General features: G+C 33.2%; 1 protein-coding gene across 1 annotated transcript; it reads left to right on the top strand.

The window, feature by feature from the left end:
* Positions 1–21,870: 21,870 nt before the first annotated feature.
* LOC126265110 (uncharacterized) lies at positions 21,871–47,660 on the top strand. Its single transcript, XM_049965783.1, has 2 exons — positions 21,871–22,017; positions 47,043–47,660. Exons 1-2 carry the CDS (start codon positions 21,871–21,873, stop codon positions 47,658–47,660), a joined length of 765 nt encoding a protein of 254 aa, XP_049821740.1.
* The last annotated feature ends 24,429 nt before the right edge of the window (positions 47,661–72,089 follow it).

The following is a 72,089-nucleotide window of genomic DNA, read 5'->3' as shown; positions in this document are numbered from 1 at the left end:
ATCTTCACATTCAATTCGATATATAAGACTGTCTGTATCGACATATAATAATTTTAAATTATTATTATTAAAATGAGGAATCATTTCCTTATAGTGAAATTCGTAAAGACATACTTTTGTTAAGTCTAAAATGGACATGCCAATGTAAAAGGGCTTATTAAATACCACATCTAATTTGTTAAGTTCTATGGCCATTAAATTTTCATGGAAGATGGTGCGACTATGGAAACGGGGGCTACTAATCAAATTTTTGGCACCATAACGACCCTCCCAACATGTAACCAATTTAATATTTCGATATTTTCGTACGTTTTCCATTGTTTTTCCAAACACTGCATTATTCATCAGTTTAAAAAGATCTTTTTCAAAATCGTTTCGAGCTCCCTGTCTAAACATTGTATTTAATTCGATGTACGGTTTTAGCCAACAAGATTGATTAAATTTTAAAATTTTATGAATTTTCTTCAGCACCAGACCAAAACGCATCACTTGCTTTAAATTTCGATAATGAATGACGTAATTCTTCTTAGGATGTAAAGTGACAAGTAGTTTAGGTAATTTTGAATTTGGTGGTATAAGAGATTGCGGACAAAATGGCAGATCGGAATGTGTGTCGTGCAAGTGTTGAGGATAATCCAAATCAACTTCTAAAATATATCCAATATCCGAATCGTCGGCAACTTGTAAAACATCGAAATCACCATTGACATCGATCCATTCGAAATTTCTATAGGGTAAAGGTTGACACATTGCCCAACCATATAAGTTATTTACGTCAAAGTACATCAAAAATTTACTTGGACTCTCTGAATCATAATCTTCATTCATATATTTATTATTACCCCCTCTCCACAAACAACACAGTATCGACATTTTGAATTAATTCCAACGAACATTTAGTATAATATAACATAGCATCCCAGGAATATCCTGGTAATGTATAATAGTGTGCAGGATCCAATTTATAATTTTTATGACAATTATTGCGAAACTCTTCAAATACATCCGTTAATAATAGTACGTCAGTTTTTAAATATAAGTCCGAATACTCACCTAAATTTTTAATGTTAAATGCACGCCAAACGTTTTGACAATGTAGATAATCCTCATTGCTAAATCTATTACAATCGTTTAAGTGGTTTGTAAAATGTTCGATGGATGGTAAATGTTCCATCGACAATTTATTATATGAATCCAAATAGTCATATGGAAAATGACCCTTTTTGTATAACAAATATCAATTTTCATCAGATACATTCGCAAATTCCGTATCTAGAATGGGTTTCGTTTCTAAATTTGATGCCAACTTTGCCAAACTTGTTGACATAAATCTAAATGAATCGATAAATCTAAATCTAATATTTGTATTCTCGTCAACAATTGAAAAAGAAATGTATTTTTCCTTGTTTTTAGGCAACACAGTTATTTTATCAAAATTTACCATTTCTTTTATTATAAAATGTCCATCGTAACCGGATAAGTTGTGAAAGACAACTGGAATCATAAATTTGGTTTTATAATTTAAATTACAATGTTGATGTGCCACACCGCGAAATTTTCCTGTAAAATGACAATGATCTCGAACAACAATTGAATGTTGCATAAAGGGAACTTGACAAATATGACAAATAGAAGATGATGATGATGATGATGATAAATTATTATTGTCGATCATGGGTTCAATATGTATCATTTTTTCCTTTACAAATTGAGAAATTGTTTTCAGTTGGCTATTAAACCAGAGCATACAATCACTCTTGCTACGATAACTTTTATAAAATGATAAACTATCGTCATATGAACACTTAACATAAAATCCTACATTAAACAACTCATGCTTTTGATAACGTCTAGTATTAATCAAATTTTCACCATCATCATTATCATCATCAGTAAATGGTGAGAGAATTGTTTCGAAATCAGCATAAATAATGAATGGAACTTTTTCCTTATTAATATAATTTCTAAAACTTATATATTTGTAATCTGGAAAACTTATTTTATATTTGTTATTTTTATTACAATATTCAATGTGGTCTTTTAATTTATTTGTATTACTAAAATAATTTAAACATCGATCGCAAATGTGCACTTGATTGTGACTATTGGATAATTGACATGATACTAATCTTGAAAGATTTTTAATATAGACATAATGATATCGTAAATCATCATCATCATCATCATCATCATCATCATCATCAATTTCAGATTGATTGTATTTATTGTGAAATATTAATAGATTAACATGTCTATATAATTTTTCTTCAGTCAAACGACACGGAACCACCATCATGGAACTATTTTTTTTCTTACCACCCTCATCCTCATCTAAAGTATATACATTAATAGATATTTTATTCATTTTTTCAAATTTTTCAATGGCTCTCATTGAAATTGGAAACTCAATGTTAGATAAATTTAAAACTTCATCAAAATGTGGATATGAGGATGTTCTATATGGTTTACCTCGAGGTGGAAACAGAGCTGAAACTATTGACCATGCAAAACAAAATTCATCTGAATTTTGAACATTAATACAAGCTTTTCTATTTTTTATGAATTTAGGTAGTTGCAAAAAGGATGAACCACCATTTCCCATTTCATATTTATTCACATTTATTTCAAGGTTTAAAATCCTATGTAAAGCCCATCCACTATCACGTTCTTGAAACTCTTCTAATTTATTCAAAATTTTATCTACAATATGTTCAACAAACCATTTTTTTAAGTCAGACCCTAAATCCAAAATCTCATTTTTAGTATTGAAATATTTAATTTGACTTTTCCCAATAGAATTAAGAAATGCGCCGCTAAAACAGGAGTTTAATTTTATTATCCTGTGTGTTTTAAGCAATTTTTTAATATTACGTCTAAATAAAAGAAAGCTATCATTGAAAAAATGAATAACATCTTTATGTTGCAAATTAATAATAATACCTGTTTGTATGCGAGAATTAAAGCATGTATTTAACGTTTGCCAACAAACACGATTTTTTTTTTCTTTTTTATCGCATCTCGTGGCATTATGTTGTTTAAATATCAATTGTTTTTTATATGTTTTAATTAAGTTTAAGTTTGGAGATTTCAGCCTCTACTATGGGTACTAGTCTTTTGGGTAGATAAACTATTTCATCATACAATTCAACTTGTACTGTTTTTCCATATTTACTGTCCACTATATGCATATCCCTTATAATATATTTTTTTTGTTTTTCCAAACTTCTTATTGGTGAATATTTCTTCAATTGAACCTTCGAATTAATTGCGTTTACATTCATTGTTCTACAAATATTTATTGTAACTAAAGAGACATATAAAACACACAAAAAAAAATAATAAAAAGAAAAAATACTTACATTTTTATGTTTATAACGCAGACAGATACAAACTCAAATACAGACAATTGCAAAATTGTTGTCGATGGATATTTGTTTCTCTTCGAACTGATTCATTTCTAAAAAATGTGTTCAATTTATATCTGCATGCTCCCCCCAGATGCTACCTACCGTTTTTTCTTTTTTTAATAAAACCAGATTTTAAAACAGTACACTGCAAGTGCAGCTGCTGTACGATTTATTAATCAAGTTATGGATCCAATTTACACTGGTTTTTAATTTTTTTTCTTTTTTTGCGGACCATATTTCTATATAAATAGCGAGCCCAGACTTACAGAATTACTATCATAAAAAATATTCACACAGTAAGTGTATGTACATACGTATGTGCTAACCACAACAACAACAACAGCAACTGCAACCGCAACAACAACAGCAACAGGAACCGCCACAGTAACAGCAACTGCAAACGCATTCGCAGTCAAATATGCACAGCGACAACAACAGAAGCAGCAGCAGCAGCGACGGTGGTGGTGGTGTTAGTGCATGATAAAGGTGCGTGCGGAAATTATCATGAATATTAGAACTAGAAGCCAAACAAATAAGACTGTTAAAAAGTTAGAAAGGTTTTTAAAAAAATGGAATAGATGTAAAGAAAGGGGAACAGCAGCAACAAGAGCAGCAGATTTTGATAGAAACAACACATGGATGGATGAGTTGGAGGAACTGAAAGAAAAAATAAGTAAAGAAAAATTTGATTATCTTGTAAATTTAGCACTGTACTGTTCTTGTGGTTGTGGTCAATTATTAGATACTTGTCAGGAATATATAAGTAATAATAATAATTATAATTATGTACCTTACATTAGTAATGTTGGATTAGTTAATTTTAAAGTATTAATAGACATAAGTGATAGGATTTGGGATAAATATGCAGATTTTTTATGTCAAAGGAAACATAGAAGATGTGTGTGTGTGTGTGTGTTGTACCTTACATTAGTAACGTTGAATTAGTTAATTTTAAAGAATTAATATACAGATTTTTTATGTCAAAGGAAGCATTGAAGGTTGTGTATGTGTGTGTGTAATTAATAATAATAATAATTGAAATAAATGTATTTAAATAATTGTGTGTGTTTTATTATGCTTTTTTCTTCTCATTCGTCGTTGAGTGGGCGGGGCTTTCTATATAAGTCACACATGTTCAGTGACATCAACTTTTTTGGGGGGATAAGTCACATGTCAAATTATTCACGCATTCCCATTGCTCAACAACTTAACTTTGCAAAATTTCAAGAGTTCTCATTGGCCAGGAATGCAAATAAAACTAATTCCCTATTGGTCTCCATCCACAACAAGTAACACCCCCTTACATCTCATTAGTCTACAACAATAGACCACACCTCCAACAGAGCGGGGGCGTGGCATCCACAAAAAAGGGGAGGGGCGAGCGCTGTGATTGGTCAGTGGGCCAGAAACCGCTTTGCCCTAACTACTGATGATTTATTTAAATTTGCAATTTGTAATAAGAAATAATTTTTGAGGGTATTAGAGAGTTTGATGAATAACCCGAAAAGTTTTGACAATGACAGAATATGGAAGGGCGTGACAACTAAGTTGACTTATTAATTATTAGTCAATAATAGTTGATGTTAACAGAGAAATGGAAAGATTAACTATTTCTACACATTATTTCTTCTTCAACAATAACGCATACTTTGAGCTGGAATTTATATGCTAAATTACTGTCCATCCCATCTAAAAATTGTTCTGCAATCAGTGCACCAGAATATTCACCAGTTTTTCTTTTACATTTGCGCAAATTTATTTTAGTTTGAGCCAACTTTTCTAGATAAACTACCGCCTAATCTGTTACACATTTCTAAATTTCAAACATATTACATTAAAATCTTTTATGTAAAGTGTAACTTTCGAAAATAATGTTGATTTATTTTTTTTAAAAAACTAATCACTTTACATTACAATCGTTATGATTATCTACAGTGGAAAACTTACTTAACAACTCCAGCCCAGTTAGTTCAGCAAACAATAAATCATGGCAGATTCTATCAGATGCCTTTTAAAAGTCTGTATAAACAACATCAACCTGTAAATGATTTTCAAGAGCAACAACTGTCGAATTGTTATAAATAAGAAGGTTGGTCGCAGAAGATTTACATTTGCAAAATCCATGTTGACTCTCATTTATAATATTTTGGAACTATTTTGAAAATGAATTTTTTTGGACAATTATGGAATACAAAACATTTTTCATACAGGCCTAAATTTGTTACAAGTAAGCTATCTCCATTCTTTAAAGTAGGTGTAATAAATGATTTTTTCTGTACATTAGGAAATAAAGCACATTTTAAAAACAAGTTAAATTCCATTTTTAGAGGCTTTGTTAATGATAATCCACAATTCATTCAATGCTGTAGAAGGAATATCATAAGGACCTCTATTACTAGATAAATCTGATTTCTGAGTTCATTAAAAACATCAATCTGGAAAAAATTATTATTATTTTTTGAATATAAACCAAAATATTTTCATGACAAAACGATATTGCTTAAATTTGTGTTTGCATTGAAAGCTAAAAAACGAAACAAACAGCTCACGTGTAAAGACTAAATACTTATTTCTTTTGTAGTTTTCGTCTTTTCAACGACGAAATTGTAAGTTACCAAATAATTGTTCAAGTTCAGTTTTGAAATCAAATTACATTTTGTACATATTCAGGTTCCAACAGCAATGAAGGCGATATGTTTATTAATCAAAAGTAAAACATACTTCTGTTGTCTGAAGAATATGCAATGCTTTAATACAATTCAATATACATAAATTTGAACACTAAGGAAATCGGGTACCTCTGGAAACGTCGGCAGACATTTGGTTTTTATTGAGATTTTCACTTAGCTTGTCTCTTTTCCGGACACTACACATAGTTCACACACATAGTTTATTGATTTAGTAACCGAAGTTACCAGCCAAATTAACAACTCTCCTCTTTCGAATATGGTAACTGAATTGGTCTGAATTTAGTTAGTTACTAAATTCAGACAAATAAAAAAATTTGTTTACCTGGTTGGTAACCTTGGTTACCAATCCAAGAAACAACTGAATTAAGTTTAGGTTTTCGTACTATAAACAGTTTAATAACTGAATTAGCGGTCATGAAATGAGTAAACAGCAAGCGTGCCTGCAAGAAGTTTGAGTGCTTCAGAGTCCTATTGGGGCCACACGGCACATCGCCAGTTTCATTTCAGAAGAAGTTCCTATTAAGAGACAAAAACCGTGAAATAAGAAAATGAAAAGGCGGCTCAAATCCAGGTTCGATTGTCAGAAAGACACAGCTAATTATTGTAAAGCCCCAGTTTTGATCGGCTGGATTAGAGTACATTAGAGTACCAATTAATTCTCTGTATCGTGTGGAGTCAGTCAGTTTTTGTTTAAGTGTTACTCTTTTCTTACTTTGGTTAATTTCTATTCCAAAAAAAACCTAGCATTCTTTGATCTTCAATTTCTCAGCTAATTCTCTCTTACTTTCATTACCAGTTCGTTTTTCAGCAGTTCTTTTGTACTTCTTAAATTTTTCAAGAAATTCTCCTTTTGACATGAGAAAATACACCTTGCACCATCCACTATTAGCGTCTATAAATGTTCGAAGATATCTTGATCCACCTCTGGTTCTAACTCGCTTTGGTCCGCAGATGTCTGAATGAACAATATTCAGTAACTGCTTACTTCTTAATTCTCTGGCAGTAAAGGGTGTCCTTGCATATTTACCTCATTGATATATGCCACACCACGTGGGTAATTTATCGTTATCCAATTTTATTTATACTTAATCAAATAATATAAAATATATAAAATAATTGTTTCAAAAGTGCCATACATCTTTGGAAATCTCGCATCCTTTGATACTCTTGAGGTCCGATGGGCTTATGCATAGGATTATGTCCGCATTTACCTTTTTATCTTATTTACATCCACGTTTTAAGCGCTGATTCACTTTTTTTGTCACCCTGACATCTAACTGACTTTGATACTACATTAACGAAATTCCAGGTATCGATTTTGGTAAGTAACGCCTCTACCTGAATCCGCCTCGTGTCGAAATTTTCTTTGGATAGAAGTTCAATTCTTGTACCACAGATCGCCATCTCGAGTTCCATGTTTCGATAGTATGGACCTACCTTATAACTCATCCTACATCTGAGAATTAAGCTTGTTTATTCTAATTATAATTTTAGAATAGTGCCGAAGTAATTCTTCCTTAAAATTTAATCTGTACTGTAATCAGTAAATGTGTTTCCTAAAAAATTATGTCGCATATATCTTTTAAGTACTTCTTTCCACTAACTAATTGGAGGTTAAAATTAATTAAATTAACCATAAAACTTAAACAAAGTAGTTTCATTTGGAAAGTTATATTATATTTAAATATTTGGGAACCACATTTATAGTCATTTAGTGTAAGTTGAAATATAAGGATGAAATTGATTCGGAACAGTTCTACCTTTAAAGTTATTATAACTCATCTCGACATTTCTTTGCTCTGTCAATTTGTTGACACTGTGGATTCAAACGAATAGAATTATAACAAAAAATATAACTGAACCACAATTTGATGTAATATTAATACAATATAAGATCAAATCAAATTTACTTGAAAGAAGACAACGTGATTCCAAACCACATATTTCGAATTAGGTTTAATTGAATTAACCATAACTCTTGCCTATAATTGGACAGGCTGACATACATCATAAGGTGACGTAATCTTAGCAACATAAATGTTATTTTCTCTTATTTGACTAACAATCTTCCTTCGTTGCTACTGAATCATGAAAGATTGCAAAATATCACTCAATACAACACTCACTCCAAAATGTTCGTTTAATTTTGTAAGTACTAATTAATTAAAATTTTATTTATGTGTATATACATCAGGCAAGTTACTTGTTTTCAATTTCATCCCCCACGTCTCTTAGTAGCAAAATATATTTCTGCATTTAAGTATAAAGTTAATGAAAACAATTTCTATTCACATGTTAATTATCTGTCAGATTCACAGACAGTATTCCTTTGATGGAAAATAAATGTCGTCGAGACATCTACAACTGATTTGATTTCAGTGACTCGTAATCGGAACCTTCGGACAGTAGGTTCCTATTATTGTAACTGTTTAAATATGTCACCTTTTTAAATCAAAAAATAATTCACGTAGTTGATTCTTTAAGCAAGAATTAGTGAGCGGCAAATTTCAACTAGGTACTGAATTTCTCTCTTTCACGTTTGGTTGGATTATCACCCTCAAACAACACTAAGATACCAATCTTTCTAATTTTGCTAATTTTATGTCAAAATTTATTTAGATTCCTCATGTCTAGATGACAAGTTCAAATAATGACAACACAATTTATAAACAAAATCAAATCACAATTTTCTGTGTAAAAATTTGCAATCTTTGTTGAGTTGAAATTTATAATTAATAGCTCATTTGTAATTTTGATGAAATTTTCATCTACTTTAGTGCATATATATTTTAAGTGTCTCCACGTTTTCTTGAGAGCTCGTAACCGCTACGCACGTTTTGACAACTTGCTGACAAATTAGACTACTTGGGCATGTTGGGGTATTTTCATTCTAATTAGTTGCTAATCTTATAATCGCGATTATAGGAACCTGGGATCATTTTAAGTGGTATTTTTCTAAAAAAACTACTTTACCGTGCAATAAGGTATAACATAACTGAAAAGAAAGATAAACATTCAAGAGGTGACACACAATTTACTTGGTTTATCTATATGCTATATGCAGAATCTTAACATCTACTACATGTCTGATCGGTATTCTAAATAAATGATTTTCCAAGTAAATTGCGTCTCAATTCTTGACTCTGTTATAGCGTAAGCTTTATTTTCAAGAATAAGATATTTTTTCGCATTGTAAATTAAATTATATCAGCAGAATGCTACTCAGTTAACTGTGACAGGAAAATAGCTCCTCGATTATTATTATAGGATCCTGTGTTCAGAATATCTCGACAATTTAGAAGAACAACTTTGTGTACTTGGTAAGGCCATTATAAAATCGTCCAACAAGCAAAATCTCCAACATCAGTTGACAGTTAGTTGTCAAAACACACGTACAGAACCAGAGTTCTCAAAAACTTATTCTCTCGTTTTAAGAAATTGTTAATAAATAATTTAATTATTTACTCCAAATAGTATTATTCAAGTCTTAACCGTTAATTTAAACCACACACATTTTCCATTTAAATTTGATCCACTGATGTTAATCATCAAATTTGACTTTCCTTAGAAATTATGTGTTATTCCTTATGAATTACATCTGAAATAAATTAATGGCGCGTATGTTGTTGTTTTTTGAATGGTGAGACACCTACTGTTCTAAAGTTTCACAGCATCTCTTGAATGTTGAAATTGTTAATATTTTAAATTAAGTTTTGGGAACAGTTGTAAATTACAGATGCTAGGTTACAACATGTGTTCTATTGTTTTTTTAAATTTGGATTCCCTTAGATACAGAATTTATTGCAGTTAATCAAGGCGGAATATTGTAACAATTACATTAATAACGAAATATATATATATTTCAGAGCTCTGATTTCAAATAGTGTTAATTAATCATGAAATTCTCGGAAATCAAGCCACATGAAAATTTCCCGTGGGCTTTTATTTTGCTGTATCAAAATATTACCAATTATATTTAAAGTTCACTTAAATAAAGTTAGGAGATAAGATATATTAACAAAACACCAAAATGTCTTAGAAACTGTAAAAAAAAATCCCGATTTGTATATATATCAAAAGTTAACCAAAGTTATACAATATTACAGAGTACAGAGAGTATTTAGTGTAAAATATCGTGTTATATATACCGCCCCTTTGGTTGACTGAATCAACGCACTACAACGCCGTATAATCAAATTGAGACATCCCTAATTAAAAATCGCTCCGTTATTTTCCTTCTTTCAAAAAAAACTTTGGTCACTGTGTTTTTCATTCTCTTCTACAATATGATTTATTCAATCAATTTTCGAAGATAATTTTTGCAATACCCTCAAAAATGATCGGTATCGCTATTATATGATAACCGAATAAGCAGAACGAAAATACTACAACTTTAGTTCTCGATGATGTTGTCAGTGTTTTGTCAAAACATGCCTACTCCCAAGAAAATATGGAAATACTAAAAATATATATGCACTAAAGTAGATGAAAGTTTTAACAAAACTGCAACAGATAAATCTATTAATTATAAATTTTAACCTTACAAAGATTTCAAATCTTTATTTCCCCAGCAAATTGTGAAATAGAAATCACTATTTCATAATTTGGTTTATAAATTGTGTTAACATTATTTGAACTTGTCATCCAGACATGAAGAATCTAAATAATTTACGACATAAAATTATCAAATATGGAAAGATTGGTACATTAGTGTTGTTTGAGGGTGATAATTAAAGGTGAAGGAGAAAAATTCAGTGCATAGTTGAAATCTGTCGCTCACTTATTCAAGCTGAAAGAATCAACTACGTGAATTTACTGTTGATTTAAAAAGGTGAAATATTTAAACAGTTACAAAAATAGCAACTTACCGTTTGAAGATTTAGATTACGAGCCCTGCAAGTCACTGAAATCAAATCAGTTGCAGATCTCTCGTCGACATTTATTTTCGACAGGTAATTAATATGTGAAACGAAATTGTTTTTGTTAACTTTGTTAATTTTATATTTCCATTAGAATAGATTGCTGCTAAGAGAAGTTTCAACTACTATAAGGTGAGGAATAGAATTGAAAACAAATAAAATTTTAATTAATTTGTAATTAAAAAATAAAACGAGTGTGTGATTGAGTGACATTTTGCAAACAAGTATCAATAGCAACGAATTGTTTGTCAAAAAATAAAATAACATGTCAAATTACGTTTCTTTATGGCATATGTCAGAACTATGTAATTTATAAAAAAGTTGTCTTCTCTCAAGCATTTTTGATTTGATTCTTACATTGTATTAATATAACACCTAATTGTGGTTCAGTTATATCTTTTCTTATAATTCGTTTTAATCCACTGTCTCAGCAAATTGACAGAGCAAAGGAATATCGTGATGATTTTTCAATTTGTTATAATATTTTTGATGGTAGAACTGTTTCGAATCAATCTCATCCTTGTATTTCAACCTACAGTGGATGACCATAAATGAGATTCCCAAATATTTAAATATAACATAACTTTACAAATAAAACTACTTTGTTTAACTTATGTCGATATTTTAATATTAGTTTGGTGTTATAAAATGGTTTCGACACATTGCCGATTTTTTCAACATCCAATTATTCAGTGGAAAAATATACAGATATACACAATATAATTATTTATGAATCACATTTTCCGTCATAAATTACAGATTAAAATATAAGTAAAAACTACTACGGCACAATTCTAATATTATAATTACTATAAACATGCTTAATTCTCAGATGTTATTTGAGTTGAAACGTATGCCCATACTATGGAAAACTTTCCATAAATTGAAAGTACCTTCTTTATACACAGACAGATATGTGGAACTCCAATGGGAACATTCCTGTCCTCAGCCTTTTTGATAGAACTTTTGAAGACGGTTTCTTGGTATTGCTGTTTTCTTCTTTATTGTGACTTTTTCTTGACCTTTTTTCGGATTTCTTGCATATTTTTTCATATTTCATAGCCTCAGAGAAAATAGCATGCCCTCAACCTCCGGAGATCTATCTTTCAACACTCTAATCCGGAGATTGCATGCTTGCATGATATCCAACCCAGTGAATCCGACAGATACAAGAGACCTTGTCTCTTGGCTGTCTAGACCTCTGCGTCTCTTTTGAACATCTTTTCTTTATTATGTAGCGATTGTTACGTACCTTACGTTTCCAGAGGTACCCAATTTCCTTAGTGTTCAAATTTATGTATATTGAATTGTATTAAAGCATTGCATATTCTTCAGACAACAAAAGTATGTTTTACTTTTGATTAATAAACATATCGCCTTCATTGCTGTTGGAACCTGAATATGTACAAAATGTAATTTGATTTCAAAACTGAACTTGAACAATTATTTGGTAACTTACAATTTCGTCGTTGAAAAGACGAAAACTACAAAAGAAATAAGTATTTACTCTTTACACGTGAGCTGTTTGTTTCATTTTTTAGCTTTCAATGCAAACACAAATTTAAACAATATCGTTTTGTCATGAAAATATTTTTGTTTAAATTCAAAAAATAATAATAAATTTTTTCCAGATTGATGTTTTTAATGAACTCAGAAGTCAGATTTATCTAGTAATAGAGGTCCTTATGACATTCCTTCTACAGTATTGAATGAATTGTGGATTATAATTAACAAAGCCTCTAACCATGAAATTTAACTTGTTTTTAAAATGTGCTTTATTTCCTAATGCACAGAAAAATTCATTTATTATACCTACCTTAAAGAATGGAGATAGTTTACTTGTAACAAATTTAGGCCTGTATGAAAAATGTTTTGTATTCTATAATTGTCCAAAAAAATTCATTTCCAAAATAATTATGCCATAGTTCCAAAATATTATAAATGAGAGTCAACACGGATTTTGCAAATGTAAATCTTCTGCGACCAACCTTCTTATTTATAACAATTCGACAGTTATCATTTACAGGTTGATGTTGTTTATACAGACTTTTAAAAGGCATTTGATAGAATCTGCCATGATTTATTGTTTGCTTAACTAACTGGGCTGGAGTTGTCAAGTAAGTTTTCCACTGTAGATAATCATAACGATTGTAATATAAAGTGATTAGTTTTTTAAAAAAAATAAATCAACACTATTTTCGAAAGTTACACTTTAGGTAAAAGGTTTTAATGTAATATGTTTGAAATTTAGAAATGTGTAATAGATTAGGCGGTAGTTTATCTAGAAAAGTTGGTTTGGCTCAAACAAAAATGAATTTGCGTAAATGTAAAAGAAAAGCTGGTGAATATTCTGGTGCTGAAAGAGTTCAAACTCAGAGGTTCAAGAATACAGATATTATAAAAAAGCACTGATTGCAGAACAATTTTTAAATGGGATGGACAGTAATTTAGCATATAAATTCCAGCTTAAAGTATGCGTTATTGTTGAAGAAGAAATTATGAGTAGAAATATTTAATCTTTCCATTTCTCTGTTAACATCATCTATTACTGACTAGTAATTAATAAGTCAACTTAGTTGTCACGCCCTTCCAAATTCTGTCAATGTCAAAACTTTTCGGGTAATTCATCAAACTCTCTAATACCCTCAAAAATTATTTCTTTTTACAAATTGCAAATTTAAATAAAGCATCCTAAGAACTCCATTTACAATTCAACGCATATGGAGAGTTACTACCACGATTTTAACACATTTTTAAAGCAAGTATGGAACATATAAGTAAAACAAGTAATCGTGTCTCACTTCTTGAATGTCTATAATAGTGTAAGCGTTCCTTTTAATTATGTTGCCCTTGTTGCACTATAAAGTAGATATTTAGAAAAATACTGGTTAATAGGATCCCAGGCTCTGCGATGCTTTGTCGTATAAAATAACATCTTTTTATAATCGGTATCGCGATTATAAGATCAGCAATTAACCAGAACGAAAATATTCCAACATTAGTTGACTGTCAGAGAGTTGTCAAAACGTGGGTACTCGTTAGGAACACTCAAGAAAACGTGGAGACACTAAAAATATATATGTAACAAACCAACAAAAAATGCTATAAATTATAAATTTCTACTGTAAAAAGATTGCAAGTCTTTACGCAGAAAATTGTAGAATAGAAATCAATATTTCATGATTTGGTTTAAAAGTTGTGTTTACATTATTTGAACTTGTCATCCAAACATGAGGAATCTAAATAATTTTCTTCATAAAATTAGCAAATATGGAAACATTGGTATCTTAGTGTTGTGGGAGAGTGATAACCCAACCAAAAGTGAAAGAGAAAAATTGTCGCTCACTAATTCAAGCTGAAAGAATCAACCACGATAATTTACTGTTGATTTAAGAAAGTGAAATATTTAAACAATTACAATAATGGCAACTTTTTTTTGAAGGTTTCGATTACGAGTCCTGAAAAATCACGGAAATCACGAACTTTCAAGTTTCAGTAGCAACGAAAGAATTTTGTTTATCAAATAAAAGAAAATAACATTTATGTTGCTAAGATTACGTTTCCTTGTGACATATGCCAGACGTTACAATATAAACAAAACATCCAATGTCCAATTAAACCATATTCGAAATATGTAATTTAAAAAAAGTTGCCTTCTTTCAAGTAAATTTGATTTCAGTAAGAAGAAATGCTAGTTGTGCCTATGTTGATGATGGCCTGTTATTCTCAATTGATGAATCAGAAATAAATTAATTTAAAAAAAAACTGAAAAACACATATTGGAATTAAAATAATGGAAACCCCAAGTAATTTTTTGGGAATGCAAATAGAAAGTTTTAGTATTTATGTGGAACAAATTTTAAACAGATTTGAAAAGACTAATGCTAGTCCTAATACTATTCCAGTCGACCCTCACATAACACAGCCTGTTCCGTCAAGTTTTACTTGGCGACCACCGCAAATAATCTGACTTAGAGACAATAAATCTGTTGTCAGTTTAGGAACACATAATACTTTTGGAAAAAGCACCTTTTTGTTTTGACCTTCATCGTCATAATGGTCCAACCTCACTTGTACTGAACATTGCATGTTGTCTGCATGTTTTCAAGCATGTTCTTACGTCTTGTCATGTGTGACGATGCACCGGAAGCCACTTGCCATGGGTCATTTTGGCTGGATGTTGCCTCAAACACAACAGCATATGATGAACTACTTGCTTTTTGTTGAACATTCTTGGTCCTGGATTTGCATTTGAGGACTTTTATGACCTTACTTGTTACAAGTGTAGCACCTTGAATCCTTACTTGGTTGTTGGTTGTTTTCTTGATGACTGACAATACTGTTGAGTCACTTTCAGTTTGTTTAACATCTTGTGATAGTTTTGATTTCACAGAAACTGAAGTTATCTTCATGCCGGAGCTTTCAATAGCAATAATCATTGGTTGATAGGATTCTAGTAGACTGGAGAGTAGCACTGTAAATAGCCATTCATCGTCAACTTCGAAACCAATGTTTCTGAGCTTGTGAGCAGTACACATTATTATGCTCACATATTTCTCTACGTTTTAACATGCAGTAAGTGAAGTATTACAGAGATCATGCAGCAGCCCATCACAGCGTGTCAACCAAGATTTATCCCATACTTATTTTGCAGTACTACTCTCTTGTATGTGCACGTAATTTATTGAGTCAACTAGTAAATTTATCTTAGTTTTTGCCTTTGTGTCTCGTTTTGTGTCCACAATGACACATGTGGGGGGTTTTATGCAGTCCACAACTTCTCTTACTGTAGATGTGTATTTACAGCAAATCGCTAGGTTACGTAATTATCTCGACCGGTTAACTTTTCAATTAATGCCAATTGATTGTTTGCTGACAATTTAAGAACCCTTATTCCAGATGTTACGAGAAATCACCTTTCAAATGTCGTATTGACGTTTTAGGTTAACTTTATTACTTTTCTCAGTAAATAAGCCTTTCTGGGCTAAAAAGAATTTATTATTTCTCAAGAAAAATTTATTTTTAAGAATTTGGTGTTAAAATTACAACTTAACTGTCCACAGGCGCACAATTCAAATTACAATTTTAACTGTTTATGTGTAGTTTTAGTGCACTCCTACCAGCTCATCGCATCAGTTACAATTGGCTTCCCAAGAGGAGATGAAACATTATTTGTTTTAAGTAGTGTCAAAATTTTTCATCCTTTATAATAGTGTAAGCTACATTGCGCTGTAAATTAGATTTTTGTTAGAAGAATGCTTCAAGTAAACTAATTAGGGTTAACAAGACAGCATTAAGTTAACTAAGGAAAGCATATTATTATATTTAGTACGCTGGGTCAGCATCAGTAATATTTATACGATCCACATTCCGCACATTTTGGCAGATTGAAATAACCTCTTTCCGTAATTCGCCAAAGAGCATTATGGGATCGAATACCGAACAAAACAAAATTACACAAAGATCAGTTGTCAAGATTGTCAATGAATTGTCAAAGAATACGAACCGTATTCCATATCAGTTTTCAGAATTTTGCCAAACTAATTTAAGTGTTTCTTTTCTATGAAACCTTTTTTCTAAATGTTAGTGTATTGATCTTTTTGCTTTAATTCAATTCAATATACATAAATTTGAACACTGAACAATTTCTAACATTATCTCAATCATCTAAATCTTATCAATATTAAAATTTGCCCTAATGTATATTATTTATTTCCTTGAAAAATATTACTTTTTACCAGTGTGCGTTTATATTCGGATTCAAACTCAGATAAATTTATAGATTTTATTATGATTAACCATGAGTGACAATAAAGTATGCATCTAAGGACATTTATATAAAATTTAAAAAACAAAAGAAAACTTACTGCATTGTCCCGGATGTGAATCGGGACGGTCTCAGTCGGGGATCGTCGTATCGGTACGGATATTCGAACCGGCACGACTTGGGCGCCGTGTCTGAAGGACAAAACTGGTGGGGTGCATCGTATATATATATATATATATATATATATATATATATACGATGCATGCATCAGTTACTAAATCAATAAACTATGTGTAGTTTGAGGAGAAGCCAAGTGAAAATCTCAATAAAACCCAAAAGTCTGCCGGCGCTTCAAGAGGCCTTAAGATTAAAATATCGGAACTAGAGGGTGAACTACAACGAATGAAAGTATGTAATGCAGTAAGCTGTCTGCTAAACTACAGACACCTTCGGTAAATCCTGGAAATACTCCTACTTCTAACACCAATCCTTTCTCCCAACTAGCCACCCCTCACCTCCAAAACGCAAGTTTTCCACGAAGTGGGTCACGCCTATAAAGGTGATGTCGAAATCGTCTGATGATGACGCACCCCTGTGCTCACCGAAAGGACATGAAAGTACTGGAAGTCTTTATATCCATTAAGGTCAAAAGCCAAAAGTGAATAATTGGAACAGTTTACCAGCATCTGGTTCTGATTTTTATTCCAATCATTGTGCATCAGTGGATATAATTTTAGTAACTGGAGATTGAAACCTGCCCCGAGTGAATTGGATTAATGATGAGTATAGTGTTTTCATGAGTTCTGAGGTTTACTCATTAAACTATCACTTATCATTAGTTGATTGGGATTTACTTTTTAGCAATATGGATGTTAATGATTGTGAGCACAAATCTTATGAAATTTTATAAAATATGTTCCAACTTGATCTACCTGTAAAAATATTTAAGAACTATGTTTCTTAAGTTGTTCTATAAAGGGCTTATGACATTAACAATTCGCTATTCCTTTGCAGATATTTGAATTTCGTTGTCATAAACAAATTTAAATACTTTTCATAAAATCAAGTAGCACAAAAAGATTTCTTTATTTAGTTACCACCAAACTTTAATCAGTTCATATCGAAACATACCTCTCTTATACATAATTTGTTTTCAGAATAAATTCAATAAATTAAGATTGAAATCTGAAAGTACTATGTAAAAGGCAAATGGTGGAAAGATTCTAGTGGTCCAAGAATTGGATTTAATTGTACGTATAATTTTCATCTGTATTCAAGGTTTTTATAATTAATGATATATTTTATGCTAAAACACACACAATTAAATTATTTAATTTAAATAGAAAACAAATAAACTATTTCGACGATTCGTTGGACATCAGGAATTAGTTACACATTGACAGACTGATTACTATCATATAAATGAAGATGAAATGAGCTATGACAAAGCCACACGATATCGGGAAATATGAAAAAAAAATCCAAGAAATCAAAAAAAGTACAAGAAAAAATCTCAATAAAGAAGAAAACAGCATTACCAAAAGTTCTACCAAAAAGGCTGAGGACTGGAATGTTCCATTTGGAGTTCCACATATCTGTCTGTGTATAAAGCAGGTACTTTCATTTTGAGAATTAAGCATGTTTATAATAATTATAATTTTATAATTGTGGCGAAGAAATTTTTCCTATTGTTATCTGTACTTTATGACGGTAAATGCGTTTCCTAAATAATTATGTTTATATCATAAATAATTATGTTGTATATAGCTGTAAATCTTTCTACTGAATAATTGGAGGTTGAAAAAATCGACAATGTGTCGAAACCATTTTATAACACCAAACTAAATTGTCGACTTAAGTTAAACTAAGTAATTTTATTTGTAAAGTTAAATTATATTTAATTATTTGTGAATCTCATTTATAGTCTTCCAGTGTAGGTTGAAATATAAGGATGAGATTGATTCGAAACAGTTCTACCATCAACAATATTATAACAAATCGAAAAATCATCACGATATTCCTTTGCTCTGTCAATTTGCTGACACTGTGGATTAAAACGAATAGAATTATAAGAAAAGATATAACTGAACCACAATTTGGTGAAATACAATATAAGAATCAAATCAAGTTTTGCTTGGGAGAAGGCAACTTTTTTTCTAAATTAAATACTTCTGACATATGTCATAAGGAAACGTAATCTTAGCAACATAAATGTTATTTTATTTTTTGACAAACAATTGGTTGCTATTGAAACTTGAAATAAATGTAGACGAGGGATCTGCAACTGATTTGATTTCAGTGACTTTCAGGACACGTAATCTAAACCTTCAGACAGTAAGTTGCTATTTTTGTAACTGTTTAAATATTTCACCTTTTTAAATCAACAGTAAATTCACGTAGGTGTGTCTCTCAGCTTGAATAACTGAGCGACATATTTCAACACTGAAATTTTCTTTTTCAACATTGGTTATCACCCTCAAATGATATACTAATCTTTCCATATTTGATAATTTTATATCGCAAATTATTTAGATTCCTCATGTCTGGATGACAAATTCAAATAATATCAACACAACTTATAAACCAAATCATAAAATAGTAATTTCTATTTTACAATTTTCTGCGTAAATATTGATTTGCAATCTTTGTTCGGTTGAAACTTATAATTAATGGCTTTATCATTTGCAGTTCTGCTAAAATTTTCATCTACTTTGGTGCATATATATTTTTGGTGTCTCCATATTTTCTGTGTGTTTTGACAACACACTGACAACATCGAGAACTAAAGATGGAGTATTTTCGTTCTGCTTATTCGCGATACTGATCATAGAATGAAGGTATTTTATACTACCAAACATCGCGGACCCTTGTATCCTATTAAGCAGTATTCTTCTAAAATATCTGTAATAATAATAATAATAATATCATAATTGAAAAGAAAGTTTATGCTCCTATAGACATTCAAGAAGTGAGACACAATTTACTTGCTTTACCTATATGCTCCATACTTGCTATAAAAATATGTTAAAATCGTGGTAGTAACTCTCCATATGCGTTGGGATGTAGATGGAGTTCTTAGGATGCTTTATTTAAATTTGCCATCTGTAAACTGAAATAATTTTTGAGGGTATTGCAAAAATTATCTTCAAAAATTGATTGAATAAATCATATTGTGGAAGAGACTGAAAAACACATTAACCAAAGGTTTTTTTGAAAGAAGGAAAATAACGGAGTGATTTTTAATTAAGGATGACTCAATTTGATTATACGGCGTTGTAGTGCATTGATTCAGTCAACCAAAGGAGCGGTATATATAACACGATATTGTACACTAAATACTCTCTGTACTATGTAATATTGTATAACTTTGATTAACCTTTGATATATATACAAATCGGAATTCTTTTTTACAGTTTCTAAGACATCTTGGTGTTTTGATAATATATCATATGCCTAACTTTACTTAAATGAATTTTAATATGATTGGTAATATTTTGATTCAGCAAAATTAACTAACTAACACTATTTGAAATCAGAGCTCTAAAATAGATATATTTTGTTATTAGTGTAACTGTTCCAATATGATTGATTAACTGCAATAAATTATGTACCTAAGGGAATTCAAATTTAAAAAACAATACTACACTTATTGTAAATTAGTAACTGTTATTTACAATTGTTCCTACAACTTAATTTGATATATTAACAATTTCAACATTCAAGAGATGCAGTGAAGCTTGAGAACACTAGGTATCTCATCATTCAAAAACTCAACAACTACATACACGCCATCAATTTATTTCAGATGTAATTCATAACACATAATTTCTTAAAAGAGTCAAATTTGATGATTAACATCAATGGATTGATTTTAAATGGAAAATGTGTAGGGTTTAACATAATGGTTAAGGCTTGACTAATACCATATGGAATAAATAATGAAATTATTTACTAACAATTTCTTAAAACAGGAGAATAAGTTTTTGAGAGACTCTGAAGCCGATGTCGTTTGTCTGCAGGAGACATTCCTAAAACCGGACATGGGATTCTTTATCCCAGGATACTCTATCCTCCGGGCTGATCGTTTTTCTGGAGCAGGTGGAGGGGTTGGCATTCTGATCCGGAACTCCATCAGGCACCAGAGGATCGATACGTCCCTCTTTCTGGGCGAGTCGATTGGAGTCGAACTCGCCCTAGAAAGTGGTCCGCTTAGGATTGTCTCGGCTTATGTTCGACCGACTGAGAGAGTTTCCTGACTCAATCTCCCGTCCATCCTGCATCCCAATGTCGTACAGTCATTGCTGGGGACTTCAACAGTAAGCACATAGCGTGGGGTTGTGTAAAATCTAACACCAACGGCGGTTTCCTGCTGCGGGCGTCACTGGACAACCGGTTCTCGGTGGAAACCACCGAGACGCCAAACCACTTCCCTGATAGTCCCTCATGCCGACCTGATATCCTTTCCATTTTCCTCTGCAAAAACATCACAGAGGTGCCGGAGGTCATTAACCACCAGGTGTTGTCTTCGGACCACAACCCGATCTCCCTGGCACTTAACGAGAATTGTTGCCAGTGGGAGCCTCGTAAGAGGAAAACCAACTGAAAGGGATATAGACGGTGAAGTGGATAGGCTGTCAAATGACATCCTGACAGCCTTAGAACGGTCGACGCATGCTTGCCCTAACATCTGCAAGCAGCATAGTCTTCCTGGCGAGGTTGTCACCCTCATCAGGAAGAAAAACCGTAGCAGGAAACTTTGGCAGCGTACTCGGGACCCCTTCATCAAGGCCCGGTACAACGCCCTGAGCCGTGAGGTCCGGGCCTGCCTGCTTGAACTCCGGAGCTCCTCGTTCCAGGAGTTCATAGCAGAGGCCGAACTCCATCCTCGTCGGACCTGGAAAGTCATAAGGTCTATCCGAGGGAGGCGTATGCGCTATCCGCACCTTGTTCATGATGGCATCAAAGTCGTCCTGGACAAGGATAAAGCGGAGGTGTTTGCAGACTCCCTTGAGCGGCAATGCTCTCCAAACGCCAGTTTTCCTGGGTTTGTTGTAGAGCACAACTCTATCAGCCGTCAGGTGGACTCTATGACTTTCCCAAAACCTGATAGTGACATTCTTCCTACTTCTCCCAGCGAAGTCAGAGGTATCCTTAAAGCCCTCAATAACCGGAAAAGTCCCGGCCCAGACACCATCCCCAACGTGGCCCTTAAGAAGCTTGCTACCATTCAGGTGGTAATGCTTACTAACTTTATAAATGCGATGCTCCGTCTCCACTACTTCCCGTCGGCATGGAAGGTGGCGACGGTAGTGTCCATTTTAAAACCCAACAAACCTGCCCACCTTGCTAGCAGTTATCGTCCCATTAGCCTCCTTTCTTCGCTAAGCAAGGTGACGGAGCAGGTTATTCGGACTCGGCTTGAGGAATTTATGGCTGACCAGCACATCCTGCCGAACGCTCAGTTTGGATTTCGTCGAGGCCATGGTACCGGTCATCAGATTTTGCGAGTGACCGAGGATATGGCTGGAAGGCGTAACAAGGGGCAGCATGGTACCATGTTGCTCCTTGATGTCAAGCAGGCATTTGACAGGGTTTGGCACGCTGGTCTAATACACAAACTGGCTTCGTTAAATTTTCCTTCTTATCTAATCGGCACTATCCGCTCTTTCCTTTCCAACCGCTCCTTTCGTTCCGGGGTTGGAAGCGAGTTCTCTTCTTCGAGAACTATTACCGCTGGTGTCCCGCAAGGCTCCAAACTATCTCCTACTCTCTTCAATCTCTATTGTAGCGACATACCATCTTATCCTAGAGTTACTATAGCAATGTATGCCGATGACGTTGCCTTAATTAGCTCCCACAGATGTATATTTTATGCGGAGATCCATATTAGGAACTTCCTGCCTAAACTGCTCTGTTGGTACTCTCGATGGAGATTGGAGATCAATCGTTCTAAATCCGAAGCTATCTTCTTCTCAAATCGACCAAGGTTGCCACCTAAATTCCTTATCAATGATCACCAAGTTGAGTGGAGTCCCAGCGCCAAGTACCTGGGTGTCATACTTGACAAGAAACTCAGTTTCTCTCGCCAGGTCGCTTTGGTAAAGTGGAAAGCTCTAGCAGCCTTTGTTGCTTTGAAATCTTTCTTCCTTTCTAAACGTCTTTCCTCTTTAGTTAAGCTGCGTGTTTTTAACGCGACAGTCCACTCTCTTTTCACTTATGCTTTTCCTATATGGGGCACCGCCGCCCCTTGGCTCATTAGGTCCCTGCAAGGGACCTACATGTGGCTAGTGATGTCGGCCCTTGGTGTCCCATACTATATTCGTAACAGTCAAGTCTGTTTCGAATACAACATTTCCTCTCTTTTGGAGCTGCGGCGCAAACATGCCCTCAATCTCCGGAGATCTATCTTTCAACACTCTAATCCGGAGATTGCATGCTTGCATGACATCCAACCCTGTGAATCTGACAGATGCAAGAGACCTTGTCTCTTGGCTGTCTAGACCTCTACGTCTCTTTGGGACATCTTTTCTTTAGTATGTGGCGGTTAGCTGTAAACCTCTTTAATTTTTTCCTTCTCTCTATTTTCCTAAACCTATATGGTTATACTCTTAGGCCATGATCTTCGGATCGATGCCCGGAGAGGGGTTTTTAGTCGGTTAGTCCGACACTGCCTTCGACATCCAACAGAATGTGTCTTGTATATTTTCCCCTCTTTGACCCAATAAAAAAAAAGAGAACTCTGGACCTGTACGTTTGTTTTGACAACTGACTGACAACTGATATTTCAGTTATTTCATTTTGCTTGTTGGTCGATTTTATATTGGCGATACCAAATATAGAAAGATGATATTCTAAATTGTCGAGATATTCTGAACACAGGATTCTATAATAATAATGGAGGAGCTATCCTCCTGTGACAGTTAACAGAGAAACATTCTTCTGATACAATTTAATTTACAATGCGAAAAAACATCTTATAATTGAAAATAAAGTTTACGCTATAACAGAGTCAAGAATTGAGACACAATTTTCTTAGAAAAGCATTTATTTGGAATACCGATCAGACATGTGTTAGATGATGATATTCTTCCAGGTAAATAGAAAGGAAGAATGTATGAATATTGAATGTGTTTCTTTTGTTTGATAAACAAACTGCCTTCGTTGCTAATGAACCCAGATTATGCACAAAACTATTCTTTGGTAAATTTACCTTCTAAACTTGTTCATTTAGTTATTGCGAAGAGCACAAAAAACTTGAGCAACTTTTATTTATCTTCTAAAGGGTTCTTATCCCATCAAATAACATTCGCAAAGTTCAATTTATATTGTGCATCACAATCTTCAAGTTTTGATTCACCACCACGATTTGAACTTTATTTTAAAGCAAGTATGGAGCATGTAGGTAAAGTAAATTGTGTTTCACCTCTTGAATGTTTATAAAGATTTTTTAGAAAAATACTACTTAATAGGATCCCAGGTTCCTATAATCGCGATTATAAATCAGCAACTAAGGCCAAGTTGTCCAATTTGTCAGCTCTCAAGAAAACGTGGAGACACTTAAAATATATATGCACAAACGTAGATGAAAATTTCAACAAAATTACAAATGATACAGCTATTAATTATAAATTTCATCTGAACAAAGATTGCAAATCAGAAAATTGTAAAGTGGAAATCACTTTTTCATGATTTTGTAAATAAAATGTGTTGACATTATTTGAAGTTGTCATCTAGAGATGAGGAATCTAATTAAATTTTGACATAAAATTAGCAAATTTGGAAAGATTGGTATCTTAGTGTTATTTGAGGGTAATAATCCAACCAAATGTGATAGAAAAAATTCAGTACCTAGCTGAAATTTGCCGCTCACTAATTCTTGCTTAAAGAATCAACTACGTGAATTAACTTTTGATTTAAAAAGGTGAAATAATTAAACATTTACAATAATAGCAACCTACTCTCTGAAGGTTTCGATTACGAGACACTGAAATCAAATCAGTTGCAGATCTCTCGTCGACATTTATTTTGAATCAAAGAAATACAGTCTGTGATTCTGCAGATAATTAACATGTGAATAGAAATTGCTTTTGTTAACATTGTTAACTTTATACTTAAATGCCGATATATACTTTGTTGCTAAGAGAGGTGAGGGATGTCGTCTTTCAAGTAAATTTGATTTGATCTTGCATTGTATTAATATTACATCAAGTTGTGGTTCAGTTATATTTTTTGGTATAATTCTATTCGTTTGAATCCACAGTGTCAACAAATTGACAGAGCAAAGAAATATCGAGATGAGATGAGTTATACTAAATGGTAGAACTGTTCCGAATCAAATTCATCCTTATATTTCAACCTACACTAAATGACCATAAATGTGATTCCCAAATATTTATATATAATATAACTTTCCAAATAAAACTACTTTGTGTACCTTTAAGTTCTGTGGTTAATTTAATATAAGTTTGGTTGTTAATAAATGGTTTCGACCCATTGTCGATTTTTTTAACCTTCAACTATTCAGTGGAGGTACTTAAAAGTTATATGCAACATATTTTTTTAGGAAACACATTTAGTGATTACAGTACAGATTAAAATTTAAGGAAAAATTACTTCGGCACTAATCTAAAATTATAATTGCTATAAACAAGCTTCATTCTCAGATGATAGATGAGTTGAAACCTAGATCCACACTATGGATACATTTCCATAAAATGAAAGTACTTGCTATATACAGAGATAGAAATGTGGAACTCAAACGGGAACATTCCAGTCCTCAGCCTTTTTGGTAGAACTTTTGAATACGGTTTCTTGATAATGATGTTTTCTTCTTTATTGTGATTTTTTCTTGTACTTTTTTCGGATTTCTTGGATTTTTTTTCATATTTCATAGCCTCAGAGAAAATATTTGCCGATGTCGTCAGGTTGTGCCGTGGCTCATTTCATCTTCATTTATATGATGGTAATCAGCCTTTCCATGTGAACGTAACTCCTCGTGCCCAACGAATCGTCGAAATACTTTAAAAAAGATATATAAAATTAATATTAAATATTAATTTTATTATATATACCAATTTTATTTGTTTTTCATTTAATTTAAATAATTTAATTGTGTGTTTAAACATAAAATATGTCATTAATTATAAAAATCTTGAATACAGATGAAAATTATACTTACATTTAAATCCAATTCTTGGGCCACTAGAATCTCTACACCATTTGCCTTTTGCATCGTACTTTAAGATTTTAATCTTAATTTATTCTGAAAACAAATTAATTAGGTATTAATGTGTTGTTTTAAGGAGCATCATATACATGAAAGTACTTATTCTTTGTTTAGTTGGGAATTCCTGTAAGTAAATTAATGAATTTACACAAAAATATTTCCTAAAAATAACAATTTGATACGATCTGTTTCATTTCTAGCATTATTATACACAAGTATTTCTTCCGATTATCATTTCCAATGAGGCAGGGACTCATTAATAATAGCGAGAGTATTTACCTAATAATTTTGAATTGAAGCGTAGGAGCAACTTCAGAGAGATGTGGTTCGTATGAAACAAAAGTTTGAACTGATTAAAGTTTGGTGGTAAACAAGTAAAGAAAACTTTTTGGTCTACCTGATTTTATGAACAAAATTGAAATTAGTTTATGACAACGAAATTCAAATGTCTACAAATGAAAACGAATAGTTAATGTTATAAGCTCTTTAGAGAACAACTTAGGAAACTTAGTTTTTAATTTTTTTACATGTAGATAAAGTAGGAACATATTGTATAGAATTTCATAAGACACAATCAACCAATGATAATTGATAGTTTAAAGTGTAAACCTCAGTACTCATGCAAACACTATACTTACTCATCATTGGTCCAATTCACTCGAGGCAAGTTATGTTAGAATATCTAGACATCGTGTATAACGGTTGTGATGACAACGGAGAATAAAAACAACAGAAGAGCGTAGTTATAGAAACAGAGTTAAGTTGTAAGAGCAGAGTTAGTTGTATACAGCTCACCAATGTTGTAAAATAGTCAATAAGCGTTTTACTGAGTACCTTGCATTATCATTCCACGTCGCCTTGTAAGCAGGCATATTCTAACTATTAACTTTTGTATTTTGACCTTAATGGAAACAAATACTTCCAGTGCTTCCGTGTCCTTTCGGTGAGCACAGGAGTGCGTCGTCAGGATTTCGAGAACACCTCCATAGGCAGACAGCTTACTGCATTACTTCTGCGTTTTGGAGGTGTGGGGTGGCTGGTCGGGAGGAAGGATTGGTGTTAGGGTTAGAAGAAGGAGTACTTCCAGGATTTACCGATGGTATCTGTAGCTTAGCAGACAGCTTAATGCATTACTTACTTTCATTCGTTGTAATTCACCCTCTAGTTCCGAGATTTTAATCTTAACGTCTAGTTTTCAGGTACCTCTTGGCTTATCTTTTTCGCGGACTCTACACATGGTTTATTGGTTTAGTAACCGAGGTTACCAGCCAAATTAACAACTCTTCTCTTTTGTCTGAATATGGCAACTCTTATAACTAAATTCAAACAGATGGACGAACGTTATCTCTAACTCCATTTGGGGGTCTGATGTCGGTGTGGCGCTTTGCCGAATTTTGCTGTTGTTACTTACTTTAGATAGTTAACTCTTTCGGAACTTCGAACGGAGTCGTGCTCAGGGTTTACCGGGCGGTTGACCTTTCTTTCTGCCAATAGAACCTGGATTTGAACCGCCTTTTCCTTTCCTTCATTCACGGTTTTTGTCTCTTAGTATGAACTTCTTGTGGAACGGAACTGGCGATGTGCCGTCCGGTTCCAATAGGATTCGGAACCACTCGACCGTTTGCAGGCACACTTGCTGTTTTCGCATTTCATTATCGCTAATTCGATTATTAAACTGTTTATAGTACGAAAACAAAAATTTAATTCAGTTGTTTCTTGGATTGGTAAAAATGGTTACCAGACAAGTAAACAAATTTTTTCATTTGTCTGAATTTGGTAACTAACAAAATTCAGACAAAAGAGGGACACTAAATAGAAACAAAAATATCACTACAAACACTTTTGAAAACTGAGGTGTGAGTGTGATGAGAATAATAGTCGATGTTACAAGAAAACTAATCGTTTATTATATTATTACAAAGTGTGCACTCGGCTAGAAACGTCAAAGACTAAAAACTAAGAACTAAAAACCCTTCGTAGCATGACGCTTGCGTTAGGGCATCTATACAGAGGGGTTCCAAGTATCAATGTGCAATTTCATTCCTTAACAAACACTTTTCCGAAGTTGCTACTCAAATTTGGATAAATGACGATTGTTACCGCTGCCATTGGTAACGACAGAAAGGTCTCTTATTGTTAGCGACTTTTGTCAATTGTTCAAAGTGCACCAGGAAATATTGTTGATAGTAACAATTTTTGTTTGAGTTGTTCGTCCTTTCTCTGCCTGCATTTATTTATAATAGTTACCATAATCGAAAGAGAAGAGTTGTTAACGCTAATCCCAAATCTTTATCCCAACCAGCCACCCCCACTCCTGCAAAGTCTTCCAGCTCCAAAACGCAGGAACTCGGTCACCCCCAAGGAGGTGATGTCGAAATTGTCTAACTACGATGCACTAGTTATGGTTCAGTATTCAAATTTATGTATATTGAATTGTATTAAAGTATTTTAGACCAAGTACACTAAGAATTAGAAGAGACTTCTCATAGAGAAGAAAATTTTAAATTGGTTTGGGAAAAAACAGCGCTCATGATTAGCCGTCTCAGATCTCAGTTTCGGTTAATATTTTTTGACAGCTCATTGACAATCTTGGCAACTGATCTTTGTGTAATTTCGTTTCGTTTGGTGTCCAATAATATAATGCTCTAAAAGCGAATTACTGAGAGAGGTTATTTCAATTTGCCAAAATATGCGGAAAGTGGGAAGGTCCTAATTATGTGATGTGAATTTATAAGTTTAACAGAATTGAAAAAAAGCAGCTAAAAAAGATGTTTAAGTTTTATTATTATCTTATCAAAGAAAATATATAAAATTTTGATATTTGTTAGGAATAGCAATGTCTAATTAACAATTCACACACTTTTGTCGATGCATATTCTTCAGACAACAAAAGTATGTTTTACTTTTGATTAATAAACATATCGCCTTCATTGCTGTTGAAACCTGAATATGTACAAAATATCATTTGATTTCAAAACTGATCTTGAACAATTATTTGGTAACTTCTTAAAATTTCGTCATTGAAAAGACAAAAACAACAAAAGAAATAAGTATTTACACTTCGTTAGCTGTTTGTTTCACTTTTTTGCCTTCAATGCAGACACAAATCTAATATGTTTGTTTATATTCAAAACGTAATTATAATTTTGTCCAGATTGATGTTTTCAATGAACTCAGAAGTCTTTATTTATCTAGTAATAGAGGTCCTTATGATATTCTTTCTACAGTATTGAATGAATTGTGGATTTTCATTAACAAAGCCTCTAACAATGAAACTTAATATGTTTTTAAATTCTACTTTATGTCCTAACGTACGTAAAAAATCATTTGTTATACCTATCTTAAAGGATGGAGATAGTTTACTTGTTGTTTTCCAAGATTGTCCAAAAAAATCATTTCCAAAATAATTATGCCATAGTTCCAAAATATTATCAATGAGAGTCTATATGAATTTTGCAAATATAAATCTTCTGCGACCAACCTTTTTATTTATAAACTCTCGACAGTTGGTGCTCTTGAAAATCATTTACAGGTTGATGCTGTTTATACAGACATTTAAAAGGCATTTGATAGAATCTGCCATGATTTATTGTTTGCTAAACTAAATGGGCTGGATTTGACAAGTAATTTTTCCACTGTAAATAATCATAACGATTGTAATGTAAAGTGATTAGTTTTTATAAAAAAATTAATCAACACCATATTCGCAAGTTATACTTTAGATAAAAGATATTAATGTAATGTGTTTGAAATTTAAAAATGAGTAATAGATTGGGCGGTAGTTTTTCTAGAAAAGTTGGTTCGGCTCAAGCTAAACTGAATTTGGGTAAATGTAAAAGAAAAGCTGGAGAATATCTTGATGCGTTTGCCCACACATTAAAGTAGCTTTTTACACAAATACTGCTGTAGGATCCCAGGTTTTGCGATGTTTTGTCGTATAAAATAACCTCTTTCCATAATCGGTATCGCGATTATAAGTACAGCAATTAAGCAGAACGAAATACTCTCACATTAGCTGTCAAAATTGCCAGAGATGTCAAAACGTGCATACTCCTTAGGAACTCGTTAGGAATATTTAAACAATTACAATAATGGCAACTTGATGCCATTATTGTGGAGATGTCGATTACTAGTCCTGAAAGTCACGGAAATCAAATTAGTTGCAGATCTATCGTCGACATTCAAAAACTATCTATGATTCTGATAGATAATTAACATGTGAAAAGAAATTGTTTTTGTTAACTTTGTTAACTTTATATTTCCATTAGAATAGATTGCTGCTAAGAGAAGTTCCAACTATTATAATTTAGTTTGAATATGTGATACGGACGACGTGAGGGATGATATTGAAAACAGGATAACTAGATGTATATACACATAAATAAAATTTTAATTAATTAGTAATTACAAAACTAAACGAACATTTGGGAGTGGGTGTTGGACTGAGTGACATTTTACGAACTTTCAAGTTTCAATAGCAACGAAGGAATTTTGTGTATCAAATAAAAGAAAATAATATTTATGTTGCTAAGGTTACGATTCCTTGTGACATATGCCAGACGTTAAAATATAAACAAAACATCCAATGTCCAATTGAACCTTATTCGAAATATGTAATTTAGAAATAAGTTGTCTTCTTTCAAGTAAATTCGATTTGTTTCTTCCATTTCTTCTTTTATTGATGATCCTTGCTCCTGGATTTGCATTTGAGGACTTTTATGACCTTACTTATTACAAGTGTAGCACCCTTACTTACTTTGTTTCTTGTGGTTGGTATTGTTGACTCAGAATACTGTTGAGTCACTTTCAGGTTGTTTAACATCTTGTGATAGTTTTGATTTCACAGAAATTGAAGTTATCTTCATGCCGGAGCTTTCAATAGCAATATTCATAGGTTGATAGGAGGACTCTGGTAGACCGGAGAGTAGCACTGTAAATAGCCATTCATCGTCAACTGCGAAACCGATGTTTCTGAGCTTGTGAGCAGTACATATAATTTTGCTCACACATTTCTCTACGTTTTGACATACAGTAAGTGAAGTATTATAGAGATCACGCAGCAGCCCATCACAGCGTGTCAACCAAGAGTCATCAAATACTTATGAAAACGTATCCCATACTTCTTTTGCAGTACTACTCTCTTGTATGTGCACGTAATTTATTTAGTCAACTAGTAAATTTATCTTAGTTTTTGCCTTTGTGTCTCGTTTTGTGTCCACACTGACACATGTGGTGGGGTCTATGCAGTTTCACAACTCCTCTTGCTGTAGGTATGATTTTAGAGCAAATCGCCACGTTACGTAATTATCTCGGCCGGTTAACTTTTCAATTAATGCCAATTGATTGTTTGCTGACAATTTAAGAACCCTTATTCCAGATGTTATGAGAAAACACTTTTCAATTGTCGTATTGACGTTTTAGGTTAACTTCATTACTTTTCTCAGTAAGTAAACCATTCTCGGCTTCCCTGGGCTTTTCTGGCTCCATAACCTGTTAATTTTTCTTAAAAGAATTTTTTATTTCAGGAGAAAAACTTATATTTAAGAATTTAGTGTTAAAATTACAACTTAACTGTCTACAGACGCACAATTCAAATTACAATTTTATCAGTTTATGTGTAGTTTCTACAGGTCATCGCATCAGTTACAATTGGATTCCCAAGAGGAGATGAAACATTATTTGTTTTAAGTTGTGTTATAATTTTCCTTTCTATGTAATAGCGTAAGCTACATTGCGCTGTAAATTAGATTTTTTTGAGAAGAATGCTTCAGGTAAACTACTTTGGGTTAAAAAGACAGCATTAAATTAACTGAGGAATGCATATTATCGGAATTTGTAAGCTGGGTCATCTCCTTGATTAGTATTTATATGATCCCAATTTTCGCACTGAAATATCCTCTTTCTGTAATTCGCCAAAGAGCATTATAGGATCGGACACCAAACAAAACAAAATTACACAAAGATCAGTTGTCAAGATTGTCAGTGAGTTGTCAAAAAATACGAGCCGAAACTGAGACTGAGACGGCTAGCCATAAGCGCTACCAAATAATTTCATTCAAATAGAAACGTTAAATAATTACTTTAATAACAAGGTTATATAAATGTTTGTGATTTAAAGTACTGTAACCTGTATTCCATTTCTATCTACACAGTTCTGCCATACTAATTTAAGAGTTTATTTTCTATGAGAAGGCTCTTCTAATTCTTAGGGTACTTGGTCTAAAATACTTAAATACAATTCAATATACATAAATTTCAACACTGAACCATAAATGGTTCACAATTTCGACATCACCTCCTTGGGAGTGACCGAGTTCCAAGAAGTCTTCTGAGTTTTGGAGCTGGGAGACTTTGCAGGGGATGCAAGGGTGGCTAGTTGGGATAATGATTTTGGATTAGCGTTAGGAGTAGGGGTACTATCAGAGTTTACCGATAGTATCCCTAGTATAGACGACAAAGCTGTGTAAGCACTCTTTCACTCTCTGTATCTCACATTCTAGTTCCAAAATTTTATTCCTAAGGAAATCGGGTACCTCTGGAAACGTCAGCAGACTTTTGGGTTTTATTGAGTTTTTCACTTAGCTTTTCTTTTTTCCGGACCCTACACATGGTTTATTGGTTTAGTAACCGAGGTTACAAGCCAAATTAACAGCTCTTCTCTTTCGATTATGGTAACTATTATAACTAAATTCAGACAAAAGAAGGACGAACAACTCAAAAAAAATTGTAATTTTCAACAATATTCCCTGGTTGCTACCCACACTTTGAACAATTGACAAAAGTCGCTAACAATAAGAGACTTTTCTGTCGTTATCAATGGCAGAGGTAACGATCGTCATTTAACCAAGTTTCGGTAGCAACTACGGAAAAGTGTTGGTAGTGATATTTTCGTTTTTATTTAGTGACCCTATTAAAGTTCCTATTAAAAGACAAGAATCGTGAAATAAGAAAAGGAAAAGGAGGCTCAAATCCAGGTTCTATTGGCAGAAAGGAAGGCGGTACCACATCCAACGACACAACTAGTTATTGTAAAGCCCCAGTTTTGATCGGTTACATTAGAGTACATTAGAGTACCAATTAATTCTCTGTATCGTGCGGGGTCTTTGAATGGTTTTAAATCTCTGTTAAATTTTGAGTGGCAGTCATACGGTGTTTTAATTGGATTGCAATCTACCATTCTGAATTTCTCTAAAATATATTTTTTTTGTTTTAGTGTTACTCCTTTCTTACTTTGATTAATTTCTATTCTAAAGAAAAACCTTGCAATCTATGATCTTCAATTTCTCAGCTAATTCTCTCTTAATTTCATTACCAGTTCATTTTCGACAGTTCTTTTGTACTCCTTAAATTTTTCAAAAACTTCTCTCTTTGACTTAAGGAAAAAACCTGGCACCACCTATTATATTCGTCTATTAATGTAAGAAGATATCTTGATCCACCGCTGAATTTGACTCGCATTGGTCCGCAGATATCTGAATGGACAATATTCAGTAACTGCTTACTTCTTCCTTCTCTGTCAGTAAAGGGTTTCCTTGCTTGCTCACCTCGTTGACATTGTCACACCACATGGGTAATTTATCATTATCCAATTTATTACCGTGTACCAGTCGCTTTCTGTACAAATCCTGTACACCTTTATAATGTAGGTACTCTAGTTGTTTATGCCACAGGACCATTTTGTTTGAATTTCTATGCATTATTCACTTGTAGACATTTGAATTTCGTTGTATATAAACATATTACAAAATTTTTCATAAAATCAAGTAGCCCAAAAAGTTTTCTTTATTTGTTTACCACAAACCTCTTATCAGTTCAGACTTTTATTTCATAAGAAACACATCTTTCTGAAGTTGCTCCTACGCTTCAATTCAAAATTAATAGTTAAATATTCTCTCTTTATTAATGAGGTTCTTCCTCATTGAGAATTGTAATTAGCAGAAATATTTATGTACAGTAGTGCTAGAAATGAAACCGATCGTACCAAACTGTTATTTTTAGGGAATTGTTTTGGCTAAATTCATTATTTATATTTACAGGAATTCCCAACTAAACACAAAATAAGGCTTCATAAAATAACACATTGATTTGTTTTCAGAATAAATTATGATTATTTTTTTATTGGAGCAAAGAGGGGCAAATCTACAAGACGTAGTGCCGGACTTTACCGACTAAAAACCCCTCTCGGGGCAATGATTCGAAGATCATGACCTAAGAGTAGTTAACCATAAAGGTTTAGGAAAATAGAAGGGAAAACTAAAGAGGTACGTAACAATCGCTACATAGTAAAGAAAAGATGTTCAAAAGAGACGCAGAGGTCTAGACAGCCAAGAGACAAGGTCTCTTGTATCTGTCGGATTCACAGGGTTGGATATCATGCAAGCATGCAATCTCCGAAACCATTTTATAACACCAAACTAATATTAAAATATCGACATAAGTTAAACAAAGTAGTTATGTTATATTTAAATATTTAGGAATCTCATTTATGGTCATCCACTGTAGGTTGAAATACAAGGATGAGATTGATTCGAAACAGTTCTACCATCAAAAATATTATAACAAATTGAAAAATCATCACGATATTCCTTTGCTCTGTCAATTTGCTGAGACAGTGGATTAAAACGAATTATAAGAAAAGATATAACTGAACCACAATTGGGTGTTATATTAATACAATGTAAGAATCAAATCAAATATGCTTGAGAGAAGACAACTTTTTTATAAATTACTACATAGTTCTGACATATGCCATAAAGAAACGTAATTTGACATGTTATTTTATTTTTTGACAAACAATTCGTTGCTATTGATACTTGTTTGCAAAATGTCACTCAATCACACACTCACTCGTTTTATTTTTTAATTACAAATTAATTAAAATTTTATTTGTTTTCAATTCTATTCCTCACCTTATAGTAGTTGAAACTTCTCTTAGCAGCAATCTATTCTAATGGAAATATAAAATTAACAAAGTTAACAAAAACAATTTCGTTTCACATATTAATTACCTGTCGAAAATAAATGTCGACGAGAGATCTGCAACTGATTTGATTTCAGTGACTTGCAGGGCTCGTAATCTAAACCTTCAGACGGTAAGTTGCTATTTTTGTAACTGTTTAAATATTTCACCTTTTTAAATCAACAGTAAATTCACGTAGTAGATTCTTTCAGCTTGAATAAGTGAGCGACAGATTTCAACTATGCACTGAATTTTTCTCCTTCACCTTTAATTATCACCCTCAAACAACACTAATATACCAATCTTTCCATATTTGATAATTTTATGTCGTAAATTATTTAGATTCTTCATGTCTGGATGACAAGTTCAAATAATATTAACACAATTTATAAACCAAATCATGAAATAGTGATTTCTATTTCACAATTTTCTGGGGAAATAAAGATTTGAAATCTTTGTTGGGTTGAAATTTATAATTAATAGATTTATCTGTTGCAGTTTTGTTAAAACTTTCATCTACTTTAGTGCATATATATTTTTAGTGTTTCCATATTTTCTTGGGAGTAGGCATGTTTTGACAAAACACTGACAACATCATCGAGAACTAAAGTTGTAGTGTTTTCGTTCTGCTTATTCGGTTATCATATAATCGCGATACCGATCATGGAAAGAAGTAATTATGTACAATCAAACATCGCGGAGCCTTGTATCCTATTAAGCAGTATTCTTCTAAAATATCTGTAATAAGGTATATCATAATTGAAATGAAAGTTTATGCTCTTATAGACATTCAAGAAGTGAGACACAATTTACTTGCTTTACCTGTATGCTCCATACTTGCCTCAAAAATATGTTAAAATCGTGGTAGTAACTCTCCATATGCGTTGGGATGTAGATGGAGTTCTTAGATACTTTATTTAAATTTACATTCTGTAAAAAGAAAAAATTTTTGAGGGTATTGCAAAAATTATCTTCAAAAATTGATTGAATAAATCATATTGTAGAAGAGAATGAAAAACACAGTGACCAAAGATTTTTTTGAAAGAAGGAAAATAACGGAGCGATTTTTAATTAGGGATGTCTCAATTTGATTATACGGCGTTGTAGTGCGTTGATTCAGTCAACCAAAGGGGCGGTATATATAACACGATATTTTACACTAAATACTCTCTGTACTCTGTAATATTGTATAACTTTGGTTAACTTTTGATATATATACAAATCGGGATTTTTTTTACAGTTTCTAAGACATTTTGGTGTTTTGTTAATATATCTTATCTCCTAACTTTATTTAAGTGAACTTAATTATTATAATTGGTAATATTTTGATACAGCAAAATAAAAGCCCACGGGAAATTTTCATGTGGCTTGATTTCCGAGAATTTCATGATTAATTAACACTATTTGAAATCAGAGCTCTGAAATAGATATATTTCGTTATTAATGTAATTGTTACAATATTCCGCCTTGATTAACTGCAATAAATTCTGTATCTAAGGGAATCCAAATTTAAAAAAACAATAGAACACTTGTTGTAACCTAGCATCTGTAATTTACAACTGTTCCCAAAACTTAATTTAAAATATTAACAATTTCAACATTCAAGAGATGCTGTGAAACTTTAGAACAGTAGGTGTCTCACCATTCAAAAAATCAACAACAACATACGCGCCATTAATTTATTTCAGATGTAATTCATAAGGAATAACACATAATTTCTAAGGAAAGTCAAATTTGATGATTAACATCAGTGGATCAAATTTAAATGGAACATGTGTGTGGTTTAAATTAACGGTTAAGACTTGAATAATACTATTTGGAGTAAATAATTAAATTATTTATTAACAATTTCTTAAAACGAGAGAAGTTTTTGAGAACTCTGGTTCTGTACGTGTGTTTTGACAACTAACTGTCAACTGATGTTGGAGATTTTGCTTGTTGGACGATTTTATAATGGCCTTACCAAGTACACAAAGTTGTTCTTCTAAATTGTCGAGATATTCTGAACACAGGATCCTATAATAATAATCGAGGAGCTATTTTCCTGTCACAGTTAACTGTGTAGCATTCTGCTGATATAATTTAATTTACAATGCGAAAAAATATCTTATTCTTGAAAATAAAGCTTACGCTATAACAGAGTCAAGAATTGAGACGCAATTTACTTGGAAAATCATTTATTTAGAATACCGATCAGACATGTAGTAGATGTTAAGATTCTGCATATAGCATATAGATAAACCAAGTAAATTGTGTGTCACCTCTTGAATGTTTATCTTTCTTTTCAGTTATGTTATACCTTATAGCACGGTAAAGTAGTTTTTTTAGAAACTAACTACTTAAAATGATCCCAGGTTCCTATAATCGCGATTATAAGATTAGCAACTAATTAGAATGAAAATACCCCAACATGCCCAAGTAGTCTAATTTGTCAGCAAGTTGTCAAAACGTGCGTAGGGGTTACGAGCTCTCAAGAAAACGTGGAGACACTTAAAATATATATGCACTAAAGTAGATGAAAATTTCATCAAAATTACAAATGAGCTATTAATTATAAATTTCAACTCAACAAAGATTGCAAATTTTTACACAGAAAATTGTGATTTGATTTTGTTTATAAATTGTGTTGTCATTATTTGAACTTGTCATCAAGACATGAGGAATCTAAATAAATTTTGACATAAAATTAGCAAAATTAGAAAGATTGGTATCTTAGTGTTGTTTGAGGGTAATAATCCAACCAAACGTGAAAGAGAGAAATTCAGTACCTAGTTGAAATTTGCCGCTCACTAATTCTTGCTTAAAGAATCAACTACGTGAATTATTTTTTGATTTAAAAAGGTGACATATTTAAACAGTTACAATAATCGGCACCTACTGTCCGAAGGTTCCGATTACGAGTCACTGAAATCAAATCAGTTGTAGATGTCTCGACGACATTTATTTTCCATCAAAGGAATACTGTCTGTGAATCTGACAGATAATTAACATGTGAATAGAAATTGTTTTCATTAACTTTATACTTAAATGCAGAAATATATTTTGCTACTAAGAGACGTGGGGGATGAAATTGAAAACAAGTAACTTGCCTGATGTATATACACATAAATAAAATTTTAATTAATTAGTACTTACAAAATTAAACGAACATTTTGGAGTGAGTGTTGTATTGAGTGATATTTTGCAATCTTTCATGTTTCAGTAGCAACGAAGGAAGATTGTTAGTCAAATAAGAGAAAATAACATTTATGTTGCTAAGATTACTTCACCTTATGATGTATGCCAGCCTGTCCAATTATAGGCAAGAGTTATGGTTAATTCAATTAAACCTAATTCGAAATATGTGGTTTGGAATCACGTTGTCTTCTTTCAAGTAAATTTGATTTGATCTTATATTGTATTAATATTACATCAAATTGTGGTTCAGTTATATTTTTTGTTATAATTCTATTCGTTTGAATCCACAGTGTCAACAAATTGACAGAGCAAAGAAATGTCGAGATGAGTTATAATAACTTTAATGGTAGAACTGTTCTGAATCAATTTCATCCTTATATTTCAACTTACACTAAATGACTATAAATGTGGTTCCCAAATATTTAAATATAATATAACTTTCCAAATGAAACTACTTTGTTTAAGTTTTGTGGTTAATTTAATTAATATTAACCTCCAATTAGTTAGTGGAAAGAAGTACTTAAAAGATATATGCGACATAATTTTTTAGGAAACACATTTACTGATTACAGTACAGATTAAATTTTAAGGAAGAATTACTTCGGCACTATTCTAAAATTATAATTAGAATAAACAAGCTTAATTCTCAGATGTAGGATGAGTTATAAGGTAGGTCCATACTATCGAAACATGGAACTCGAGATGGCGATCTGTGGTACAAGAATTGAACTTCTATCCAAAGAAAATTTCGACACGAGGCGGATTCAGGTAGAGGCGTTACTTACCAAAATCGATACCTGGAATTTCGTTAATGAAGTATCAAAGTCAGTTAGATGTCAGGGTGACAAAAAAAGTGAATCAGCCCTTAAAACGTGGATGTAAATAAGATAAAAAGGTAAATGCGGACATAATCCTATGCATAAGCCCATCGGACCTCAAGAGTATCAAAGGATTCGAGATTTCCAAAGATGTATGGCACTTTTGAAACAATTATTTTATATATTTTATATATTTTATATTATTTGATTAAGTATAAATAAAATTGGATAACGATAAATTACCCACGTGGTGTGGCATATATCAATGAGGTAAATATGCAAGGACACCCTTTACTGCCAGAGAATTAAGAAGTAAGCAGTTACTGAATATTGTTCATTCAGACATCTGCGGACCAAAGCGAGTTAGAACCAGAGGTGGATCAAGATATCTTCGAACATTTATAGACGATAATAGTGGATGGTGCAAGGTGTATTTTCTCATGTCAAAAGGAGAATTTCTTGAAAAATTTAAGGAGTACAAAAGAACTGCTGAAAAACGAACTGGTAATGAAAGTAAGAGAGAATTAGCTGAGAAATTGAAGATCAAAGAATGCTAGGTTTTTTTTGGAATAGAAATTAACCAAAGTAAGAAAAGAGTAACACTTAAACAAAAAAAATATATTTTAAAAAGTTAACAGAGATTTAAAAATGTTCAAAGACTCCACACGATACAGAGAATTAATTGGTACTCAAATGTACTCTAATCCATCGATCAAAACTGGGGCTTTACAATAATTAGCTGTGTCTTTCTGACAATCGAACCTGGATTTGAGCCGCCTTTTCATTTTCTTATTTCACGGTTTTTGTCTCTTAATAGGAACTTCTTCTGAAATGAAACTGGCGATGTGCCGTGTGGCCCCAATAGGACTTTGAAGCACTCAAACTTCTTGCAGGCACGCTTGCTGTTTACTCATTTCATGACCGCTAATTCAGTTATTAAACTGTTTATAGTACGAAAACCTAAACTTAATTCAGTTGTTTCTTGGATTGGTAACCAAGGTTACCTACCAGGTAAACAAATTTTTTTATTTGTCTGAATTTAGTAACTAACTAAATTCAGACCAATTCAGTTACCATATTCGAAAGAGGAGAGTTGTTAATTTGGCTGGTAACTTCGGTTACTAAATCAATAAACTATGTGTGTGAACTATGTGTAGTGTCCGGAAAAGAGACAAGCTAAGTGAAAATCTCAATAAAAACCAAATGTCTGCCGACGTTTTCAGAGGTACCCGATTTCCTTAGTGTTCAAATTTATGTATATTGAATTGTATTAAAGCATTGCATATTCTTCAGACAACAGAAGTATGTTTTACTTTTGATTAATAAACATATCGCCTTCATTGCTGTTGGAACCTGAATATGTACAAAATGTAATTTGATTTCAAAACTGAACTTGAACAATTATTTGGTAACTTACAATTTCGTCGTTGAAAAGACGAAAACTACAAAAGAAATAAGTATTTAGTCTTTACACGTGAGCTGTTTGTTTCGTTTTTTAGCTTTCAATGCAAACACAAATTTAAGCAATATCGTTTTGTCATGAAAATATTTTGGTTTATATTCAAAAAATAATAATAATTTTTTCCAGATTGATGTTTTTAATGAACTCAGAAGTCAGATTATCTAGTAATAGAGGTCCTTATGATATTCCTTCTACAGCATTGAATGAATTGTGGATTATCATTAACAAAGCCTCTAAAAATGGAATTTAACTTGTTTTTAAAATGTGCTTTATTTCCTAATGTACAGAAAAAATCATTTATTACACCTACCTTAAAGAATGGAGATAGCTTACTTGTAACAAATTTAGGCCTGTATGAAAAATGTTTTGTATTCCATAATTGTCCAAAAAAATTCATTTTCAAAATAGTTCCAAAATATTATAAATGAGAGTCAACATGGATTTTGCAAATGTAAATCTTCTGCGACCAACCTTCTTATTTATAACAATTCGACAGTTGTTGCTCTTGAAAATCATTTACAGGTTGATGTTGTTTATACAGACTTTTACAAGGCATCTGATGGAATCTGCCATGATTTATTGTTTGCTGAACTAACTGGGCTGGAGTTGTCAAGTAAGTTTTCCACTGTAGATAATCATAACGATTGTAATGTAAAGTGATTAGTTTTTTTAAAAAAATAAATCAACATTATTTTCGAAAGTTACACTTTACATAAAAGATTTTAATGTAATATGTTTGAAATTTAGAAATGTGTAACAGATTAGGCGGTAGTTTATCTAGAAAAATTGGTTTGGCTCAAACTAAAATAAATTTGCGTAAATGTAAAAGAAAAACTGGTGAATATTCTGGTGCACTGATTGCAGAACAATTTTTAGATGGGATGGACAGTAATTTAGCATATAAATTCCAGCTTAAAGTATGCGTTATTGTTGAAGAAGAAATAATGTGTAGAAATAGTTAATCTTTCCATTTCTCTGTTAACGTTATCTATTATTGACTAGTAATTAATAAGTCAACTTAGTTGTCACGCCCTTCCATATTCTGTCATTGTCAAAACTTTTCGGGTTATTCATCAAACTCTCTAATACCCTCAAAAATTATTTCTTATTACAAATTGCAAATTTAAATAAAGCATCCTAAGAACTCCATTTACAACTCAACGCATATGGAGAGTTACTACCACGATTTTAATATATTTTTAAAGCAAGTATGGAACATATAAGTAAAACAAGTAATCGTGTCTCACTTCTTGAATGTCTATAATAGTGTAAGCGTTCCTTTTAATTATGTTGCCCTTGTTGCACTATAAAGTAGATATTTAGAAAAATACTGGTTAATAGGATAACAGGCTCTGCGATGCTTTGTCATATAAAATAACCTCTTTTTATAATCGGTATCGCGATTATAAGATCAGCAATTAACCAGAACGGAAATACTTCAACATTAGTTGACTAAGTTGTCAGAAAGTTCTCAAAACGTGCGTACTCGATAGCAACTCTCAAGAAAACGTGGAGACACTAAAAATATATATGTAATAAATCAACAAAAGAATGCTATTACTTATAAATTTCTACTGTAAAAAGATTGCAAATCTTTACGCAGAAAATTGTAGAATAGAAATCAATATTTCATGATTTGGTTTAAAAGTTGTGTTGACATTATTTGAACTTGTCATCCAGACATGAGGAATCTAAATAATTTTCCTCATAAAATTAGCAAATATGGAAACATTGGTATCTTAGTGTTGTGGGAGAGTGATAACCCAACCAAAAGTGAAAGAGAAAAATTCAGTGCATAGTTGAAAATTGTCGCTCACTAATTCAAGCTGAAAGAATCAACCACGTTAATTTACTGTTGATTTAAAAGAGTGAAATATTTAAACAATTACAATAATGGCAACTTTTTGTTTGAGGATTTCGATTACGAGTGCTAAAAAATCACGGAAATCACGAACTTTCAAGTTTCAGTAGCAACGAAGGAATTTTGTTTATCAAATAAAAGAAAATAACATTTATGTTGCTAAGATTACGTTTCCTTGTGACATGTGCCACACGTTACAATATAAACAAAACGTCCAATGACCAATTAAACCATATTCTAAATATGTAATTTAGAAAAAAGTTGTCATCTTTCAAGTAATTTTGATTTGTTTCTTTCATTGTATTAAAATTACATCAAATTGTGGTTATATTTTTATTATATTTCTATTTGTTTTAATTGACAGTGTCATCAAATTGACAGAGAAAAGAAATATCGAGATGATTTTTCGATTTGTTATAATAACTTTAATGACAGTGATTCATTTATTTAATGACCACGTTACAAATCACATCTGTGTGTGAAATGATATGGACAAATTGCACGTGTTGATTACCAGGAAACTTTTGCACAAACAATCAGTTCAATACGATCGTTACTATCTGTGGCTGTACAAAATAATCACAAAATCAAGTAACTAGACGTAAAGACAGCATTTTTATATGGAGAACTTGAAGACACCTATTTATGACTTAACAAGAAGGGTTGGATCATGACGAAAACATGGTATGTAAATTGAACAAGTCACCATATGGGTTAAAAGAATTCCCTTGCTGCTGGCATGCCAAATTCGACTCTACACCGAAAAGAGTTTTAGTATTTATATGGAACAAATATTAAGCAGAATTGAAATGACTAATGCTGATCCTAATACTGTTCCAGTCGACCCTAACATAAAGCTACAGTAGGAAGATACTACCTCACTTCTGCTCTTCATAATAACACAGCTCGTTCCGTCAAATTTTATTTGGCTACCATCGCAAATAATCTGACTTAGAGACAATAGATTTGTTGCCAATTTAGGAACACATAATAACACAGCTCGTTCCGTCAAATTTTATTTGGCTACCATCGCAAATAATCTGACTTAGAGACAATAGATTTGTTGCCAATTTAGGAACACATAATACTTTTGTAAAAAGCACCTTTTTGTTTTGACCTTCATCGTCATAATGGTCCAACCTCACTTGTTCTGAGCATTGCACAGATTATACTTTGTTGTTTGCGACTCTGATTTTATGTATGACAGGAGCCGTCATATTTTCAAGCATGTTCTTACGTCTTGTCATGTGTGACGATGCATCGGAAGCCACTTACCATGGGTCATTTTGGCTGGATGTTGCCTCAAACGCAGCAGCATATGATGAACTACTTGCTTTTTGTTGAACATTCTTGGTTCTGGATTTGCATTTGAGGACTTTTATGACCTTACTTGTTACAAGTGTAGCACCTTGGACCCTTACTTTGTTTCTGTGGTTGTTTTTAATTTTCTTGATGACTGACAATACTGTTGAGTCACTTTCAGGTTGTTTAACATCTTGTGATAGTTTTGATTTCACAGAAACAGAAGGTATCTTCATGCGGGAGCTTTCAATAGCAATAATCATTGGTTGATAGGATTCTGGTAGACCGGAGAGTAGCACTGTAAATAGCCATTCATCGTCAACTTCGAAACCAATGTTTCTGAGCTTGTGAGCGGTACACATTATTTTACTCATATATTTCTCTACGTTTTAACATGCAGTAAGTGAAGTATTACAGAGATCATGCAGCAGCCCATCACAGCGTGTCAACCAAGATTTATCCCATACTTATTTTGCAGTACTACTCTCTTGTATGTGCACGTAATTTATTGAGTAAACTAGTAAATTTATCTTAGTGTTTGCCTTTGTGTCTCGTTTTGTGTCCACAATGACACATGTGGGGGGTTTTATGCAGTCCACAACTTCTCTTGCTGTAGATGTGTTTCTATAGCAAATAACCAGGTTACGTAATTATCTCGGCCGGTTAACTTTTCAATTAATGCCAATTGATTGTTTGCTGACAATTTAAGAACCCTTATTCCAAATGTTACGAGAAATCACCTTTCAATTGTCGTATTGACGTTTTAGGTTAACTTTATTACTTTTCTCAGTAAATAAGTCTTTCTGGGCTTAAAAGAATTTATTATTTCTCAAGAAAAAATTATATTTAAGAATTTAGTGTTAAAATTACAACTTAACTGTCCACAGGCGCACAATTCAAATTACAATTTTAACAGTTTATGTGTAGTTTCAGTGCACTCCTACCTGGTCATCGCATCAGTTACAATTGGCATCCCAAGAGGAGATGAAACATTATTTGTTTTAAGTTGTGTCAAAATTGTTCATTCTTTATAGTAGTGTAAGCTACATTGCGCTGTAAATTAGATTTTTTTTAGAAGAATCCTTCAAGTAAACTAATTAGGGTTAACAAGACAGCATTAAGTTAACTAAGCAAAGCATATTATCAAATTTAGTATGCTGGGTCAGCTCCTGGAGTAATATTTATACGATACACATTCTCCACATTTTGGCAGATTGAAATAACCTCTTTCCGTAATTCGCCAAAGAGCATTATAGGATACCGAACAAAATAAAATTACACAAAGATCAGTTGTCAAGATTGTCAAGGAGTTGTCAAAGAATACGAACCGTATTCCATATCAGTCTTCACAATATTGCCAAACTAATTTAAGTATTTCTTTTCTATGAAAACTTTTTTCTAAATGTTAGTGTATTGACCTTTTTGCTTTAATTCAATTCAAAATACATAAATTTGAACACTGAACAATTTCTAACATTATCTCAGTCATCTAAATCTTATCAATATTAAAATTTGCCCTAATATATATATTATTCTTTTCCTTGAAAAATATTACATTTTACCAGTGTGCGTTTATATTCGGATTCAAACTCAGATAAATAAACTATATGTATTTTGAGGAGAAAAGACAAGCCAAGTGAAAATCTCAATAAAACCCAAAAGTCTGCCGGCGCTTCAAGAGGCCTTAAGATTAAAATATCGGAACTAGAGGGTGAACTACAAAGAATGAAAGTAAGTAATGCAGTAAGCTGTCTGCTAAACTACAGACACCTTCGGTAAATCCTGGAAATACTCCTACTTCTAACACCAATCCTTTCTCCCAACTAGCCACCCCACACCTCCGAAACGCAAAAGTTTTCCACGAAGTGGGTCATGCCTCTAAAAGTGATGTCGAAATCGTCTGATGATGACGCACCCCTGTGCTCACCGAAAAGACATGAAAGGACTGGAAGTCTTTATATCCATTATGGTCAAAAGCCAAAAGTGAATAATTGGAACAGTTTACCAGCATCTGGTTCTGATTTTTATTCCAATCATTGTGCATCAGTGGATATATTTTTAGTAACTGGAGATTGAAACCTGCCCCGAGTGAATTGGACTAATGATGAGTTTAGTGTTTTCATGAGTTCTGAGGTTTACTCATTAAACTATCACTTGTCATTAGTTGATTGGGATTTACTTTTAAGCAATATGGATGTTAATGATTGAGAGCACAAATCTTATGAAATTTTATACAATATGTTCCAACTTGATCTACCTATAAAAATAATTAAGAACTATGTTTCTTAAGTTATTCTATAAAGAGCTTATGACATTAACAATTCATTATTCATTTGCAGATATTTGAATTTCGTTGTCATAAGCAAAATTAAATATTTTTCATAAAATCAAGTAGCCCAAAAAGATTTCTTTATTTGGTTACCACAAAACTTTAATCAGTTCATATCGAAACCTACCTCTCTTATACATAATTTGTTTTCAGAATAAATTCAATAAATTAAGATTGAAATCTGAAAGTACGATGTAAAAGGCAAATGCTGGAAAGATTCTAGTGGCCCAAGAATTGGATTTAAATGTACGTATAATTTTCATCTGTATTCAAGATTTTTATAATTAATGATATATTTAATGCTAAAACACACACAATTAAATTATTTAATTTAAATAAAAAACAAATAAGCCATTTCGACGATTCGTTGAACATCAGGAATTGACACATTGACAGACTGATTACTATCATATAAATAAAGATGAAATGTGCTATGACAAAGCCACACATCGGGAAATATGAAAAAAAAAAAATCCAAGAAATCAAAAATAGTACAAGCAAAAATCCCAATAAAGAAGAAAACAGCATTACCAAAAGTTCTACCAAAAAGGCTGAGGACTGGAATGTTCGCGTTGGAGTTCCACATATCTGTCTGCGTATAAAGCAGGTACTTTCATTTTGAGAATTAAGCATGTGTATAATATATAATAATTTTATAATTGTGGCGAAGAAATTTTTCCTATTGTAATCTGTACTCTATGACGGTAAATGCGTTTCCTAAATAATTATGTTGTATATATTATAAATAATTATGTTATATATAGCTGTAAATCTTTCTACTGAAAAATTGGTGGTTGAAAAAATCGACAATGTGTCGAAACCATTTTATAACACCAAACTAAATTTTCGACTTAAGTTAAACTAAGTAATTTTATTTGTAAAGTTAAGTTATATTTAATTATTTGTGAATCTCATTTATAGTCTTCCAGTGTAGGTTGAAATATAAGGATGAGATTGATTCGAAACTATTCTACCATCAACAATATTATAACAAATCGAAAAATCATCACGATATTCCTTTGCTCTGTCAATTTGCTGACACTGTGGATTAAAACGAATAGAATTATAAGAAAAGATATAACTGAACCACAATTTGGTGAAATACAATATAAGAATCAAATCAAGTTTTGCTTGTCAAAATTAGATGCCAGGAGCACGGAAGACAGTTCGACTTCTCACGAAAGGCCATCGCCGCGCTCCCGTCCACACCCGTCGCCGCGACGCCATCAACAAAACCGGAGCCATCCCTTCCAGGGGCCGAGTACGCGTCTATCGTTCCATGAACCAGGCCGCCGCAGAGACAAGAGGACGACTGACGATGTTGAACCAAGGCGACTATCCGGGTCGGATCTCAAACGTTGTTTTAACTGCCAGGAAGTAGGTTACATAAGTCGCAACTGCCCACGATCCAGAACTAATGATGTCTGTCGCCTTTGCAAGGAACGGGGACATTACGCGAAGAGGTGTCCTAAGAGGAGAGATGTTAAACCGCGATTCGATTTACAGCGAATCAACGTCCTCCAAATGTCTGTGCCTGGCTATCGCAAATGGGGCGTTACACCAGAAGGGAACGGGTTATCCGTGTACTTGGACACTGGTAGCGAGTGTAACGTAATCTCGCCAGAATGCGTGAAGAGAATCGGACTTCAAACTCAACCTGTACAAGCGACACTGTCCGGTTTCGGGGGCGGCAGGACAGACGCCAACAGGCAGACCCAGCTAGTAGTAACTGTCGACCGATGACAGTTGACGGTGGATGCAGTTATTGCGTCCATACATCTTCCGAACGTAGATTTGCTGATCGGTCAACCGGTGCTGAACGATGGGCATACCCATATGGAGGTAAAAGGCCAAGAAGTAACCTTGTCCTGTCCCACGGACCAGGAAGCGCAGGCAGAAATGGACGTCCAACTGGAGCGGGAACTTCACCTTGGACCAGGTGCCACCCGGATGGCATTGGTTCGCTTGCTTGGACGCCATCAAGGAGAGACCACGATTCCTGCCAGGATCTTGGATGATCACCGACAACCACTGGCCACGTCCAACGTTAGATTCCACTCGGACAGCGACCAGGCAACGGTGCGTTTGACTAACCTGTCACAGAGTGAGGTCACCATCCGCGAAGGAACCAGTCTGACTAAGGTACACCGGAGAGAGGCGCCGAAAACAACGAAGTTGAGGTGAGACTGTTTTGCAGAAGGTACCAGTGACGTTGGAGCCACTCCATTAGCAACCATGGAGATAACACTTACTACAAACAAGCCGGTCGTAAGAAGACCGTACCGCCTAGCACACTCTGAACGAGAAAAGGTTAAGGAAAAGATCAGTGAGCTGTTAAAGGATGGGATCATTCGGGAGAGTGAATCAGATTATGCCAGTCCTATCATAATAGTACCTAAGAAGGACGGAGACATCAGACTTTGTGTCGACTACAGAGAGCTGAATAAAATTACGGTGAAGGACCGCTACCCATTGCCACTTATTGAGGATCAGCTAGACAGACTGGCTGGAAGTAAATATTATACGACACTCGACTTAGTTGCAGGATTTCATCAGATTAAGATAGATGATGGTTCGATTCATAAAACTGCATTTGTGACACCTGACGGACACTATGAGTATCTAAGGATGCCTTTCGGATTAGCCAACAGCCCAGCTGTTTTCCAGAGGGCAGTCAACAAGATGTTACGAGAGTTGACGTCGGAAGGAGTCCTAGCCTACATGGATGACATACTAATCCCCGCAAAGACTGCAGGAGAAGGTATTGAAATGCTTAGACGAGTCCTTGAGAAGGTCAGGAATGCCAATTTTAAATTAAACACCACCAAATGCTTATTTTTGAAGACACACCTAAATTTCTTAGGTCATGAGATAGCGGCCGAAGGTCTGAAATCAGGAGAGAGGAAAATACGAGCAGTGGAGCAATTTCCTGCGCCGACACAAGTACACCAGGTACGACAATTTATTGGGTTGGCTAGTTATTTTAGGAAATTCGTCAGAGACTTCGCTACAATTGCCAGACCGCTAACTGAACTGACAAAGAAAGACGTAGAATAGCAGTGGGGCACCAAACAACAGGAGGCTTTCGAACAACTGAAACAAGCGTTGTGCTGCAGACCAGTATTGGCTATCTACAAACACGGATTAGAGACAGAGGTGCACACGGATGCGAGCAAATCGGGACTAGGAGGAATATTAATGCAGACTCAGGACGATGGGACTAAAAAACCTGTGATGTACTACAGCCGAGTCACAACTCCTGCCGAACAGGTTTATCACAGTTACGACTTGGAGACACTAGCAGCTGTGGAGACGATCAAAAGGTTCCGAATATACCTAGTCGGAGTGCCATTCAAGTTGGTTACCGATTGTGTCGCTCTGAGAGCTACTTTTGAGAAAAAAGACATGGTACCCAGAGTCGCAAGATGGTGGCTGAGTATCCAAGATCTAGATTTCAAAGTCGAATACAGGCGAGGAATTAGCATGCGACACGTAGATGCATTAAGCCGGAATCCAGTGTCAGTAGGCGCCATTATTGGAGAAGAGGATTGTTTTTTGACTGTACAATTACAAGATGAGAATGTTCAACACATTTACAGATTGCTGGAGAACGGACAGGCTGATAAACAGATGAAGACCGACTTCAAAACGAAAAATGGACGGCTTTACCGGAAAACGTCAGACGGCGACCGACTTTATGTGCCCAAAATGTCGAGGTTCAGCTTACTGAGGAAGTGTCATGACGAAGTTGGCCACCCAGGTATGGAGCGGACTATGTCTTTGGTGAGAGAGAATTACTGGTTTCCGCAGACGAGGAGATTCATTAAAAAATACGTTGAGGCTTGTATACCATGCGCGTTCAGTAAAGGCACATACGGTAAACAACCTGGACGCCTGCACCCGATCGAGAAGATTGACAAACCGTATGATACTGTACACATCGATCACCTAGGCCCGTTTGTACGTAGCGTAAAAGGAAATGCATATCTGTTAGTTGTTGTAGATGCTTTCACCAAATTTGTTGTCTTACATCCAGTTAAAACAGTCGGATCAGCAGAAACCATCCGGAAGCTTAAGGAAACCTTCGGAGTATTTGGCTGTCCGCGGAGGATAATCAGTGACAGGGGTAAAGCGTTCATAAGCAAGGTGTTCACTGAATTCGTGAAAGAGCAAGGAATACGACATGTATTGAATGCCATCGCCACACCCAGAGCGAATGGACAAGTTGAACGTTATAATCGGACCATAACAGAAGCTATTGTTGCCAGCATACAAGATGAAGCCTCATGGGACGAAGTAGTTCCTCAAGTTGCGTGGGGCATCAATAATACCGTCAACGCGACGACCAAGGAGCTGCCAGCGAAATTGATGTTCGCTTTCACTGGAGGAGCCGTCTACGGAGACTTATCAGCGCGGCTTGACGAATTGGATCACACTCGGGAGGACACGGACGGTGGAGATCTGGCGAATGACCAAAACGTTGAAATCCAGACATCACGTGGTACAGAGGAAGCGGTTAGCAAACCACCAGTAGAATCGCCACCACCAGAGTCTACCAAATGTCGAATGATGCTGCACGGCGAAAGGCGCTTACAAGGGGAGAGAGACAATAGGCGGCGCACCTATACAAGGGCGGCGGACCCAAAGGATTACCCGGCGGGGTACGGTCAGGCGGACAATGATCATGATACTGTGCGGCTCAGGAGGAGCGCACGCATTGGACAGCGGCAGGTGTCTCATCGCAATGGTGTGTCAAAGAACGAAGTGGCGGAAGCTATGCATAGACGGCAGGAGGCCAAAATCCGATTAGACAGACAGCGAGAAAAAATGAGAGAGAGGTATAATCGAAAACATCGAGATGTCGACAGGTTCGTTAAGGGCAATTTAGTCCTCTGGAGAGAAGGAGTCACACACACCATTGCACGAGGCGTTAACAGCAAGCTTGCACGGAGATATCAAGGGCCCTACAAAATAGTAAAAGTATTGCAAAACGATCGTTATGAGATAACTGGCCTTCAAGGAGCCAGAGGTTACAGAAACCGGAGATTTGTGGCGGCGGCCGACTCTTTGAGGAGGTATAGTAGCTCGGTACCAGTGGACGCACTGTGTTCGACTACTCGAGGTGGCAATCATAGTAGATTAGACATGTTGCATGATTTCAGTAGGAGTAGAAGCGAGAGCGACTAATTGTTGGAGTAAAGGAAGGCGTTAGAGAGTAGAAGATCGTGGTAAGCTCGAATTAATGAGGACATTAATGTTTCAGGATGGCCGAATGTTACGAAATCTTGACGGATCGGCGGTCCGTTACTAATATGCGCCATCTCGACGCCGGAGGGGTTGATCAGGGAGACCGCACAGAATCCGTGAGGGAGCCGGAGGGTGGAACGGACAGTACCGTACGCGTAATCCGAGAGAGGGCGGAGGTACCACCCACACAAGAGGGCGCGTTGGCGTGGGACGCGGACCGGGAGGGATGCGCCACTTTTACCCTGACCGTTGCTTTGTTCGATTGACACCCTGTTCACAAATAAACCCTTGTTGACTTGTAACATTTTATCATTTCAACAAACCCTCGTTTTAACAATATATACAAATCGGATTTCTTTTTTACAGTTTTTAAGACATCTTGGTGTTTTGATAATATATCATATGCCTAACTTTACTTAAATGAATTTTAATATGATTGGTAATATTTTGATTCAGCAAAATTAAAGCCCACGGGAATTTTTCATGTGACTTGATTTTCGAGAATTTCATGACGAATTAACACTATTTGAAATCAGAGCTCTAAAATAGATATATTTTGTTATTAGTGTAACTGTTCCAATATGATTGAATAAATGCAACAAATTATGTAGCTAAGGGAAACCAAATTTAAAAAACAATACAACACTTATTGTAAATTAGCAACTGTTATTTACAATTGTTCCTACAACTTAATTTGAAATATTAACAATTTCAACATTCAAGAGATGCTGTGAAACTTGAGAACACTAGGTATCTCATCATTCAAAAACTCAACAACTACAAACACGCCATCAATTTATTTCAGATGTAATTCATAACACATAATTTCTTAAAAGAGTCAAATTTGATGATTAACATCAATGGATTGAATTTAAATGGAAAATGTGTAGGGTTTAACATAATGGTTAAGGCTTGAGTAATACCATATGGAATAAATAATGAAATTATTTACTAACAATTTCTTAAAACAGGAGAATAAGTTTTTGAGAACTCTGGTCCTGTACGTTTGTTTTGAAAACTAACTGACAACTGATATTTCAGTTATTTCATTTTGCTTGTTGGTCGATTTTATATTGGCGATACCATATATGGAAAGATGATATTCTAAATTGTCGAGGTATTCTGAACACAGGATTCTATAATAATAATGGAGGAGCTATCCTTCTGTGACAGTTAACAGTGAAACATTCTTCTGATACAATTTAATTTACAATGCGAAAAAACATCTTATTATTGAAAATAACGCTTACGCTATAACAGAGTCAAGAATTGAGACACAATTTTCTTAGAAAAGCATTTATTTGGAATACCGATCAGACATGTGTCAGATGATGATATTCTTCCAGGTAAATAGAAAGGAAGAAGAACTGCCTTCGTTGCTATTGAACCCAGATTATGTACAAAACTATTTTTTGGTAAATTTACCTTCTAAACTTGTTCATTTAGTTATTGCGAAGAGCACAAAAAACTTTTATTTATCTTCTAAAGGGTTCTTATCCCATCAAATAACATTCGCAAAGTTCAATTTATATTGTGCATCACAATCTTCAAGTTTTGATTCACCACCACGATTTGAACTTTATTTTAAAGCAAGTATGGAGCATGTAGGTAAAGTAAATTGTGTTTCACCTCTTGAATGTTTATAAAGATTTTTTAGAAAATTACTAATGAATAGGATCCCAGGTTCCTAGAATCGCGATTATAAATCAGCAACTAAGGCCAAGTTGTCCAATTTGTCAGCTCACAAGAAAACGTGGAGACACTTAAAATATATATGCACAAACGTAGATGAAAATTTCAACAAAATTACAAATGATAGAGCTATTAATTATAAATTTCATCTGAACAAAGATTGCAAATCAGCAAATTGTAAAGTAGAAATCACTTTTTCATGATTTTGTTAATAAAATGTGCTGACATTATTTGAAGTTGTCATCTAGAGATGAGGAATCTAATTAAATTTTGACATAAAATTAGCAAATTTGGAAAGATTGGTATCTTAGTGTTATTTGAGGGTAATAATCCAACCAAACGTGATAGAAAAATTTCAGTACCTAGTTGAAATTTGCCGCTCACAAATTCTTGCTTAAAGAATCAACTAGGTGAATTATCTTTTGATTTAAAAAGGCGAAATATTTAAACATTTCCAATAATAGCAACCTACTGTCTGAAGGTTTCGATTACGAGTCACTGAAATCAAATCAGTTGCAGATCTCTCGTCGACATTTATTTTGAATCAAAGAAATACTGTCTGTGATTCTGCAGATAATTAACATGTGAATAGAAATTGTTTTTGTTAACATTGTTAACTTTATACTTAAATGCCGATATATATATTGTTGCTAAGAGAGGTGAGGGATGTCGTCTTTCAAGTAAATTTGATTTGATCTTACATTGTATTAATATTACATCAAGTTGTGCTTCAGTTATATTTTTTGGTATAATTCTATTCGTTTGAATCCACAGTGTCAACAAATTGACAGAGCTAAGAAATATCGAAATGAGATGAGTTATACTAAATGGTAGAACTGTTCCGAATCAAATTCATCCTTATATTTCAACCCACACTAAATGACTATAAATGTGATTCCCAAATATTTATATATAATATAACTTTCCAAATAAAACTACTTTGTGTACCTTTAAGTTATGTGGTTAATTTAATATAAGTTTGGTTGTTAATAAATGGTTTCGACCCATTGTCGATTTTTTTAACCTTCAGCTATTCAGTGGAGGTACTGAGTTATATGGAACATATTTTTTTAGGAAACACATTTAGTGATTACAGTACAGATTAAAATTTAAGGAGAAATTACTTCGGCACTAATCTAAAATTATAATTGCTATAAACAAGCTTCATTCTCAGATGATAGATGAGTTAAAACCTAGATCCACACTATGGAAACATTTCCATTAATTATAAAAATCTTGAATACAGATGAAAATTATACTTACATTTAAATCCAATTCTTGGGCCACTAGAATCTTTACACCATTTGCTTTTTGCATCGTACTTTAAGATTTCAATCTTAATTTATTCTGAAAACAAATTAATTAGGTATTAATGTGTTGTTTTAAGGAGCGTCATATACATGAAAGTTCTTATTCTTTGTTTAGTTGGGATTCCTGTAAGTAAATTAATGAATTTAGACAAAAATATTACCTAAAAATAACAGTTTGATACGATCTGTTTCATTTCTAGCATTACTATACACAAGTATTTCTTCCGATTATCATTTCCAATGAGGCAGGGACTCATTAATAAAAGCGAGAATATTTAACTAATAATTTTGAATTGAAGCGTCGGAGTAACTTCAGAGAAATGTGGTTCGTATGAAATGTTTGAACTGATTAAAGTTTGGAGGTAAACAAATAAAGAAAACTTTTTGGTCTACCTGATTTTATGAACAAAATTGAAATTAGTTTATGACAACGAATTTCAAATGTCTACAAATGAATAACGAATTAATAAATAAAACATTGAAATTTGTTTATGGGAACGGAATTCAAATGTCTACAAATGAATAACGAATAGTTAATTTTATAAGCTCTTTAGAGAACAACTTAGGAAACTTAGTTCTTAATTTTTATACATGTAGATAAAATAGGAACATATTGTATAAAATTTCATAAGACACAATCAACCAATGATAATTGATAGTTTAAAGTGTAAACCTCAGTACTCATGCAAACACTATACTTACTCATCATTGGTCAAATTCACTCGAGGCAAGTTATATTAGAATATCTAGACATCGTGTATAACGGTTGTGATGACAACGGAGAATAAAAACAATAGAAGAGCGTAGTTATAGAAACAGAGTTAAGTTGTAAGAGCAGAGTTAGTTGTATACAGCCCACCAATGTTGTAAGATAGTCAATAAGCGTTTTACTGAGTACCTTGCATTATCACTCCACGTTGCCTTGTAAGCAGGCATGTTCTAACTATTAACTTTTGTGTTTTGACCTTAATGGAAACAAATACTTTCAGTGCTTCCGTGTCCTTTCGGTGAGCACAGGGGTGCGTCGTCAGGATTTCGAGAACACCTCCATAGGCAGACAGCTTACTGCATTACTTACTTTCATTCGTTGTAATTCACCCTCTAGTTCCGAGATTTTAATCTTAACGTCTAGTTTTCGGGTACCTCTTGGCTTATCTTTTTCGTGGACTCTGCACATGGTTTATTGGTTTAGTAACCGAGGTTACCAGCCAAATTAACAACTCTTCTCTTTTGTCTGAATATGGCAACTCTTATAACTAAATTCAAACAGAAGTACGAACGTTATGTCTAACTCCATTTGGGGGTCTGATGTCGGCGTGGCGCTTTGCCGAATTTTGCTGTTGTTACTTACTTTAGATAGTTAACTCTTTCGGAACTTGGAACGGAGTCGTGCTCAGGGTTTACCGGGCGGTTGACCTTTCTTTCTGCCAATAGAACCTGGATTTGAACCGCCTTTTCCTTTCCATCTTTCAAGGTTTTTGTCTCTTAGTAGGAACTTCTTGTAGAACGGAACTGGCGATGTGCCGTCCGGTTTCAATAGGATTCGGAACCACTCGACTTTTGCAGGCACACTTGCTGTTTTCCCATTTCATTATCGCTAATTCGGTTATTAAACTGTTTATAGTACGAAAACAAAAATTTAATTCAGTTGTTTCTTGAATTGGTAACCAAGGTTACCAGACAAGTAAACAAATTTTTCATTTGTCTGAATTTGGTAACTAACTAAATTCAGACAAAAAGGGACACTAAATAAAAACAAAAATATCACTACAAACACTTTTGAAAACTGAGGTGTGAGTGTGATGAGATTAAAAGTCGATGTTACAAGAACACTAAACGTTTATTATATTATTACAAAGTGTGCACTCGGCTAGAAACGTCAAAGACTAAAAACTAAGAACTAAAAACCCTGCGTAGCATGACCCTTGCGTTAGGGCATCTATACAGAGGGGTTCCAAGTATCAATGTGCAATTTCATTCCTTAACAAACTCTTTTCCGTAGTTGCCACTCAAATTTGGATAAATGACGATTGTTACCGCTGCCATTGATAACGACAGAAAAGTCTCTTATTGTTGGCGACTTTTGTCAATTGTTCAAAGTGTGGGTAGCAACCAGGGAATATTGTTGAAAATTACAATTTTTTTTGAGTTGTTCGTCCTTCTTTTGTCTGAATTTATTTATAATAGTTACCATAATCGAAAGAGAAGAGCTGTTAATTTGGCTTGTAACCTCGGTTACTAAACCAATAAACTATGTGTAGGGTCCGGAAAAAAGAAAAGCTAAGTGAAAAACTCAATAAAACCCAAAAGTCTGCTGACGTTTCCAGAGGTACCCGATTTCCTTAGGAATAAAATTTTGGAACTAGAATGTGAGATACAGAGAGTGAAAGAGTGCTTACACAGCTTTGTCGTCTAAACTAGGGATACTATCGGTAAACTCTGATAGTACCCCTACTCCTAACGCTAATCCAAAATCCAGCTCCAAAACTCAGAAGACTTCTTGGAACTCGGTCACTCCCAAGGAGGTGATGTCGAAATTGTGAACCATTTATGGTTCAGTGTTGAAATTTATGTATATTGAATTGTATTAAAGTATTTTAGACCAAGTACCCTAAGAATTAGAAGAGCCTACTCATAGAAAATAAACTCTTAAATTAGTATGGCAGAACTGTGTAGATAGAAATGGAATACAGGTTACAGTACTTTAAATCACAAACACATTAACATTATATAACCTTGTTATTAAAGTAATTATTTAACGTTTCTAATTGAATGAAATTATTTGGTAGCGCTTATGGCTAGTCGTATCAGTCTCAGTTTCGGCTCGTATTTTTTGACAACTCACTGACAATCTTGACAACTGATCTTTGTGTAATTTTGTTTTGTTTGGTGTCCGATACTATAATGCTCTTTGGCGAATTACAGAAAGAGGATATTTCAGTCTGCCAAAATGTGCGAAAAATGGTATCATATAAATATTAATCAAGGAGATGACCCAGCTTACAAATTCCGATAATATGCATTCCTCAGTTAATTTAATGCTGTCTTGTTAACCCAAAGTAGTTTACCTGAAACATTCTTCTCAATTTACAGCGCAATGTAGCTTAGGCTATTATAAAGAATGAAAAATTATAACACAACTTAAAACAAATAATGTTTCATTTTCTCTTGGGAATCCAATTGTGACTGATGCGATGACCTGTAGGAGTGTACTGAAACTACACATAAACTGTTAAAATTGTAATTTGAATTGTGCGCCTGTAGACAGTTAAGTTGTAATTTTAACACTAAATTCTTAAATATAAGTTTTTCTCCTGAAATTATAAATTGTTTTAAGAAAAATTAACAGGTTATGGAGCCAGAAAAGCCCAGGGAAGCCCAGAATGGCTTACTTACTGAGAAAAGTAATGAAGTTAACCTAAAACGTCAATACGACAATTGAAAAGTGTTTTCTCGTAACATCTGGAATAAGGGTTCTTAAATTGTCAGCAAACAATCAATTGGCATTAATTGAAAAGTTAACCGGCCGAGATAATTACGTAACATGGCGATTTGCTCTAAAAACATAACTACAGCAAGAGGCGTTGTGGAACTGCATAGACCCCACCACATGTGTCATTGTGGACACAAAACGAGACACAAAGGCAAAAACTAAGATAAATTTACTAGTTGTCTAAATAAATTAAGTGCACATGCAAGAGAGTAGTACTGCAAAAGAAGTATGGGATACGTTTTCATAAGTATTTGATGACTCTTTGTTGACACGCTGTGATGGGCTGCTGCGTGATCTCTATAATACTTCACTTACTGTATGTCAAAACGTAGAGAAATGTGTGAGCAAAATTATATGTACTGCTCACAAGCTCAGAAACATCGGTTTCGCAGTTGACGATGAATGGCTATTTACAGTGCTACTCTCCGGTCTACCAGAGTCCTCCTATCAACCTATGATTATTGCTATTGAAAGCTCCGGCATGAAGATAACTTCAATTTCTGTGAAATCAAAACTATCACAAGATGTTAAACAACCTGAAAGTGACTCAACAGTATTCTCAGTCAACAATACCAACCACAAGAAACAAAGTAAGTAAGGGTGCTACACTTGTAATAAGTAAGGTCATAAAAGTCCTCAAATGCAAATCCAGGAGCAAGGATCATCAATAAAAGAAGAAATGGAAGAAACAAATCGAATTTACTTGAAAGAAGACAACTTATTTCTAAATTACATATTTCGAATAAGGTTCAATTGGACATTGGATGTTTTGTTTATATTTTAACGTCTGGCATATGTCACAAGGAATCGTAACCTTAGCAACATAAATATTATTTTCTTTTATTTGATACACAAAATTCCTTCGTTGCTATTGAAACTTGAAAGTTCGTAAAATGTCACTCAGTCCAACACCCACTCCCAAATGTTCGTTTAGTTTTGTAATTACTAATTAATTAAAATTTTATTTATGTGTATATACATCTAGTTTTCCTGTTTTCAATATCATCCCTCACGTCGTCCGTATCACATATTCAAACTAAATTATAATAGTTGGAACTTCTCTTAGCAGCAATCTATTCTAATGAAAATATAAAGTTAACAAAGTTAACAAAAACAATTTCTTTTCACATGTTAATTATCTATCAGAATCACAGACAGTTTTTGTATGTCGACGATAGATTTGCAACTAATTTGATTTCCGTGACTTTCAGGAACAGTAATCGACATATCCACAATAATGGCATCAAGTTGCCATTATTGTAATTGTTTAAATTTTCCTAACGAGTTCCTAAGGAGTCCGCACGTTTTGACAACTCTGGGAATTTTGACAGCTAATGTGAGAGTATTTCGTTCTGCTTAATTGCTGTACTTATAATCGCGATACCAATTATGGAAAGAGGTTATTTTATACGACAAAACATAGCAGAACCTAGGATCCTACAGCAGTATTTGTGTAAAAAGCTACTTTAATGTGTGGGCAAACGCATCAAGATATGCTCTTTCTTTTACATTTACCCAAAGTCATTTTAGCTTGAGCCGAACCAATTTTTCTAGAAAAACTACCGCCCAGTCTATTACTCATTTTTAAATTTCAAACACATTATATTAAAATCTTTTATCTAAAGTATAACTTGCGAATATGGTGTTGATTAATTTTTTTATAAAAACTAATCACTTTACATTACAATCGTTATGATTATTTACAGTGGAAAAATTACTTGTCAAATCCAGCCCATTTAGTTTAGCAAACAATAAATCATGGCAGATTCTATGAAATGCCTTTTAAATGCCTGTATAAACAGCATCAACCTGTAAATGATTATCAAGAGCACCAACTGCCGAGAGGTTATAAATAAGAAGGTTGGTCGCAGAAGATTTACATTTGCAAAATTCATGTTGACTCTCATTTATAATATTTTGGAACTATGGCATAATTATTTTGGAAATGATTTTTTTGGACAATCTTGGTAAACAACAAGTAAACTATCTCCATCCTTTAAGGTAGGTATAACAAATGATTTTTTACGTACGTTAGGAAATAAAGTAGATTTTAAAATCATATTAAATTTCATTGTTAGACGCTTTGTTAATGAGAATCCACAATTCGTTCAATACTGTAGAAGGAATATCATAAGGACCTCTATTACTAGACAAATCAAGACTTCTGAGTTCATTGAAAACATCAATCTGGACAAAATTATAATTACGTTCTGAATATAAACAAAAATATTAGATTTGTGTCTGCATTGAAGGCTAAAAAGTGAAACAAACAGCTAACGAAGTGTAAATACTTATTTCTTTTGTTGTTTTTGTCTTTTCAATGACGAAATTGTAAGAAGTTACCAAATAATTGTTCAAGATCAGTTTTGAAATCAAATGATATTTTGTACATATTCAGGTTTCAACAGCATTGAAGGCTTTTATATATTTTCTTTGATAAGATAATAATAAAACTTAAACATCTTTTTTAGCTGCTTTTTTTCAATATTGTTAAACTTATAAATTCACATCACATAATTAGGACCTTCCTACTTTCCGCATATTTTGGCAAATTGAAATAACCTCTCTCAGTAATTCGCCAAAGAGCATTATATTATTGGACACCAAACGAAACGAAATTACACAAAGATCAGTTGCCAAGATTGTCAATGAGCTGTCAAAAAATATTAACCGAAACTGAGATCTGAGACGGCTAATCATTAGCGCTGTTTTCTCCCAAACCAATTTAAAAGTTTCTTCTCTATGAGAAGTCTCTTCCAATTCTTAGTGTACTTGGTCTAAAATACTTTAATACAATTCCATATTCATAAATTTGAACACTGAACCATAACTGGTGCATTGTAGTTAGACAATTTCGACTTCACCTCCTTGGGGGTGACCGAGTCCCTGAGTTTTGGAGCTGGAAGACTTTGCAGGAGTGGGGGTGGCTGGTTGGGATAAAGATTTGGGATTAGCGTTAACAACTCTTCTCTTTCGATTATGGTATCTATTATAACTAAATTCAGACAGAGGAAGGACGAACAACTCAAACAAAAATTGTTACTATCAACAATATTCCCTGGTTGCACTTTGAACAATTGACAAAAGTCGCTAACAATATAGACGCCTGTATAGATGCCCTAACGCAAGCGTCATGCTACGCAGTGTTTTTAGTTCTTAGTTTTTAGTCTTTGACGTTTCTAGCCGAGTGCACACTTTGTAATAATATAATAAACGTTTAGTGTTCTTGTAACATCGACTTTTAATCTCATCACACTCACACCTCAGTTTTCAAAAGTGTTTGTAGTGATATTTTTGTTTTTATTTAGTGTCCCTTTTTGTCTGAATTTAGTTAGTTACCAAATTCAGACAAATGAAAAATTTGTTTACTTGTCTGGTAACCTTGGTTACCAATTCAAGAAACAACTGAATTAAATTTTTGTTTTCGTACTATAAACAGTTTAATAACCGAATTAGCGATAATGAAATGGGAAAACAGCAAGTGTGCCTGCAAAAGTCGAGTGGTTCCGAATCCTATTGAAACCGGACGGCACATCGCCAGTTCCGTTCTACAAGAAGTTCCTACTAAGAGACAAAAACCTTGAAAGATGGAAAGGAAAAGGCGGTTCAAATCCAGGTTCTATTGGCAGAAAGAAAGGTCAACCGCCCGGTAAACCCTGAGCACGACTCCGTTCCAAGTTCCGAAAGAGTTAACTATCTAAAGTAAGCAACAACAGCAAAATTCGGCAAAGCGCCACGCCGACATCAGACCCCCAAATGGAGTTAGACATAACGTTCGTACTTCTGTTTGAATTTAGTTATAAGAGTTGCCATATTCAGACAAAAGAGAAGAGTTGTTAATTTGGCTGGTAACCTCGGTTACTAAACCAATAAACCATGTGTAGAGTCCACGAAAAAGATAAGCCAAGAGGTACCCGAAAACTAGACGTTAAGATTAAAATCTCGGAACTAGAGGGTGAATTACAACGAATGAAAGTAAGTAATGCAGTAAGCTGTCTGCCTATGGAGGTGTTCTCGAAATCCTGACGACGCACCCCTGTGCTCACCGAAAGGACATGGAAGCACTGGAAGTATTTGTTTCCATTAAGGTCAAAACACAAAAGTTAATAGTTAGAACATGCCTGCTTACAAGGCGACGTGGAATGATAATGCAAGGTACTCAGTAAAACGCTTATTGACTATCTTACAACATTGGTGGGCTGTATACAACTAACTCTGCTCTTACAACTTAACTCTGTTTCTATAACTACGATCTTCTATTGTTTTTATTCTCCGTTGTCATCACAACCGTTATACACGATGTCTAGATATTCTAACATAACTTGCCTCGAGTGAATTTGACCAATGATGAGTAAGTATAGTGTTTGCATGAGTACTGAGGTTTACACTTTAAACTATCAATTATCATTGGTTGATTGTGTCTTATGAAATTTTATACAATATGTTCCTATTTTATCCACATGTAAAAAAATTAAGAACTAAGTTTCCTAAGTTGTTCTCTAAAGAGCTTATAAAATTAACTATTCGTTATTCATTTCTAGACATTTGAATTCCGTTCCCATAAACAAATTTCAATGTTTTATTTATTAATTCGTTATTCATTTGTAGACATTTGAATTTCGTTGTCATAAACTAATTTCAATTTTGTTCATAAAATCAGGTAGACCAAAAAGTTTTCTTTACTTGTTTACCTCCAAACTTTAATCATTTCAAACTTTTATTTCATACGAACCACATTTCTCTGAAGTTGCTCCTACGCTTCAATTCAAAATTATTAGTTAAATATTCTCGCTTTTATTAATAATCGGAAGAAATACTTGTGTATAGTAATGCTAGAAATGAAACAGATCGTATCAAACTGTTATTTTTAGGTAATATTTTTGTCTAAATTCATTAATTTACTTACAGGAATCCCAACTAAACATAGAATAAGAACTTTCATGTATATGACGCTCTTTAAAACAACACATTAATACCTAATTAATTTGTTTTCAGAATAAATTAAGATTGAAATCTTAAAGTACGATGCAAAAAGCAAATGGTGTAAAGATTCTAGTGGCCCAAGAATTGGATTTAAATGTAAGTATAATTTTCATCTGTATTCAAGATTTTTATAATTAATGACATATTTTATGTTAAAACACACAATTAAATTATATAATTTAAATGAAAAACAAATAAAATTGGTATATATAATATAATTAATCTTTAATATTAATTTTATATATCTTTTTTAAAGTATTTCGACGATTCGTTGGGCACGACGAGTTACGTTCACATGGAAAGGCTGATTACCACGACAAAACCTGACGACATCGTCAAATATTTTCTCTGAGGCTATGAAATATGAATAAAAATCCAAGAAATCCGAAAAAAGTACAAAAAAAATCACAATAAAGAAGAAAACATCATTACCAAGAAACCGTATTCAAAAGTTCTACCAAAAAGACTGAGGACTGGAATGTTTCCGTTGGAGTTCCACATATCTATCTCTGTATATAGCAAGTACTTTCATTTTATGGAAATGTTTCCATAGTGTGGATCTAGGTTTCAACTCATCTATCATCTGAGAATGAAGCTTGTTTATAGCAATTATAATTTTAGATTAGTGCCGAAGTAATTTTTCCTTAAATTTTAATCTGTACTGTAATCACTAAATGTGTTTCCTAAAAAAATATGTTCCATATAACTCAGTACCTCCACTGAATAGCTGAAGGTTAAAAAAATCGACAATGGGTCGAAACCATTTATTAACAACCAAACTTATATTAAATTAACCACATAACTTAAAGGTACACAAAGTAGTTTTATTTGGAAAGTTATATTATATATAAATATTTGGAAATTACATTTATAGTCATTTAGTGTGGGTTGAAATATAAGGATGAATTTGATTCGGAACAGTTCTACCATTTAGTATAACTCATCTCATCTCGATATTTCTTAGCTCTGTCAATTTGTTGACACTGTGGATTCAAACGAATGGAATTATACCAAAAAATATAAGTGAACCACAACTTGATATAATATTAATACAATGCAAGATCAAATCAAATTTACTTGAAAGACGACATCCCACACCTCTCTTAGCAACAAAATATATATCGGCATTTAAGTATAAAGTTAACAATGTTAACAAAAACAATTTCTATTCACATGTTAATTATCTGCAGAATCACAGACAGTATTTCTTTGATTCAAAATAAATGTCGACGAGAGATCTGCAACTGATTTGATTTCAGTGACTCGTAATCGAAACCTTCAGACAGTAGGTTGCTATTATTGTAAATGTTTAAATATTTCACCTTTTTAAATCAAAAGATAATTCACCTAGTTGATTCTTTAAGCAAGAATTTGTGAGAGGCAAATTTCAACTAGGTACTGAAATTTTTCTATCACGTTTGGTTGGATTATTACCCTCAAATAACACTAAGATACCAATCTTTCCAAATTTGCTAATTTTATGTCAAAATTTAATTAGATTCCTCATCTCTAGATGACAACTTCAAATAATGTCAGCACATTTTATTAACAAAATCATGAAAACGTGATTTCTACTTTACAATTTGCTGATTTGCAATCTTTGTTCAGATGAAATTTATAATTAATAGCTCTATCATTTGTAATTTTGTTGAAATTTTCATCTACGTTTGTGCATATATATTTTAAGTGTCTCCACGTTTTCTTGAGAGCTGACAAATTGGACAACTTGGCCTAGTTGCTGATTTATAATCGCGATTCTAGGAACTTGGGATCCTATTAATTAGTATTTTTCTAAAAAATCTTTATAAACATTCAAGAGGTGAAACACAATTTACTTTACCTACATGCTCCATACTTGCTTTAAAATAAAGTTCAAATCGTGGTGGTGAATCAAAACTTGAAGATTGTGATGCACAATATAAATTGAACTTTGCGAATGTTATTTGATGGGATAAGAACCCTTTAGAAGATAAATAAAAGTTTTTTGTGCTCTTCACAATAACTAAATGAACAAGTTTAGAAGGTAAATTTACCAAAAAATAGTTTTGTACATAATCTGGGTTCAATAGCAACGAAGGCGTTCTTCTTCCTTTCTATTTACCTGGAAGAATATCATCATCTATCAAATAAATGCTTTTCTAAGAAAATTGTGTCTCAATTCTTGACTCTGTTATAGCGTAAGCTTTATTTTCAATAATAAGATGTTTTTTCGCATTGTAAATTAAATTGTATCAGAAGAATGTTTCACTGTTAACTGTCACAGAAGGATAGCTCCTCCATTATTATTATCGAATCCTGTGTTCAGAATATCTCGACAATTTAGAATATCATCTTTCTATATTTGGTATCGCCAATATAAAATCGACCAACAAGCAAAATGAAATAACTGAAATATCAGTTGTCAGTTAGTTTTCAAAACAAACGTACAGGACCAGAGTTCTCAAAAACTTATTCTCCTGTTTTAAGAAATTGTTAGTAAATAATTTCATTATTTATTCCATATGGTATTACTCAAGCCTTAACCATTATGTTAAACCCTACACATTTTCCATTTAAATTCAATCCATTGATGTTAATCATCAAATTTGACTCTTTTAAGAAATTATGTGTTATGAATTACATCTGAAATAAATTGATGGCGTGTTTGTAGTTGTTGAGTTTTTGAATGATGAGATACCTAGTGTTCTCAAGTTTCACAGCATCTCTTGAATGTTGAAATTGTTAATATTTCAAATTATGTTGTAGGAACAATTGTAAATAACAGTTGCTAATTTACAATAAGTGTTGTATTGTTTTTTAAATTTGATTTCCCTTAGCTACATAATTTGTTGCATTTATTCAATCATATTGGAACAGTTACACTAATAACAAAATATATCTATTTTAGAGCTCTGATTTCAAATAATGTTAATTCGTCATGAAATTCTCGAAAATCAAGTCACATGAAAAATTCCCGTGGGCTTTAATTTTGCTGAATCAAAATATTACCAATCATATTAAAATTCATTTAAGTAAAGTTAGGCATATGATATATTATCAAAACACCAAGATGTCTTAAAAACTGTAAAAAAGAATTCCGATTTGTATATATATCAAAAGTTAATCAAAGTTATACAATATTACATAGTACAGAGAGTATTTAGTGTACAATATCGTGTTATATATACCGCCCCTTTGGTTAACTGAATCAGTGCACTACATCGACGTATAATCAAATTGAGTCATCCCTAATTAAAAATCGCTCCGTTATTTTCCTTCTTTCAAAAAAACCTTTGGTCACTGTGTTTTTCAATCTCTTCTACAATATGATATATTCAATCAATTTTTGAAGATAATTTTTGCAATACTCTCAAAAATTATTTCTTTTTACAGATGGCAAATTTAAATAAAGCATCCTACGAACTCCATGTACATCCCAACGCATATGGAGAGTTACTACCACGATTTTAACATATTTTTAAAGCAAGTATGGAGCATATAGGTAAAGCAAGTAAATTGTGTCTCACTTCTTGAATGTCTATAAGAGCATAAACTTTCATTTCAATTATGATATTATTATTATTATTATTATTATTATTATAGATATTTTAGAAGAATACTGCTTAATAGGATACAAGGGTCCGCGATGTTTGGTAGTATAAAAGACCTTCATTCTATGATCAGTATCGCGAATAAGCAGAACGAAAATACTCCATCTTTAGTTCTCGATGTTGTCAGTGTGTTGCCAAAACACGCATACTGTCAAGAAAATATGGAGAGACCAAAAATATATATGCACCAAAGTAGATGAAAATTTTAGCAGAACTGCAAATGATAAAGCCATTAATTATAAGTTTCAACCGAACAAAGATTGCAAATCAATATTTACGCAGAAAATTGTAAAATAGAAATTACTATTTTATGATTTGGTTTATAAGTTGTGTTGATATTATTTGAATTTGTCATCCAGACATGAGGAATCTAAATAATTTGCGATATAAAATTATCAAATATGGAAAGATTAGTATATCATTTGAGGGTGATAACCAATGTTGAAAAAGAAAATTTCAGTGTTGAAATCTGTCGCTCAGTTATTCAAGCTGAGAGAATCACCTACGTGAATTTACTGTTGATTTAAAAAGGTAAAATATTTAAACAGTTACAAAAATAGCAACTTACTGTCTGAAGGTTTAGATTACGTGCCCTGAAAGTCACTGAAATCAAATCAGTTGCAGATCTCTCGTCGACATTTATTTCAAGTTTCAATAGCAACCAATTGTTTGTCAAAAAATAAAATAACATTTATGTTGCTAAGATTACGTTTCCTTATGACATATGTCACAAGTATGTAATTTAGCAAAAAAGTTGTCTTCTCCCAAGCAAAACTTGATTTGATTTTTATATTGTATTTCACCAAATTGTGGTTCAGTTATATCTTTTCTTATAATTCTATTCGTTTTAATCCACAGTGTCAGCAAATTGACAGAGCAAAGGAATATCGTGATGATTTTTCGATTTGTTATAATATTGTTGATGGTAGAACTGTTTCGAATCAATCTCATCCTTATATTTCAACCTACACTGGAAGACTATAAATGAGATTCACAAATAATTAAATATAACTTAACTTTACAAATAAAATTACTTAGTTTAACTTAAGTCGAAAATTTAGTTTGGTGTTATAAAATGGTTTCGACACATTGTCGATTTTTTCAACCACCAATTTTTCAGTGGAAAGATTTACAGCTATATATAACATAATTATTTATAATATATACAACATAATTATTTAGGAAACGCATTTAGCGTCATAGAGTACAGATTACAATAGGAAAAATTTCTTCGCCACAATTATAAAATTATAATTATTATAAACTTAATTCTCAAAATGAAAGTACCTGCTTTATACACAGACAGATATGTGGAACTCCAACGGGAACATTCCAGTCCTCAGCCCTTTTGGTAGAACTTTTGGTAATGCTGTTTTCTTCTTTATTGGGATTTTTGCTTGTACTTTTTTTGATTTCTTGGATTTTTTTTTTCATATTTCCCGATATGTGGCTTTGTCATAGCACATTTCATCTTCATTTATATGATAGTAATCAGTCTGTCAATGTGTCAATTCCTGATGTCCAACGAATCGTCGAAATAGCTTATTTGTTTTTTATTTAAATTAAATAATTTAATTGTGTGTGTTTTAGCATAAAATATATCATTAATTATAAAAATCTTGAATACAGATGAAAATTATACGTACATTTAAATCCAATTCTTGGGCCACTAGAATCTTTCCAGCATTTGCCTTTTACATCGTACTTTCAGATTTCAATCTTAATTTATTGAATTTATTCTGAAAACAAATTATGTATAAGAGAGGTAGGTTTCGATATGAACTGATTAAAGTTTTGTGGTAACCAAATAAAGAAATCTTTTTGGGCTACTTGATTTTATGAAAAATATTTAATTTTGCTTATGACAACGAAATTCAAATATCTGCAAATGAATAATGAATTGTTAATATCATAAGCTCTTTATAGAACAACTTAAGAAACATAGTTCTTAATTATTTTTACAGGTAGATCAAGTTGGAACATATTGTATAAAATTTCATAAGATTTGTGCTCTCAATCATTAACATCCATATTGCTTAAAAGTAAATCCCAATCAACTAATGACAAGTGATAGTTTAATGAGTAAACCTCAGAACTCATGAAAACACTAAACTCATCATTAGTCCAATTCACTCGGGGCAGGTTTCAATCTCCAGTTACTAAAAATATATCCACGGATGCACAATGATTGGAATAAAAATCAGAACCAGATGCTGGTAAACTGTTCCAATTATTCACTTTTGGCTTTTGACCATAATGGATATAAAGACTTCCAGTACTTTCATGTCTTTTCGGTGAGCACAGGAGTGCGTCATCATCAGACGATTTCGACATCACTTTTATAGGCGTGACCCACTTCGTGGAAAACTTTTGCGTTTCGGAGGTGTGGGGTGGCTAGTTGAGAGAAAGGATTGGTGTTAGAAGTAGGAGTATTTCCAGGATTTATCGAAGGTGTCTGTAGTTTAGCAGACAGCTTACTGCATTACTTACTTTCATTCGTTGTAGTTCACCCTCTAGTTCCGATATTTTAATCTTAAGGCCTCTTGAAGCGCCGGCAGACTTTTGGGTTTTATTGAGATTTTCACTTGGCTTGTCTTTTCTCCTCAAACTACATATAGTTTATTTATCTGAGTTTGAATCCGAATATAAACGCACACTGGTAAAATGTAATATTTTTCAAGGAAAAGAATAATATATATTAGGGCAAATTTTAATATTGATAAGATTTAGATGACTGAGATAATGTTAGAAATTGTTCAGTGTTCAAATTTATGTATTTTGAATTGAATTAAAGCAAAAAGGTCAATACACTAACATTTAGAAAAAAGTTTTCATAGAAAAGAAACACTTAAATTAGTTTGGCAATATTGTGAAGACTGATATGGAATACGGTTCGTATTCTTTGACAACTCCTTGACAATCTTGACAACTGATCTTTGTGTAATTTTATTTTGTTCGGTATCCGATCCTATAATGCTCTTTGGCGAATTACGAAAAGAGTTTATTTCAATCTGCCAAAATGTAGAGAATGTGTATCGTATAAATATTACTCCAGGAGCTGACCCAGTGTACTAAATTTGATAATATGCTTTCCTTAGTTAACTTAATGCTGTCTTGTTAACCCTAATTAGTTTACTTGAAGGATTCTTCTAAAAAAATCTAATTTACAGCGCAATGTAGCTTACACTACTATAAAGAATGAACAATTTTGACACAACTTACAACAAATAATGTTTCATCTCCTCTTGGGATGCCAATTGTAACTGATGCGATGACCAGGTAGGAGTGCACTGAAACTACACATAAACTGTTAAAATTGTAATTTGAATTGTGCGCCTGTGGACAGTTAAGTTGTAATTTTAACACTAAATTCTTAAATATAAATTTTTCTTGAGAAATAATAAATTCTTTTAAGCCCAGAAAGACTTATTTACTGAGAAAAGTAATAAAGTTAACCTAAAACGTCAATACGACAATTGAAAGGTGATTTCTCGTAACATTTGGAATAAGGGTTCTTAAATTGTCAGCAAACAATCAATTGGCATTAATTGAAAAGTTAACCGAGATAATTACGTAACCTGGTTATTTGCTATAGAAACACATCTACAGCAAGAGATAAATTTACTAGTTGACTCAATAAATTACGTGCACATACAAGAGAGTAGTACTGCATAATAAGTATGGGATAAATCTTGGTGGACACGCTGTGATGGGCTGCTGCATGATCTCTGTAAAACTTCACATACTGTATGTTAAAACGTAGAGAAATATATGAGTAAAATAATGTGTACCGCTCACAAGCTCAGAAACATTGGTTTCGAAGTTGACGATGAATGGCTATTTACAGTGCTACTCTCCGGTCTACCAGAATCCTATCAACCAATGATTATTGCTATTGAAAGCTCCGGCATGAAGAGACCTTCTGTTTCTGTGAAATCAAAACTATCACAAGATGTTAAATAACCTGAAAGTGACTCAACAGTATTATCAGTCATCAAGAAAATTAAAAACAACCACAGAAACAAAGTAAGGGTCCAAGGTGCTACACTTGTAACAAGTAAGGTCATAAAAGTCCTCAAATGCAAATCCAGAACCAAGAATGTTCAACAAAAAACAAGTAGTTCATCATATGCTGCTGCGTTTGAGGCAACATCCAGCCAAAATGACCCATGGTAAGTGGCTTCCGATGCATCGTCACACATGACAAGACGTAAGAACATGCTTGAAAATATGACGGCTCCTGTCATACATAAAATCAGAGTCGCAAACAACAAAGTATAATCTGTGCAATGCTCAGTACAAGTGAGGTTGGACCATTATGACGATGAAGGTCAAAAAAAAAGGTGCTTTTTACAAAAGTATTATGTGTTCCTAAACTGGCAACAAATCTATTGTCTCTAAGTCAGATTATTTGCGATGGTAGCCAAATAAAATTTGACGGAACGAGCTGTGTTATTATGAAGAGCAGAAGTGAGGTAGTTAACTTCCTACTGTAGCTTTATGTTAGGGTCGACTGGAACAGTATTAGGATCAGCATTAGTCATTTCAATTCTGTTTAAAATTTGTTCCATATAAATACTAAAACTCTTTTCGGTGTAGAGTCGAATTTGGCATGCCAGCAGCAAGGGAATTGTTTTAACCCATATGGTGACTTGTTCAATTTACATACCATGTTTTCGTCATGATCCAACCCTTCTTGTTAAGTCATAAATAGGTGTCTTCAAGTTCTCCATATAAAAATGCTGTCTTTACGTCTAGTTACTTGATTTTGTGATTATTTTGTACAGCCACAGATAGTAACGATCGTATTGAACTGATTGTTTGTGCAAAAGTTTCCTGGTAATCAACACGTGCAATTTGTCCATATCATTTCACACACAGATGTGATTTGTAACGTGGTCATTAAATAAATGAATCACTGTCATTAAAATTATTATAACAAATCGAAAAATCATCTCGATATTTCTTTTCTCTGTCAATTTGATGACACTGTCAATTAAAACAAATAGAAATATAATAAAAATATAACCACAATTTGATGTAATTTTAATACAATGAAAGAAACAAATCAAAATTACTTGCAAGATGACAACTTTTTTCTAAATTACATATTTCGAATATGGTTTAATTGGTCATTGGACGTTTTGTTTATATTGTAACGTGTGGCACATGTCACAAGGAAACGTAATCTTAGCAACATAAATGTTATTTTCTTTTATTTGATAAACAAAATTCCTTCGTTGCTACTGAAACTTGAAAGTTCGTGATTTCCGTGATTTTTCAGCACTCGTAATCGAAATCCTCAAACAAAAAGTTGCCATTATTGTAATTGTTTAAATATTTCACTTTTTTAAATCAACAGTAAATTAACGTGGTTGATTCTTTCAGCTTGAATTAGTGAGCGACAATTTTCAACTATGCACTGAATTTTTCTCCCTCACTTTTGGTTGGGTTATCACTCTCCCACAACATTAAGATACCAATGTTTCCATATTTGCTAATTTTATGACGAAAATTATTTAGATTCCTCATGTCTGGATGACAAGTTCAAATAATGTCAACACAACTTTTAAACCAAATCATGAAATATTGATTTCTATTCTACAATTTTCTGCGTAAAGATTTGCAATCTTTTTACAGTAGAAATTTATAAGTAATAGCATTCTTTTGTTGATTTATTACATATATATTTTTAGTGTCTCCACGTTTTCTTGAGAGTTGCTATCGAGTACGCACGTTTTGACAACTTTCTGACAACTTAGTCAACTAATGTTGAAGTATTTCCGTTCTGGTTAATTGCTGATCTTATAATCGCGATACCGATTATAAAAAGAGGTTATTTTATACGACAAAGCAT

Source organism: Aethina tumida, chromosome 1 (genome assembly GCF_024364675.1).
Source record: "Aethina tumida isolate Nest 87 chromosome 1, icAetTumi1.1, whole genome shotgun sequence".
Taxonomy (NCBI): Eukaryota; Metazoa; Arthropoda; class Insecta; order Coleoptera; family Nitidulidae; genus Aethina; species Aethina tumida.
Note: the sequence above shows the minus strand (reverse complement) of the source record. Positions and strands in the feature narration are given on the sequence as shown.

Excerpts from the sequence above, each read along its gene's own strand:
- LOC126265110 (XM_049965783.1), top strand. The coding sequence starts at position 21,871 with ATGACTTTCCCAAAACCTGATAGTGACATTCTTCCTACTTCTCCCAGC. Across the intron at positions 22,018-47,042 it reads AGCTTGCTACCATTCAGGTG|TTTTGCTTGTCAAAATTAGA; the intron begins GTAATGCTTACT and ends AATCAAATCAAG.